This window comes from Serinus canaria, chromosome Z (assembly GCF_022539315.1).
Source record: "Serinus canaria isolate serCan28SL12 chromosome Z, serCan2020, whole genome shotgun sequence".
NCBI classification, from domain to species: Eukaryota; Metazoa; Chordata; class Aves; order Passeriformes; family Fringillidae; genus Serinus; species Serinus canaria.
In genome coordinates this window covers 15,749,327-15,821,415 of record NC_066343.1, presented here as the reverse complement: position 1 = coordinate 15,821,415, position 72,089 = coordinate 15,749,327, and the positions used below count along the sequence as shown (strand labels likewise).

Below are 72,089 nucleotides of genomic sequence, written 5' to 3'. Positions count from 1 at the left end.
CCAAAACACAAGTCATAAAATAAAATGTCGTATCTAGAGTAAGGCATAGGAATGGCAAAAAAACAGACTCTCAAAAACTGCACAGTAAAAAGGTAAACTAGAGGGGAGGAAGAAACCCTAAAATATACACTCTCTGTGAACTCTTGTTCAGCAAAAGATACCCAGCAGTGAGTCAGCTCCTTCAGGGTGGTAAATTCTAAAAAATTGTTAAGAAGAAAATAAGAGCAGGGGAGGAGACATATCCATTTTCACATTCCTAAGCAGCAAGAGGATATGCCTTTATCTGAAGAAACCAAGCACGAAAACTCTTAGAGTTGATAAATAAATAACAATTGAAACTTATGAGATGTTAACAAAAAGTAAGGGGTAAAGAGATATGTATATCCAAAGCTCCAAAAGCAAAACCTCTGGTAGATGACCTGAACAAAGATTACCACACATTTAATGATGACCAAGTAACTTAGATACCAGTGGCACTTGAACTATCAGTTATCTCTTCCAGATCTCCCAGCTATGGAGTAAAAATCTCAAGGGTAACTACCCAAAGATATGGGTAAAAGCCACAGACACAGCTTTCCCAACATTATATCAGCATATGTCTCTAGAAGCTGTTCACTCCTTTGAGATACTAAGGACATGGTGATATGTATTATCAGTATACTATAACGTGGTTTCAGGGTTACAAATGGAATCTCATGGATTCACAAAATGGTTTTGGCTGAAAGTTACTTTTTGATATCAGATAGTCCAATCCCCCAATCAAGCAGGGTCACCACTGACCATGTCCTGAAGGATTTTGAATACCTCAGTGAATGCAGATGCCACAATCTTTCTGGGCAACCCTGAAAGAAGTGGGGTCTGTGCGTTCAGATGAAATACTGTGTTTTAATTTTTGCCCAGTGTTCTGTCAATGGGCAGTACTGAGAAGATTTTGACCCTGTAAAAACGTAAAATGCACATGTAAAATATGTGAAATATAGTTAAACTGGGGAGAATTCAAAGACAGGCAATCCAAGAAAGAAAGTTATATACATCATCCTGAAAGGTAGAAATACCAGTAAAAACTTCAGTGAAGATATTTAATTGGCAGGAATATATCTCAAATTGGAATAACTAAATTATTGAGTATTTACGTAAGGGTCACTACCAAGAAAAAGATAAGTTTCCTGAATATTAGACGTACCATATACTGGCCAAATATGAGTCAGGACATTCAAAATCTATTACGCAGAAATGATATTTACAGGAGATTACAAGAACCCTTTTTGCTGTAAATGATGCAAATACCTTTTCATGTTAACTTCAGTTTTCATTTCCAGGCAGCATGTCTATAGAAAAATCAATGACACACAAAGATACATCAGTAAGTGCTGCATATTATCAAAGAATATTAACTTGTCCAGGGTGACATGCAGTTTTCTTGATGAAAAAATCCTTCCTTCCCTGCAGAAGTTCATCTGATGTTCTCTTCTCATTTTGAACTGTAGCTCACCTGTAAGCACAAACTCATCTCCTGTCCGTGCTCTGACAACTCACATCTGCTTTCTTCTGCCAGAGCCTTAGTCCCAATCAGATTCTTCTTCTGTTTCTGATGGCTTCCTGTGAATAATCATCCACTGCCTTTTGCTAACATGGCCAAAAATCCCACTCGCAGTCTCTGTTGGCAGCCTCCTTAATGTTTTCTCTCCCACAGTTAGAGACATCAGCAAAGTGTTATAAAATTATAGAAGCATAGAAGGGCTTGAATTGGAAGAGACCTTAAAGCTCATCTCATTCCAAGCCCCTGCCAAGTCTTAGCACCCACCTCATGACTATCAACTTTATACCAATTATTTTCCTTTACAGAAATATGCTCACTTTCTTCACCAATTTAATCAGACAAAGATTATTTTTCTCCTGTCCCAGATCTCTACAGCTGCCCCCAGCATGAAAATGAATTTTTTTACATAAATGCATCTCAAATAGACTTATTTGAGATGCATTTATGTAAAATAAATAAGGGTAGGGGTACTGCTAGACAGGATCTGTAATAGCAGCTCATTTAAGAGGAGAAAGAAACCATCAAATCTCTGCATATAAATAGTCTAAGAAAGAACAATCAAGAAAGAAGAAAGATTGTTCTCTGTGTAAAAAAGAACTTGGTCATGTAACTTAAGCTTAAGTGTTGTGGGCCACCAGGTCACAAAGAAGATAAATTACCAAAAATTGTCTCTGTGGGTAGAGGTTTGATGTTACAGGACTGTACTGTTCATAAAATCGTGGAGAGATTACCTTTAAAGCATTGAGGAATGAGTGCTCAAACAACGTTTCTTCTCACTGTCTTCCTAAAGAATAGCTTTAATCATATATGTGTCCTAAAAATAATTATTCTAAAAGATCACTAAATAATCTAAAAGATTATTTTAAAAATTCCCAAACATTAAGTTTAACACACAGTAACCTGCAACGTCGCTACTTGAAACCATCCCCAGGAACCCCTAGCATGAGGTGGAAAACTAAACCAGAGCTGCCCTAACGCTAGATTTTGGGCTCTGCTCTGGAGAGGTGTGAGGCCAGTGCTGCCCACTGTCCTGCAACCTGCCCTCCTGCTCTGCCAGGGCTCCAGCCTGGCCGCTGTGCCACTGTGAGATGCAGCCGATCTGCACCTGGGACATGGCAGCAGCCTTTAGACCTCCATGTCCAGGGGTTTCCTGGGGGCAGTTTAGTGCATATTGATGACATTTGCTGGCATTTTCACTGGTGACATTTGCTGGCATTTTCAGAGAGGCACAGATGTGTTTGCTTCTGGTGCTTGTTGAACTTTTCTCTGCTGATGTGAATTTGTGGTCTACCTGTTTCTCTCACTGACTCATGATCTAGGAGAAAGCAGTATGCATCACACAGCTATGTTATCAGAGTTAGAGTTTACAGATTAATAGTGACTCATCAGTTGGACAAATAGCAAAAGTTTTCTCAATCTATTAATATATTTTTTCTGCTCATGTATATTCTGAGTAAAATGTGTGTGCATTGTTTCTTCTGAATCAACTCAGAATGTGCTGGCACTTCTGCTGTATTTCTTTGACCTGGAATTTTACCTGCACTGGAGCTTTTATCTTTTGTCCAAGGCAAAAAATTATTTTTTCATAATTGTACTAACTTATCACAGACACCTGTAAGACCTAAAAGAAAGACTGAATCCCTTCTGACTCTGCTTTCCCCCTTATCTCTCATTCCCTCTTCAGCCTGTCTCTTTCCTCATGACCACCCCAGGTTTTATGTTTTCCCATCTCCCAACCCTCCCTTGTAGTCCTTGTCCCTCTAACCAGACCTGTGCCAGTGGTGGCAAAACAGCTCTGTGGGTCCTTCCTCCCTCCACACTTTGGCAGCCTTCCTGATAGGGAAACGTAGGTGGGGAGGGAAGTGGTGTTTCAGCCTCCTCTCACAACAAAATAGCATAAAGATTACAGGTGTCACTTGTCTCCTATGCAATTGTGGAATAAGGCCTATCCCTTCCTGTCCCCATCCTTTCATGCCAAGAGGAAGAGAGGCAGAAGAACGGCCAGCAGGAGAGCTGCTGAAGAAGGAAGGTGCGGCTCCTTCATGTAACCTCACACCCTCCATAGCTCTCAAAAATTAGTCTCCTCTATAAGTCAGAGTCTCTCCTCTTTCAACCCCTGGTTTATTTCTTAGTCAGTGCTGCAGGATAACAGAACAATGTCTTGAGTCCAAATCATGCCATCTTTATGTCATTAAATTGTATTAGATGCTTCTGCTGTCATTAAACATCTCTCCCTCTGAGCCTATCCTCCCCTTGAGCATATATATGAAATCTCTGCTGTACAGCCCCGGTGAGATCTTTGCCCCAAGGGACACCTTTGTGTGTGTAGGTGTGCATGGTGTGTCCCTGTCTTTGCATACACACATGAATAAGGGTGCATTTAAAAGCAATCTCTGGATATGGTGCTGAGAAAGCAGCTCAGGGGTTCATCTTCCCAGGACTGCACAGCGTGTGACCACTGGGCTGAAAAAGGGCACATGAATTTTTAAAAAGACCTAACCACTTCAACAGCCTGATGAAACCCATGGAGCTTCTGCCCAGCCTTTTGGTATATAAGAATGTTAAAGTTCTCATTTTGCTTATATTCACTGTGAAAAATGACTCAACAAAAACCTACAACTTTTGAACTAAGGTATACCACACTGTTAGCTCTTTCCTCTCTGAAAGAAAACTCTTCCAATTTGGTAGTAGATGGTACATTCTTGGAAACATTCAGATGGAGTTTGGACAGGACTCTGAACAACCTGATCTACTCAATATCTCTGCTTATTAGAGAGGAGTTGGATTAGATGAATTTTAATGTTCCCTTTCAACCCAAAATGTTCTATTATTTTATGAAAAATATGAGGGTTTTGCACCTGTAAGTCTTCATGCATAACTGATTGAAAGTAGTGAATTTATGTTTTCATACTTTATTAAAGCATAAGGACGCAGTTTCTTGGGCTTTGAGGACCTTAAAGCAGTGTTCAGGATTCTGTAAGACCCTTCATCTGTTTCCTTGTCAGAACAGGTTGTGCTGTAGGAAACATCTTTTCTGTTTTAGGGAAAGACAATGAGAAGTTCCATTTGTCAGCAAGAGATGCTACACAAGTTTACCACTAAATTATGGCCATTGGTATCTAGATTTGAGAGAGTGATAGCACTTTTTCTTCTTTTATCAAGATGCATTTTGACTAGTCTGCATTTTAAAAAGGTGGTATGCTTGGTACAGAAGATTTTCAGATACATTTACATGGTTACACTGCTCTTGCCATCTCATCTCTTCTGTGATGCTGCCAAACAAAGTTAAGTATATTATTAAATTAACTATAAGTTTATATAGCTATTATTTTCTTCCATATAAACCATGGAAGTATTTTTCTATTATTCATAGGAAGGCATTATAAATCATTTGTTTGTCAGAACACATGAAAAATGTCACAAAAAGCAAAGTTTATGGAAGTTTGTACCAACATGAAAAAAAGTTATCAGAGTCCAAACTGAGTCTAATAGCATTTTGCTCCTCTTTGCTTCACATGCATTTGTATCACAGTGTGATAAGAAAAGCACAAAATTCTTTGATCTCTTCAGAGAGAAGGCTCTAGCCTGCTCTTGGAGTTGATGTTGAGACAGACCACACCAGAAGAGAAGGTTGTGTTGGAGAAGATCTAGGTGTTTGGTAGAGATGTCTAGGCTCTTCACAGTGTTGATATGAGCTTCAGTTGCCAAACATACAGAAGTCTGAAGATGCCCTATCACTAAAAAAGCATTATTCAATTCCTTGCTTCAAAGTATTAAGATTTTTGCCTCCCAGTGTTTGCTTAGAATCTTTTGATGCTTGTTTCAGAGCATGACATTTGACATAAAGGGAATTGAGTTCAAATTAATTTGAAATATTTTTGAAACTACTTTGAGATTTGACTTGCTAAGAAGGTGATTATTCATTGTCATTATATTGTCCAGAGCCAGTGATGGTAATGTCATGGTGACCTGGGCTGCACCAGGTGCCTGTTGGTGTTTCCTACAGATTTACTTGGTAAATTTGATGAGATGTTGGGTTGTATTGAGTTCTGATTATGAAGACAGGCTGAGAGAGTTGGAATTACTCAGTATGAGCGAGAGAATGCTCCAGCAAGACATTGTATTCCCTTCCAATAACTGAAGGGAGCTACACAAAGGTCAGAGAGGGACTTCTGACAAAGGTAGTGATAGAACAAGAGGAAATGGCTTTAAACTGCTGGAGGGGAGACTTATATGACATAATAGGAAGAAATTCTTTGCTGTGAAGGCAATGATGCGCTGGAACATGTTTCCAAGAGAAGTTGTGGGTGCCCCATCTCTGTGAGTCAAGATCAGGCTGGTTTGAGCAACATGGTCTGGTGGAACTTGCCCCTGCCCATGGCAGGGGATTGGAATGAGATGGTCTGTAAGGTCCCTTCCAACCCAAAGCATTCTCTGGTTCTATGACTAGAAGATTTAAGAACCTTCACATGCACAACATGAAACTTTTAACAGACCTTTTTCCTTATTTTCAGTAGGACTGTCTCACAGACTTTCTGCAATACCATGCAAGTCTATCAGTACTTGTTTCTACTCTACTATTTTGCTTTCTGAATTTGTCATTGTGACACTAAGTCCCAGTTGCCCATGGGTTATGTCTCATGAGCATGTCTTAAGTGATCTTGAAGAACCTGATTCCCACTTCCTTGTAGTCCACTACCCATTAATTAGTATGGTGAGAGGAATTATAGTTTACAGAACTAACCCCAGTTTGGCATACTTTTTTTTCACGAGCTTCCTCGAAATTGATTTCCTAATGAGTTCACTATAAACACTCTTGCAATAAATGTCTTCAGATGTTTGTGTGGTTGTTTTGTTCATTTGTTTTTTGGGGGGCTTTCTCGTTTTGTTGGTTTCTTACCAATATAATTTTGAGATCTCCAGTGAACCTCTTAGGTAATTTGTTTGTTTCTGCCTGAAGTGAAAATTTTTCCAGCTACTTCCCACATATTTCCACAGATTTTTTTCTATGGAACTTCCATGAAATTGATTTTCTCCCATTCAAGATTATTCAAGCAGACACGCCCTACTAGGTGCTGCGTAAAATCAAGGCACTTATGTTAGCCCATGTATTTCAATGAGTAACAACCTTCAGAAACTCTGTTGTGAAATCAGTAATGAAAATATTAAAGGTTGATTTTATGTTAGGAGTCCTGGTTAATTTTTTTTTAAGATAAAACAAATGAAATATTGTTCAGGCTTGCACGGGGTAGGATATGTTGCCTCCTCCTGCTCAGGTCCAGAAAGCGTGGTCTCTGTCTGACTTTCTCTTTTCCAGACTGCATGACATACATTACAATAACTTTTCTCTTATTAGTCTCTGTGATATGAAATTTGCATCATCTGTTCCTACAGTTTATATCATAAGAACACTTTTACAGTTTGTTTTCCACACAAACCATATAACCGTGATGTTGATGATTGACCTGGAAAATGGGTTATGTCATTTTCTCCTTTCTTGAAATTTGCACCCCTGTTTGTCTTCTTCTCAAGTAGCTACATTAATTATGGTCTGCTGATCCTGACAATTGTAAAATCAACTCTCTGAGTACTATTAGCATATATCATGCCAATATGTGATATTGGATATCACAGATATCTGTCTGTCTTCATTTTGGGTGTTCAAGAGAAAAACCCCACAAATCAAGAGAATCAAGACTTTAAACTGGTTGATCCTGTCATCAAACAGGCTTTGAACTCCAACTGCAGATTCATGCCCAGAACTGCTGTTGCTTCAAAGCTTTTATGAAATTTTGCCTCAATTTGCTTCTGTTTGAAAAGTGGTTCCATATAACCATTATTCCAAATTAGCCTTCAAATGTCACTAGGCCCTCAGTAGAAAATAATGCGAGCAAAGATGGTCTTTTATGACCAGCAAGAACACTTGTACAATTTTATAGCAGGAAACATTAACACTGTGCTTACTCCTTCTTTCAGTGACGATAGATTACTAACATTATTACACAGATTTTTATTGCAGTGCTATGAATGTCACTCCATTATTTAGATGCAGCCCAGAGAGCCAAGTGTGCCCTGGGCTGCACCCAGAGCCCCGTGGGCAGCAGGACAGGGAGGGGATTCTGCCCCTCTGCCCCTCTCTGCTGAGACCCCACCTGCAGAGCTGCCTCCAGCCCTGGGGTCCCAGCACAGGAAGGACATGGAGCTGCTGGAGAGAGCCCAGAGGAGGCACCAAGGTGATCAGAAGGATGGAGCACCTCTGCTGTGAGGGAAGGCTGAGACAATGGGGATTGTTCATCCTGGAGAAGAGAAGGCTTTGGGGTGACCTAATTGTGGCCTTCCAGTTCCTGAAGGGAGCTCACAAGAATTGAGCAATGTCACTCCTCAATGCCATGGAGTGACAAGGGGGAATGTCTTCAAACTGAAAGAGAGTAGATTGGATATTAAGAAGATATTTTTTGTGAGGGTGGTGAGGCCCTGGCACAGGTTGTACAGGGAAGCTGTGGATTCCCATCCCTGGAAGTGTTAAAGGCCAGGTTGGACAGAGCTCTGAGCAACCTGGTCTAGTGGAAGGCAGTGTCCCTGCCCACAGCAGGGGGGTTGGGACCCAGTGATCTCTAAGGTCCCTTCTGTGATTTTAGCAAAACAAGTCAATGATTAAGAAGACCTATACATAATAAAGTGAGTGATCAGTTCACAGAAATGGATATAAACCATCCAAGGCTTGAAGGGGATCCTCATCATTTCCTATTGCTCAACTATGGCTATGCTATGACTACCTGGTCAAAAAAACCACTATAATCTCAGCCTTGCATTGTGTCTGTCCTAGTAAGCATCCCAAAAAGTGACATTGCAGTGCTATTTCTAGGAGGTTGCTAGAAGTCTGCATGGAGTCTCACAGCTTTGCATGAGGTTGGCTTTCTGGCTTTCCCCTCCAATAACTTAGAGACTTGCACATCAAACACCCATGTAAGCAGCAGAGTAAACATAGCTGCTTGGCAGTGCACAGTCATACCCATTGCAGTGTGGTTCTCCCCATCAGGCACTCATCTCAGAAGTACTCTTTTCGAAAGTACTCATTTCCTTCCTATTTGATTTAAACAGCAGCAGCTGCCAAGTGTTGAAGTGCTCAAAATTTGAAAAAAAACCAGAGTGCCAAGTAGTTCTTCAGTAGTTTTGGACTTCTAAGCAGAGTGTTTTTCAAGCTCAAGAATACTTTGTGCTTTAAGAATGTTTTCTCATGGTAAAAAAAAAAAATAAAAAATTAAGAATTGTTTACCTGCATTATTCTACTTTACACAGGTTTTTTTCATATTTTTGTGGGTTTATTTTCATTTTCATCAGAGCATGATGAAAAAATGAAAGAGCAGCATCTCTGCTCTTTCTTAGCATGTTCCTCTCTCTGTCATAGTTGAGTGGGCAGCACTACAGTCCTAATGTTAGTACTCTCCTGTTCAGGGATAAGATTTTAATCCACTGGGATTTGCTATTATCAATATGAAATACCTCTCCAGTGTGTTTCCTAACATGATGGAGAGTAACTGCTTCAAGAATTTGTGCAGTCTACCAGCCCTGAGCAGCCTGAGACCTATCTTAATGTTTTCATCATGACTCCACTTCTTACTCAGATTCTCTGAGATCCTAGTTATTCTTGTAACCTCTTCTAAAACTGCACACTGATTCACTGAAAAGATAGCTAACAGATTTGATCGTAGACAAAGCAGTAAGTATGACAAATTATATCAGGCCATATAAAGAATTATTTACTTCTCATGGAGTTTCATATTTTTGGGAAAATGCTCTAGCAATGGGATACTCCAGTTGTTCCTGGGCCACCTGATTAACAATGAAAATATCACATCGGATTATGATGCAGAGACTGAAATTTTAGACACTGTAAGTTATTACCTCTTGAATGAACTTGTCAGAGAACTGGCAAGAAGAAAACCAATGTCAGATTAGCTGTAGAAAATCCAAGCAATCTCCCTCAATCCATAAGCCTTAGAGACCTTTAGAACTTGCCAGAAGGTACTCAAGAGCAATATTCTTTCAAGGGGGGAAGAAAACCCCACATGAATTAATGTTTTTTTTAAATGGGCTGGGTGTGGGTGCACTGATCAAAGTAAAAATAATGAAACTTTTTAGAGGGAGCTTGGAAGAATAGGTCAAAATATAAACCATTTGCAAGCGTCTTAGATATGTTATTTATTAAACCAAGTAAATGTTTATGGCAGATGAATGAGGACTGTAAAGACAACACATATACACACACACACACAAAAAGTAACGGGGTTCCACAGCAGAATTATTGTTATCCAGTTGTAAGATGAGGCATTTTTTAATACAGGAGTCAAGCACAAATGAAATGTAGAGACCCCAGAGAATTTTTAAGAAATTAGACATAAGGCTATTATAGGACAGACAAACAAAAGAAGTACCTAAAGACATAAAACAAAATAATCAGTGTGTTCTAATTTCTTCTGAAAGTTGACACTTATGCCAAGGAAGCTGTGGAATTAACGGACAAAAAAAAAAATTTAAGGAATGCTCTAGTAAAATACTTATAGCTGTAAAGTATTGCATTGCTCCATTTTTGGCACATGAAAAGTCAAAAGAGTTGGCTGAAAATAAAATTTTGTTTTTCTCATAAAACTGCTTTGAATGAGAGGTTGAACAGCGAAAAACCTTCAGGCTGAGCTTGAAAAGAACAAGGTGTGAAACAGCTGAGATGGCAGCAGCAGTCTGGAACTTCTGGTCAAAAATGCCCTGGCAGAAAAGGACTGGGTGGTGCCAAGTGTGGCCCCAGATTCTCCTTGGGTGACCAGGAGTGGACCAGAAATCTAACTACCACTAAGTCTGATTGCAGTGCTGGGTAAATATATGACTATGGTAATAAAAGAGAGAATCTGCAGATAGCAGAGACAAACTCAGGCAGAAACAGTTCTGGTTTTGTAGGAAACTGTGCATCACCAGGATTACTGGTTTACTCTGAAGCAATTGCATGTGTAAGGTGAGTCAGTCATATATCACAGTTGGAATTACAAAAAGCTTTTTACAAGATCTCCTGTGAGAGTCTCTTGAAGGAACTAAATTGTCATGGGAGTGTAAAGCTGACTAACAGCCAACTAAATGTTATGAAATAAATGGTAGGAATAAGTTGTGATGTTTCACCATGAAAGGACATTGTCAGCAAGTTCTCTCAAGAATTAATATTGATCCTCTCCTATGTGACCTAGAAGAGAGCTGGACAGGGAGATGACGACGCTTGCAAACCTTATATAAAATAATAGACATTTTTCAGAGCAATTTTTGGCAGATAGTATTATTCTTAAATTTGCACAGTATGGAGTGACAGAATGCTGAAATGGCATTCAGTAGTGACAAATGAAACATAGTGTGAAGAATATGTGTATGAACATAATGTGGAGGATTTATATGTGAAGAAATTGCCCTACCTGTGCTTTATAAGTTAGGTATAATTGTTCAGATAATGGATGTTAGAGCCATTAATTACATAGGTTGAAGCATCCAAAATAGGCAAATAAAATACTATAACTCATTAAGAATACAATATATATGGATAATGTCTTTCAACAGAACATGTGGTTTTAATCTAAAACCCACATTTCTTTAGTATTGTGGCTGCAATATTATTCCTACAGTTACATGAATTGGAAAAGAGAGGGAAACAAAAAAAGATGATTTTGCAATTGTGTAGAATCACATTATTAATTATGAAAAATAAGTCCAGTTCTGGTTCTCTCATATGACTAAAAAGACAAATTGGAGAAGGAAAAAGGATGGATTCTCTGTGACCGGAGACCTAGCAGCTTTTCACCAGCAAGACATGTTGAGGACGGGAATTTGTGAAATTTCTAATGGACAGGAAAAGGAGTGCCTAGGGAATTAATTTGCACTGTTTCTTAGGGCAAAAGGCATGTGAAACTCTTAAACATCAGATTTCAACCAGACAATAGAAGCATTTTCGTAGAGAACTCATCATCAATCTGTGGCACAAATCGCCATAGGAGCCATGGAAACAAAATATTTGAATGAAATCAGGCAGGGCTTAGACCAGTCCATGCTGGGTACATCCACTGAGGGCCACTGAACGTCACTGATGGAAAGCTGCCTCCAGCTGAGGAAATCCTTGGACCACTGACATCAGAAACTGCCTTAATCAGCCTAGGCAGCATCCGTTTCCTACATGACTGGCTTCTTGTACTCTTTTCCAAAGTATTAATTACTTGACACAGAATATTAGAATAATTGCAGCATTATGGGCTTTGATTTTGATTTTCTGTTCTCCTAGGCCTGTTTCAGTCCTGTGCTGGGCAAAAGAAGAGATTAGATTTAGTCTTGGCCTCCTTGCTGCCACTCAATAAATGTGGGACACTGGTAGTAAGTCTTTTGACAAGACCATAGTTTAGCTCATGGTGGATGCAGTGAGGTAATTTCTGGATGTCTCGTTGCTGTCCTTTCACCTCCACAACTTCTTTGAAGCTTATCTTATTACTGGAATTTGCCCTCCCCATCTCCCTCAGTTTGTCACATATGTGGTTCTGCTGCGTCAGGACCAGGCCACTCGGTCCCTCCAAATGTCCAGGAATCCCAGGACTCTTCCACCAGGAAGCACAAAACTTTGCAGGCCCTGTACTCAAAAGGGTGTACAGTCCAAGAAGCCCCTCCCTGGAATGGGGGATTTCCCTGCTACACCAAATGAACTCTCAAAGCAGCAACAGGCACAAGGGCACATAAAAGGGTCAATCCAAGTGAGGAGCAAGACACGCATTGGGATTAAGAAATTCAGATATAGCCAGATAAAATCAATCCATTCCCTGAGCATATTATTTAAAAGTGTATAATCCTAACTTGGAAAAGGAGTGTTGTCATCAAAAAACATCATCTGGACATCTAGACATCTAGAATTTCTCTTGGACAGTCTACGTCGCTCACTCCTTCTCTCTGGGTCTTGCTATACTCACATCTTTCTGCTCAGACTGTTTGAGGACATTTGTAAACATGTGTTGTCAATTCCTCTTGAACTTCTGTTTTAATGATGGAATTGTTTTCAGTTTGAAGATGAAAATACCAAATCAAACACCTGTTTTGAAAATCAAAGAGCAATTTAGTTTGGAAAAGACCTCTAGGGTCACTGAGTACAGCCATTAACTTAACAGTGTCAAGTCCACTACTAAACTGTGTCCCTGAGTACCACATCTACAAGCTGTTTGAAAAATTCCATGGATGGTGATTCCAGCACTTCCTTGGGCAGCCTGTTTCAGTGCTTGACAACCCTTTCAACGGAGAAACGTTTTCTGATCTAAACCTCCCCTGGTGCAACTTGAGGCCATTTCCTCTTGTCCTATTTCTTATTCCCTGGAGAAGAGGCAAATCCCCACCTGGCTGTGAGTCCTCTCAGGGAGCTGTCAAGGGAAATAAGGTCCTCCCAAGCCTCCTTTCCTCCAGGATAAACACCCTCAGCTCCCTCCGCTGTTCCTCATCAGATTTGTGTTCCAGCCCTTCTCCAGCTCTACTGCCCTTCTTTGGACATGCTTCAGAGCAAAACAAAACAAAACAGAAAACAAAACAAGATTCAGATGGGTGAGATGTGGATCATTCTAAAGCAAAGAGAAAAATGTTTATGAAATTTGTGAAATCCTCAAAATTTATTTCTATTTTTTTTTTTCTAGGGAATTTTAACAGCTCTCCTCTAGCATCCTTGGCACGGGGGAGAATGAAAGTGATTATGTAGTCCTATTTTTAAAATCCTGTGAATTAAACATCTAGCCACAGCTTGACTTTCTGTTACTGGGATTAAAGGAAAAAATGCTATTAAAACTGAGCATGATTCACCAATTTAAGAAAAGGAAAAAGGAAAAGCAAACCTCATACTACAATTTGGATCTTACCTTGCCATTTTCAACAAGACTCATAATCACTCAGCTGCAAAGTTGAGTCTAGTTCCTCTTCAAAAAGCTATGCTGACTATGAATTGTGAGAAGTCTGACCTTTAAAAGTAGTTTGAACAAATTTTGGTTGCTCAGTTCAAGTACAAGTACTCTGAAGTAAGATAACATCTCTCAAGAGTAAAGAAAACAAATGCAAAGAGCACAGTGTTGTGCTCTCTTTCCACCAGGTAGGATATTGATCAATGACCTTAAGCTATGGAAGAGCATAAACATGAGTAAACATTGTTGGAATAGAAGCACTTCAGAAATTTGTCTAGAACATCATATTTTCACAGCTTCGTGTGATCAAGTACATGCTGACAAGCCCTCTGTCAGAAATAGTGTAGATATATATGACTGGGCCTTGAGGAATTGTGTAAATTATCATCTCTTGATAGCTGTTCTAGCTCTATGTATTTTTATGAACAAAAAGAGTATTGCCATTGTTTATATTGCTTTTTGAAGTATCAGCTGTTTTCTTCCCTCATTCACTAACTGCTAATATGTTTCAAAAATAGCTCCATTTGCCTGTCATAATCCCTGCCAGGAGTAATTTAATTGGAACCTTACCCACTATGGTTTAATTTTTTTCAAATAATCTTATTAGGCAGAGTTCTCTCTGTAAGTATCACCATTAAAAGAGGAAAGACAGACACAGTACTGTCTTTACTCACCATTGGCTTTTCCAAGCTGAACTGCCTCTATTTCAGCTTCTGCATTAAACTCTTCCTTCACAAAAGTATTTTTTCTGGGTAAATCTTTTTCCTCTACCAGAGTTCAGAATGAATGAAATACTTTCTCAGAATGGGAGAGCAGTCCCCAGCAGACTCAGGGAGTTTCCCTGAAAATCACTCTTCTAGTAGGATAAGTATTTACAGAGAGAGCATATCATGAGCCAACACTCTAATACCTCTTTGGGGTTGACTTTTTTTTTTTTTTTTTTTTTTTGGTTGGATGATGAAGATCACATTGGTTTAATCAGAGACTTACAAATAGCTCGATTTCATCTGTTCTCCTTGGATTTCCTCTGTTCCCCACACACATGGTCACCCCCCAGCAGAAAATAGGATTCTCCACTGGTAAGCTGGTGTTGCCTTGGAGAGGTACATGAGATGATGTTTATTGGAAGATCTGTGCTATTAAGTTTGTGATTTTCATTTTGTTGCTCATCTTTTCCCAATGTGTCATCAATAATAACCTCAGAGGCTTGTGAGGTAAACTGTCTTCTTTCCCTTTTGTCTTCATCCAGTACTACATCAAAGAGTGGGAGGGAATACTAGACTAGAGTAGAATAGAATAGAATAGAATAGAATAGAATAGAATAGAATAGAATAGATAGATAGAATGAATAGAATAGAATAGATAGAATAGAATAGAATAGAATAGAATAGATAGAATAGAATAGAATAGAATATCTGAGACTGTGCTTGTATGGCATTTCTGTTTCTGGCTAAAATTGAGGTACAGAGGTTTGCCTTTGGTTAAATAATGGAGAACTATCTCTCCTGGAGCAATGACCTGTGCATATGTATGCATTAGACATAGCAGATGCAAGTGCATCTTCCAGAAGATGTTATGATGGTTTAAGTCTCCCATGAGGATCGGGATCTGCAAATTTGAAGCTTCTTCCAGCTGTTTGTGGAAGGTTTCGTCCAACACTGCTTCCATGTGGGGTAGTCTATCAAGGACACCCAGTGTGGTGTCCTTCCCTCTGGTTCTACCTTCCAAGCCACCCTGTAGCAAAGCTGCATCTATTTGAACCATTCCCTCTTCACAGGGATCATCCATCCATATATGTTGTGTATAATAATGTAGTGTTCAGATGATTAGTCAAACATGGCTAAAAATTAACATATTCAGCCCAGAAAACAAGCAATCCATTATGAAGGAGTGGGAACAGCTTGTATAGACATCTTTATGCTACTACTTCTGTTGATTTCCTCTGGAAATTACCTTTATTCTGTCACTTTCTAAAATATAATACCTAATTTTAGGATTGGAACAGGATATATGGCAACCATGTCATTCAATCCTTGCTTAGGAGAGACTCTACTAAGTATCCATAATTTTAGCCCACTTATGGGATATGCTTTTTCAAAATTGGAAAGGTATGGCAAATTCAGGTAGAATTAAAGATAAAAATGAAAATAAAGAAATGCAGAACCTTTTAAATTAGTCATATATGTGTCTTATGTTGAAAGCAACTTTTTGAAGAAATTCATGGGTACCTTTCTCTTTTGGACAGGCAACGTGAACTATTTTGTAACCTCAGTTATTTTAGAAGCCATTTAGTTCCCACTTCTAAAAAATAATGGAGTTCAAATGGCTTGTTTTGCAGGGATTTTTCCAATTTCTCTGCAATAAGGGTTGGAATATCTATAACCTGAGTACCAGAACCGGGACTCAGGGGCTGATTTTGTTTCTGTTCCTAACAAATGACACTTTAGGAATTATATTCTCTCTTTTGCAATGCCTTATCTAGACTGGTTTATCTGTTGTGTGGTGTTAGCAAGTGGAGTTGAACATATTTATGGAGCGATTCAGTGGCTGGGCTGTAAAATACCATGTGATTTCTTTATGTATGGCACTGTGAATGTTTTCTTTCTCCTTCTGTGTAACTACAAAGTAAAAACATCCTGAAAATCTTATCTGGAGTTATCTGTAAAAATATAATTAAGTTCTCTTCACTGAAATAGATTAACTCTCCATTAGACCTGATCCTTACAAGAAAGAAAATACAAGCCTTCTTCAGAAACTGAAAGAAACTGTTAACCCAACACATGGGAGGATGCAAAATACAGCCATTAGATGAAGGAGGTTTCAACTTCTCATCTCAATTACTTTGAAAAACTGCTCGAAGCAACTTTGTGTCACGGATTTCCCAAACTCACAAGTGAGCTGTCTTCTTCAGATGCAAGAGCTGTGATACTCATAATCTCATTTCTCATAAAAGCAACCATATGGGGAAAGAGGTAAAAGGCAATGTCCAGACTTTTTAAACTTATTGTTTATTTCTAGTGTCTGGCATGATATACTTGTATGTCTGTCTCAATGTAAGAATGGGAGAATGAAAGTTTTCTCTGTGTGCTTTCTGCCCCAAATAGCTGCATTCAGGCCAGCACTTTTTTCTTCAAAGTTAAAAGCCATAGGAATATTGAGAAGTTTTACTTTCTGTTAACTGCATTTACTTCTAAAATCTAAGTAAAGAAAAATATCCTGGAAAATAGTTTTTTATCCTATGCAATTTATCTAAAACATTTTTGTGGTCAGTTATATACACAACATAGTATGTTTATCTACTTATTCATATACAGTAGTTAGTGTTTCAATGTCTAAACGTAATCTAAATGCACTTAAATACACTTGGTTTTGTCAAGTTCTATCAGATTTAACAAAGCATTTGCCAAAACCGAAACAAACACTTGCTCTGTCAGAAAAGTATAACCTCTTAGGGAATCCTTTCAAGAGACCAATGGAGATTTTGAACCACTGTAAACAGGTCCAGCCCTTGGATTATTGTCTACTACTGATTTTCTGTGTAGGAAGTGACAAAGTTACTACAAGGAATCCAAAGGCAATCAAGAGATGTTTCAGGGCTGGTTAAGGGATCAGTCTCTCTTTCAGTTAGAGGAAATGATGAGGAAAGAAACACAAAGACGCAGCAGATCAATTCCTGGATCCATCACTGGTAGGGGTTTTGACCACGGGCTGGGCTACATGAGACCAGACCTGCAGGCAGCAGATGAGACAGACAGCACCTGTCTCAAAACCAGGTTCATTGCAACAGCTTTAAATGAGATTTTAAAGGGAAAGGGAGAAAAATGGGCTTGATAAGCCTGGGGGGTGACAAACCTGACCCAGATGGGGGTCAGACTCTTTTCCCAAGTAACAAGCGACAGGATGAGAGGAAATGATCACAAGTTACACCAGCAGAGGTTTAAATTGGAGACGAGGAAGAACATCTTCATGGAAAGGGTCATCAGGCATTGGAACAGGCTGCCCAGTGAGGTGGTACAATCACCACCCCTTGGGGTATTTAAAAGATGGGGTGAAGTGGCCCTTAGGGATATGGTGTAGTGGTGGACTAGACATTGTTATGGTTGGATTCAATGTTCTTCAGGGTCTTTTTCAATCAAAATGATTCTATAATGCTATGAAATTTCAAATAATTTATAGTCATTTCTACGACAGAGCTGTTTTTTAGTGCAAAACCTTTCAGTGCAGTTCTCTGAAAGAAGGAGACCTGCTTGAGCACCTTTCTCTGAGATTCAAGAGAAAAAAAGGAAGTTCTGAAACAAAGGAAAACTAGGCTAATACTCTGACCCCTATCATGAGATGAAAGCACCAGCACAAGCATTTCTTTCCTTCATTCCACACCACCTTTTCATAGCCTCAGGAAACAGATATTGCACATACATTCCTTGGAACTAACTAGAACTGCACAAAAGAATTAATTCATTGGTGCTGCCTGTGTTTCTTCTCCTAAGAGAACCAGCTCTTAGTGTTCAGCTAATTGTTAGTATACAAATGGCAAGCATTGTATTTCTATATGCAAAAATCTGCTTTAAACATGTCTTGGCAATGAACATCTAGATATTTTCATCTAAAGAGGAGCTCTGAGCCACCTGGTCTGGTGAAATGTCCCCCTGCCCACAGCAGTGAGGTAGCTAAATGATCTTTAAGGTCCCTTCTAACCCAAGCCATTCTATAGTTCTGTGATGATTCTATATACTGAGCAGCTCCAGTACAATGATAAAAACCTGTAAACTGAGAAATTAGAAAATACTCACACATAATGATGGTTTGTCTTTCAAAGACATTTTAAACTTTTAAGAAACTAATTTATCTGAAAAGGTTGTTACATCTAAACTCCCTTATATCTCCTAGGTTTTTGGTTTTTTTCTCAAAATTACATGTATCGTTGTGTGCTTATGTTTCTACCCTGCAGTCTATTTTTCCAATAAAATATAAAAATAAGTAACATAAATAATAAGTAATATAAAATATGTTACTTTCTGAACAATATTTGTTAACATTTCTAATTTCTCATGCTTTTAGGTAATATTATTAAATTTATGTGCTATCCTTCCATTTATGAATTTCAGTTATTTCACCTTATACAACATGGTGTTAAACTTTGCATTAAGGTTTCCAAAGACCATGGTCACAAATATTTTTGCCAGTTTTTCAGTAGCTCTCTATTTTGAGCTGTATGTGTGCATATAGCAGGATCATCACAAATTTAAGTTTCTGTGATCTTTCTTTTACTTTTTTTTTAATTTATTTTTCATTTTTACCAGCTTCTTTTAACAAAAACCCAAAACAAAACAAAACAAAAAGAAGGGAAATAGTATTTTAAAGTGAAAAAGCAAAAGAGCTGTTCTCAGTCAATCTATCATCAAGCTATTTCTGTATGAATGCTTGTGTGGCACACACTGAAAAATGGCATACCATATGTGAAGAGCTTGCCTAATGTGGAGTGTCAGGCAGCAGGGTCTCTGTTTCACAAATCATGGCCCTGCTGCTTTTCTGTCTTCTTGCAACAATTAGAAAATCACTGCGTGTCTCTTCCATTAAAACAATGCTGAAAGCAGCAGCTTTTATTTCTTTCACACTGCATAACACTCAGTAAATTAAGATCCAAAATCAGGAAATGGATTAGCAACCTCTCAATGCTTAAGCCACTGTAATGTCTGGTTTTACATAAACATCAGTGCCAGAGGGCTTTTAGATTCTTTACGCAGCAGTCCTCAAAAGCATAGGTAAGACATTAGTTTCCAACACACAAACAGTCATAACACCAAAATGCCAAAGGGAGTTACCTCCAGCTGCTCAGAAGTCTTATCAAGGGACATTAAATGGAAACACACTTGGGTGAGTGAGAAGGCACTTCCCAGTCGCAGCCTCGACTGAACCTGGTCATCTAGGCTGTGAAATCCCAGCTTAGTTTAACCTTCTAGACTCCACTTCCATTTGCTGCAGGGACTGGCTCACAGTTTCCTTTAAGTCCACTGCCTTTGAGTGGATACAGAGCAGCTGGAACAGAACAAATATTTGGCTTTTGATCCCCTGCAGGTCATGACCTTACTGTCCAAGGACAATTCCTAATAAGGCATCCCTCATCTCCTGTGCAGGGGGAAGAACACATTAAAAATCCCCATGATTTACATTTTTTCTCCCTGTGACCTCCCCCTCTTTTGGGGAGGGAGTGTCTTGCTGTGACACCAGAGGATGTAGGTTTACTCACTGGTAAGTTTTTGTCACATGGCCACCTGTCAGGCTGTGTGCAGCCAGTCAGCACCAGGCTGGCACCTGGCTCCTGCCTGTGCTCCACGTGGGTGCCCAGGGTTAAGGTTTCTGCCTCTCTGTGGTGGAGATCCTCCTCCAGTGCACAGATGTAAATCCAAAGTCTCATTTTCCTCTCCACTCCATTGACTTCACTTTGAAAGTCAGACATGTCCATCTTGCAGCTGTCAGGGCTATGCACAAACCTGGGTTCTTCATTGCCTGAGCTCAACCCTCTGCTAAATTAAACTTGCCTTGGGTTCACACTCTGTGTTGATGACTCTTCTACGTACTACATTTGCTCATCACACAGAACTTGTGAAAAATGTTTTGTTCCAGTCAAGCTATGACTGCAACCAACCCACACCAGCAGCAAGTCTGGACTGGTGCTTCCTGCTGGGAATGAGAGCAAAAGACACAGTATTCCTTACCTTCTGTCCTTCACCCAGACTGGCTGCTAATAGTGGATATGCTAGGCATGAGCAGGCAAGAGGAAAGATAAAGACAGGGCACTGGGCAGCATGATCTGGAAGCAGACTTCTGGAGAGAGCAGGCAGGAGTGGCAGCAGTGCTGAGAGAGCAGGTGGGTGCCTGCAGCCAGGCTGGGGCACAGGATGTAACTCAGAGCCTGCAGGCAGGGACTGTACAGGGATTGGTGTGTGCCCAGGTCTTGGAAGGGAAGTCATAGTATAATATGTGAATAAGGTGAAATGGGTATACATATTTTACCTGAATTACAGCTTTCTTAGCCTCACTCATTCCACAGATTACCTTATCCCGCAGGATACCCTAACAGCTTTTGGGATAGTTTTATCTTGGAGCACACATCAGGTCAACTAGTGGAAAAATTCCAGCAGGATGGAGGGCAGTTCTGGCAGGAGGCAAAATACCCATTCCCAGGTGCCAGTCCCACCAGGAGTGATGCCAAAGGAGATGCCACTTTTGGAGGGGAGGCAGCAGCTCCTTGCATTGCTGGTCTGGGCTCTAGAGTGAGTGGGACAGGCAGCTGTCCTCTCCATGTGCAGGACAGGCAGCCTGCCTGTCTCTGCTATTGGGCCAGCAAGCAAGGAAGCCACAGATGCAGTACCAAAGAGTGAACTCCAGTGCTTTCAGTGCAGATATTCCCACAACTCTCCCAGGCTGACAGCTAGGGTCGATCAAAGTAGTGATATGTAAGGTTCTGACATGGGCTGTATCTTCCCTGGCCTGTAGCCTTCCCTTTCCTTTGTCTTCAGACCACGGATCATTGCAATGATGCAAATCCAAGACCATGAGATGGGTCCTTTAAGGGACCCTTTTTGGACTGGTGCTATTTATTATCTTCACTAATGACGCAGATTAAAGGATTGAGTACGTACAGCAAACCTGCAGATGACAGGAAACCAAGCTGAGTGGTGCAGTTGACACTCCTGAGGGACAGATGTCATCCAGAGGGACCTGGACAAGCTCGAGCAGTGGCCCATGGGAATCTCACAAGGTTTAACAAGGCCAAGCTCAGGTGCTGCACCTGGCTCGGGGCAATCCCTGGTGCCAGCCCAGGCTGGGCATGAGCAGATGGAGAGCAGCCCTGCCCAGAAGGACTTGGGGGTGCTGTGGGTGAGAGCTGGACATGAGCCAGCCATGGGCACTCCCAGCCCAGAGAGCCAAGTGTGCCCTGGGCTGCACCCAGAGCCCCGTGGGCAGCAGGGCAGGGAGGGGATTCTGCCCCTCTGCCCCTCTCTGCTGAGACCCCACCTGCAGAGCTGCCTCCAGCCCTGGGGTCCCAGCACAGGAAGGACGTGGAGCTGCTGGAGAGAGCCCAGAGGAGGCACCAAGGTGATCAGAGGGATGGAGAACCTCTGCTGTGAGGGAAGGCTGAGAGAAGGGGGATTGTTCAGCCTAGAGAAGAGAAGGCTTTGGGGTCCCTTCCAGTCCCTGAAGGGACTCCCCAAGAAGGATGGAGAGGGACTTTTTACAAGAGCTTGGAGTGATAGGACAAGGGAGAATGTCTTCAAATTGAAAGATAGGTTTAGATTAGATATTAGAAAGAAATTATTTACTGTGACAGTGATGAGGCCCTGGCACAGGTTGGTCAGAAAAGTTGTAGATCCTCCATCCCTGGAAGTGTTCAAGGCCAGATTGGATGGGGCTTGGAGCATTGGGGTCTGGTGGAAAGTGTCCCTGTTCATGGCAGGGAGTTTGAAAACAGATGCTCTTTAAGGTCTCTTCCAAGCCAAGCAGTTCTTTGGTACTATAATTTTTTGATATGCTATTAAAAAAGACATCTGGGTAGAGGGCTTCCTGTAGGGAGTGGGTATTGCTGGGATATCCAATAGCTGAGCAGCATCATTGAGAATTGCAGTTCTGAGTGAGTATACTTCATATTATGAGTACAGTGAGAGTTGGACATCCTCTTTGTTTCAGTTACCTGGAAATTCCACTTGCTTTCCCTGGGGCTGCGCTACATCTATGTCTTAGTCTACTTGGCAGACTTTCTTGGCAAGAATATAATATATAATATTATATTCAATTATACTATAATTCAGCATTATTTACATACATATTTCTGGCATATTGCTCTTTTTGAGAGTAGAGAGAGAGAAAACACAGCTAACTTCCCTATTACTTTAACAAATTCTAAAGCTCACATCATGGTGAGCTTTATTATTTCACCTGACGGATGAGGTGAAATGGATCTGGCGATTTTGAAGAAGTTTAATTCTGATTGTTTTGCAGCCCTTGAAATACAACAGCTTAATCCCATTTTTATCAAAACCTTCCAGTATTGTCTAGACTCACTTCAAATTTTTACTGAAACAGCACAAAGGCACAAGTTTGTCAACACTTTGCTTCATTTAGAAATGGCAAAATAAGAAAATATTTGGTAGCAAGTTGTTTGTAATCTTAGTGAGTGCGATATCTCGGTATTGGTAACATCTAATTTAGATCTAATTCTTTCATTCAGCCACATGAAAATTAAATAATGTACTTATTTTACTAAAATCTGTGAGAAAAAAATAGAAATTTCTATTTTGCTTTTCACTGCCCTTTTATTACATTGATAATATCAAAGTCAGCAGCATAAGTCTTATATTCCTTGTAAAAAGTGTGCAACTGAAATATTCAGAAGCATTTTATAAAGTCATCATTACTCAAAGTCAAAGTAAGCAACAAAGGGCATAGAAGAGCAAACAGTGGAGAAGGGACAGACTATTTGCTGGTATTTAATAGTTATCAGTTGCTTATCAAAAAAATGAAATGTTATTAAGCAATCAACATTTCTAGTTGTGTGTATATATATACATACATGTAATTCTTCCACTTCTCCAGAAGTTATGAATCCCGTGGTTGATCAAGGTAAGGTAATGTCCTTTCAGTTTCACTCCTTTCAATAGCATGGAGATTGACTTTCTCAAGAATTGAGAGTTTTTAATTCACCTTGCTGAGTAAGTGCCTCAGGTTATCTCCCTTGACAAAACACATTAATAGTTCAACTGGATTTCTACTGAAATATTTCTTGGATGAGACAAATCTCATATATCTGGTGAAATAATTCAAATGTAGGAAACTGGGTTTTCCTCTTCTTTTCTAGCCATAAAATTCTTGACCTCTCTTGCCAAATGTGGTGGCTTCAAAGTAAGGATCTGAAGGACAAATTATTGTATTGAGCTTCCTCACCCTGCTCTAGTGGTTTAAAACATGTTTCTTATACAGTTAGCATATCCAGTCAGTGCTTGCCCAATTCTAATGCAAAATTCATTATACTTTAGCAGTGTGTTGTGAGTTGTTTAAAGTTTGAAGTGATGGCTTCCTTTTGTTCAGATTTTACACAGTGGACATGGCCAAACTACTTCCATATGTTCCTTTCAATTTATCCTTAAATACTACCTTTCAAATCATTGAAATACAAGTTTCAGTGTAAGTGTATTAATTTTGAGAGAGAAGAATGCTGGAGTTATATTTGAGTACTAATGAAAGAAATAATAAAAATTATGGCAGCTCCATTGCAATGCTTATTCATTAACTCAGAAAGTGCAAGACACAATTCAAAGAAAGGTAAATATGTTAATAAGTTATGATCACACAAGACTGAAATATCTGAACAGCCTTAAGTCAGATGAGCCAAGAATACTCAGACCCATGACATGGTTACAATTCTGATACTTTAGGATTTGTGAACCAGAATAGATGCAACTAATATTTTTTCAATAACTTCTCATGGGATTTCAAAAAAGACAAGGAGTGAGAAAAAGCAAGGGAAGACCTTGAAGGCAGGTAAACTCTCCTCTACCCAAGAAAGGTAAGAGTTTATTAATAATGGACTGGGAAAATTATTGGGACTGGATAAGAATAGAAGGGTAAAAGACTCAGAGGCTGACACTGGATATGTGGTGGCAGAAGATGCTTGGACAGATAAAACAAAGATTACAAGGGAACAGGGAGCAGCAGAGACAAGTCTGTTTTACTCAGAGAAGACAATTCCTCAAAGGGCGTAATGCTAACCACAAGTGTGATGAGTCTTTGAAGCTTTTTCTGGCGATGAATCACTGTGACACCTCTAGGTAATATGCAATGTACACCTTCTAGCAACTGATATGCAAGTAGAATAACAGCTCCCCACTGTCATGATTGGTCAGCCCTGTTGGAAGGGATCTCAGCTAAGAGCATGGCCCCCAGAGAGCATGGCCAGAGCCAGATGGCCTTTGGTTTGACTCCTGGTGCTGAAACTTCTCTTTTGGATGGGTGCTCAATTTCCTAAAGAGACAGTAAATTAGTGCTAGAAACAAATAGTACTGAGAAAAATGTGGTTACGAAGCTTTTACAAGAGAGTGTGTGTCAGCAGTTGATGTTGTGGGACTTAGGGAACCTGGATGTTCAAACTTAGGGGGTTTTTATGTGCCCATGTAGAAGCCGCCAGCGTGGGGAGAATTGTGAAAAAGGTATTCTGTGCCCAGCTCAGGACTCACATGCCCAAGTCCTGCAGATGTGCTGACGGTCTAGACAGCTGCTACCCAAATAAATACCATCATGTACCATGACCATATTGGCTGAAAATGGTTAGGTTTTTGCCCAGTAATGTGGACATACTCCTGTGTTTTGCCAACATGTCTTTTGATCTCTGGCAGAAGCTGAGGAGCACCAAAGGCAGGAGCTGCTAGACCCTCTTAGTGCTGTTATGTTCACTGCCAGCCACCAGCGACCCTCAGGTGCTCCTGGTGGGATACACACACCTTTTTCCAAGTGGCATGTGGAGGCCATCACTGACATTCACCTGCTGCTTGTGTCCAAGAAGGGAAACTCCTAAGGGACAGCCAGCCAGCCTTGTGTGTCCGTGACCAGGAGGAGCAGGCTCCAATGTGGGAAGAAATCGTGGGCACCACTTATAATTTCCATTGTGATGGAAATTATTATGCTTCAAAGGGAAAATATTTGCATCATTTTCTGAAATAAAATTATTTTAACAAAAACTTATGAAAAAATATGGAGCTTTTGTCCCCATGATCTGTGCATGAAAATTATCTCTAGCATAATTTTCATGTTTGCTAAGGTTGCTTGATGGTAGCATTCACACCCCCAAGCTGCAAAAGGCAGGGATTGTTTTTATTAGCTGGTTGAGTGCTGAATTTTAAACATTTCCAAACCCTATATATTCAACATATAAATGTTTCTGTATTGGTGAAAGGTTTTAGGAAAAAATATATTACCCATGTTTACAAAAAACAAAAGAAGCATAAGGTTTATCTTCCAGCAACATGTACCAAGATGTAAGAGTCACAACTGGCTCAGCAAATACAAGCCAAAATAATAAATTATAATACCATAAATATAATAATATTGATTAGAAGTGTCTATTAAAGTCAATGACTTCATCTTGTCTTCTTCTCCTGATGAGTGCTGGAAGCAGTCCCATGCACAGATACCATCTCAACCTGCAGCAAAATAGCAACTGCTGTTTCTCAATCCCATCTTCCCATTGCTCAAGCACCACCACAAACGTGAGCTCTTCAATTCAACCAGGAAAGGGGATTAAGGAGGAAAGTAGTTGTCTTGTAAGTATAAAGATCTGTCAGAAAAATGCTGCTTGTCACTTATTTTTCTTAATGGAAACCACTTCCAAATCCCTTGAATTTGGCCAATTGCTCCAGTCAAAAGCTGCTGTCAAAAGTGAGGCTGCAGCACCCTTGGCTGAAGAAGTAAAAGTTATGAATTTCTACAATTATAAAAATGAACAGATTTTTCTAAAGTCCTCTTTTATCTCCTGCCTCTCTGGTGTATATGTCAGCAATTGGAATTTTCTCTCTAAAGAATTTAAAATAGAAAACTAACTTGAACACATATTCATCATAACTTGATATTTCAGAGGTTACTACTGCATCCAAATGAAGAGATTAGCAAAGTTTTTGAGAGATACTATTTATTTACAGAAATTTTCCGTACAAAAAAAAAGAGAAAAGAGAAAAGGTGGTGAAAGAGGAAGCTAATTCCCTTTTTCCTAATAGACTTTCATTTGAACTTACTTACAAGCATGCTTTCAATGTCAAATTGTCTTTTATGGCAACATATATTTCTGCTCTCCTTAAAAATCACATATTTTAAAATTTGCTAATCTGAATATATTGCCAGTGTCTTTTGCACTTTGTTATATCTTTGGAGACACAGCTTCAGAAATAAAAGCATGTGCATACTACCAGTGATGGAAAAGAATTTCAACCCATTGTTATTTGCATTAAAATATAGTTGTTCCTTTCATCTACACCCAAGTTTGCTATGTCCTGTGGGGGAGGTAAACAAACATCTTTATTTAGCTTTTCACAGGGGTTTGTGTACTGCTCAGGAAAGACAAATGAACAATGAAAAGTAAAAAATAGCACTTTCCTGGCCCTTAGATTAGTATTACACTGAATTCGTGGCACAAATAGGCTTTCATTGGTTATGATATCTCTGGTGTACAATAAAGCTCACCTAAGGTGACCTTTGTGCTATGGTGCACCTCCAATTGTGCAGAGAAACACAAAGCTATTTAACAGATTCATCTTTTTATCAACTTAGTAACTTCCATGAAGACCATTAGCAAATTCAAACTAAAATCTTTGGGGAAAGACTAAAGCACATGATTTTGCAAGTTAAGAAAACCCCTTCTAGAATATGAGAAGAAGACATCCTTTAGGAAAGTGGAGTTTGTCACCACTGTGACAGCAATGCAGATAACCACCTTCTCAAGTGCTCTCGAGGGCTACTCGAGATCAGCTACAGCTTTGCAGACACATCTCCATTAGCGCAGTAGCAATTAAAGCATGGGTTTTGAAGCCTCAGTAGTGACCAGAATTAGATGTTCGCACACACGCAAGACCAGACAGACACCTGCACGCATTCACGGAGTCTCAGGACTGCGGCCACGCTTTGAAAAAGAGACCAGGAACGCCCAGCAGAGCCCGAGGCGCTGCGGCCGCCTCTCGTCTCCCGCCCTGGGCTGCGAGATGCAGGACGAGAAGAAACAGAGGAAAGGGGAGATCCAAGGGGAGAGCAGGGCGGGAACGCACTCAAGCGGACAGGCACCCACTGATGACTAAGCTGCTCTGGCTGGTCCCCAGCTCAGCGGGCCAGAGAGGAGTGCTGTCCCGCGGCAGCCTTCCAGGGTTACCCTCATGACTCACGCCGCAGGGAGCATTCCCCGAAAACCAGCCCGCCCCCGGCCGGGGCTCCCGCAGAGGCTCCCGGGGCACTTTCCGTGAAACACTTCAGCAGGACTAGGGAACACCTGGTGCCGAACGTGGCAGAGGCGTCGGTGCCGGCCGGAGAAAGGCTCCGGGGAGAGAGGGAGGCAGACTGGCCCCCGACGTCCCTCTCATACAGATACCCTGTGCCCGGGGCAGCCCGAGTTTTGTCGCCCTGAGCATCCCGGTCCCCAGTGACCGGGGCAGCCAGTGCCGCGATGTCCCCCGCGTCCCGGTCCCCAGTGCCGGTGCAGCCGGCTGCTCGGCCAGCTCGGCTGTCCCCACGGCCGAGCAGCTGCTCCGCGCCTGCACTCCCCGCAGACTAAGCAAGCCAAGGGGCTCCCCCGGAGAAAGGGCTTTGTAAGATAAAACGTTCACCTTCGAGAGAAAAAAGCCCCTCAATTGTAGACGGGAATGGAGGAACGACCTCTATGTTCCAGTTATTCCGCACTCGCGTGTTAAAATGATGCACTGGAGATGTCCCTGCGACCTCAGTGTGGAGGGTATGCATGCTCACCCGCGGGCAGACCCTCTCAGGTGCCCCGACGCACTTTTTCTCTCCTTCAAGAGAAAATCGGGTTTCACTGCAGCAGTCCCGCTGAAGTTGCACCCCACGCGTTCGTGAGGAGGGCTACTCACACTTGTTTCAAGCAAGATTGCCTGTTGCAAAGCTTTTGTGTTTTCTTTTGTTTTGATTGGGGTTTGGATGATGTCTTTGATTATTCGTTATTCCGGTTTAATTTTCGAATCAGTGACACAACTTCAAGACTGAGTAATAATTATTTACAGTTCTGGAAAGAGGTGCAAGAGACATCCAAATGAGCCCCGGTTATGGAATTGGAAACCTTTATTTCCGTAGGCGTACAGGTACATATATGAAGCAAGCAACGATCTGAAGCCCGGGAGGAGAAAAACAACGTGTAAAGACACCATGGATAATCACAACGGTAACCAACCAGTTTCTCTAGTGCTTCTGAAGCACGGGCATCCCTCTCTTCAGCTGTCTTTCGTGCCTTGTCGGGTCACGTAGTGGTGTAGGATAATTAACCTTTGGCTTTTTCTTACACAGTCCTTTGTAGCTTGATCATCTTTCTTCAGATCGCCTTCTTACCGCGGGGGTCCACCTACAATTTCAGCCTCTGTAACCACGACAAGATACAAGAGGATCTACTAAACCTTTTGGATGCAGACAATACCTTTACACAAGAGGTTGGTGCTTTCTCTGGTGGCATCGGAGGGAAACTGGCGGGATGGCACTGCCTCCACATTTTTTACCCTTGACCACCGGCAGCGACTTTCTGAAAATCTCGGTTAGCAAGCCGGGAGTTGGCTAGTTTAGTAAACCGGTACCTGTGAAACAGGACCTTGAAGTTATGTCCAGCTCTCCTCCGGCGACCTTCCTAAAATGTGCTTCGCTGAAGCTGGGACTGGCAGGGACGGAGAGCAGGAGCCCGGGCGGCCGCTGCCAGAGCTCTACCCGACCCTTCCCAGCGCCTTGCAGACCCGTAGGACTGAAAGTCGCTTGTATAATGCTTCACCGACGCTGAAGATGGTGTCACGGTTGCAAAGGTGATAAGTGGTTTAGAAGTTACGCGGAGGGTTCACACGCGCAGCCGGCCCTTAGTTCAAAGACCAGGCAGTGTTTTTCGGGGAAAGCAGCCCTGCCGCTGGCTCGGCATCACAGCCCGGAGCTGCCCAGCGCAGCCTAGCAGTGGCTGCCCCGCACGGCCGCCGCCCGACTCCCGCAGCAGCCCGCACCGTGCGAGGCCCCGAACGGGGCGGGGTGCCGAGCAGGAGGGATGTCCATAACGGGGTGCCCGAGGCAGGCTGGCAGCCGGAGAAGGCGACCCCGTGGGACGTGGCTTTAACAAGAGTCCCCTGTTGTTTTTTCCTTCCAGGAGCTACGACTCGATTTTCACACCTGCGAGGACGCGCCCTCCGAACAGGCGGGCAAGCAGCTGTCCGAGGTTCGCCCTGGAGGGCTCCCTTACCGGCGGCTAGATGGCATTCCCATTATGGAAGGAAAAAAAAAAAAAAAAAAAGAGGGGGGAAAGAAAGGGAGAAGGGGGTATGAGGGAATGGGGGAAAGGTCAGGGGAAAAAGGAGAAGGAGGGGAAGACGGGAAAAAGAGGAGGGGAGGAAAGTGAGGGAAAGAACGGAAAACGGGCAAAAGGGGGCAAGGATGAGGAGCTTTTATTATATCTTTGGAGTGGTGGATGGGCAGCCTCTTTTTAGGGATGCGGGAGGAGGCGCTGAAGGGAAAAGGAGTTAAGGGTCGTGACCGGCCGTCTGCTCGCAGGACTCCAGGCGGGCGGAGCGAGCGGGCCGGCTGCTGGAATGCCTCCTGGAGCGGGCGCGGGGATGCGGGGAGCGGCTGGAGCTGTGGCGCGTCACCTGGCTCGTCCTGGAGCATCGCTGCCCCGGCTTCCGCGCGTCACAGGAGGGTACTGAGACAGCGCAGCGGGGCAGCCCCGGAGACGGCGCCGGGAGCGCCGCCGGGACGTCAAACCCGGTCCCGTGCGACAAGAGCAAAGCCCGGGAGCTGGCGGCGGTGTGGAGAAGCTACAACAACTTAGGATAGGTGGCCTAGGGGTGGCGCGGCTTTGCATTTTGCGTCCTCCGCGGGACTTAGTTGCATTGTCCGCAGTGCAGTCATAGCAACGGAGTCATCCTGCGGTTGTTTTTTTTTTTTTTTTTTTTTTTTTTTTTTGTTTGTTTTTTTTTTTTAATTAATATCCATAATTTATTTTAAAAAACACCAAGAAACAAACCCACATAAAAAACCACCACCACAAAAGCTCAAAACAGACACCTCGTGAAGTTCAGAGGCTCCCGATGCGGGTGTCTCGCGGGACGCGCCATCGGAGGTGGGCTCACCTCGCGCCCCGCTGTCGCCTCCGCGGCGGAGCCACCCGCAACCGGACCTGGTGCTTTGCGAGGGCAAAGGGGATAACGAAATGAAGACTAAAAGGGGATACAAAAATGAAGAATAAAAGAAAAAGAAAAAAAAACAACAAAACAAAAAAAACACCAGCGCAGTCGCGGCTGCGTGGAATGTTTGCGGCAGAGTTGTCGGCATCGCGCCCGGGCGCGGCGTGCGGAGCGGGGCCGCGGGTGACAGCGCGGGCGCGGCGGAGCGGGGCGGGCGCGGGGCCGCTTTCGGCGGCGCACGGCGGGGCGGGGCGGGGCGGCGGAAGCGGGCGGGCGCTTCCTGCGGGAGGGCGGGCGGATGCGGACACGGACGCGGACGGAGACACGTGCGGAGCGATGGCGCGGGAGGGCGCGGGGCTCTTCGCCGCGTTCCGGGTGCTCGGCCGCTTCAGCGGGCACGTCCCGCATGTCCTGCGCTATCACGGCCGCCACCGCGAATTCTACCTGGCCGTCGCCGTCGGGCGCAGCGTCCACACCTACAATGTGAGTACGCGGTGTCCCGGTCACCGCTCCTTGTTCCTGGCCTCCTTCCCGCTCCCACCGGCCGTGGGGAGGCCGGGGCCGTGCAGGGAGATCCGCCTCTTCCTCCTCTCCTCGTCCACCCTCGCCGCCGTGATGCGGGAGCGTGTGCGGGGCTGCGGCGCCCCGGTGCCGCTCCTCTGCAGCCGGCGGTGACCGGGAGGGAGGGAGGGAGGGAGGGAGGGAGGGAAAGAGGGGGGCTGCCGGCTGAACAGGCCGGGAATGAGCTTGTTCAGCCATGTGGGCAGCGCTAGCCGATGCGGCACGACCTATTCTTCGGGAGCGCCCAGGTACTGAAGCTTCTCCTGCATCACAAGATAACTCAAAGCTCACCCGCTCTGGTTTAGCTTTTGGGGATTACGTTTTAGGGGCGAAGGGCAGTCAGATCCTATCAAAACTCCTGTATGAAAGCGGATCACCATAGTTGAGTTCAGCAAGATGAAAGCCTGTGATACGGACTCGGCTTTTTTGCGGTGTAGAATTCTAAACCCCTTAAGGTTGGAAGGAGCCTCTGGAGATCACTCAGACCAACCCCCCTGCCAAGGATGGGTCACCTAGAGCAGGTTACAGAGGAACATGTCTGGGCGGGCTTGGAATGCCTCAAAAGAGGGAGACTCCGTGACTTCCCTGGGCTCAGTCAAAGCATTTTAAGTGTACAGGAAACAGTACACAGAACTGAGCTGAGTGCAGCGAACTCCAGAGTGCAGACATCAGGGATCTTCCTGTACTTCTGTGGCGCCTTTTAGCGTTCACTCCTGTCAGTCTTCTTCAGAGCCTTTGAAGTAGAGTAGTGATCATCACTGGGCAGAGATGGCTAGGTGTTTACAACTGAAACAAAATTTCTGTGAACAGAGATAAAATTAGAATACAGGGTGGTTTTAGTGAAAATAAGGTAGAAGCAGAGATGATGTGGAAACAAAGGTACCCAAGCTCCTCAGGGTGTCCGTAAGTTTCCTGTGCATTAGGGTAAAATACATCAGGAAGCACAACTTACTGTTGGTGAGTAGTTGTCTTTTGGCAAATGCATTGTCCTGTTCCTTTTGGCCTGCTGTTCTGTGTGTTTTTCAATAGACAGTGTTCTAAACTGCAACGAGTAATCTTCCTGGTTTGTGAAGTATCAAATTCATTGTCCAATCTAGATTAATTCCTAGACTTTTAAATTTGTTTTTACCAAGTTAATTGCAACCAATCACTAAAAATGCCTTTTTAATATTTTCATTCCAGGTGAAGAAGCTTGGTATTGTTGCTGTGAGTAAGTATTCATAAATTGTTAATTCCTCTTACTTTGTTGGGTTTTTTTTTTTTAACATGTCCAGCATCTGCACTTCATTTTCAGCTAAAAAAACAAGAACTTATTAGTACTTACTAATATTTACACTGAAATATATTAAAAGGAGTCTCAGAAATCTAAAATACCAGTTTGGAAATATATTGCTGTTGAAACTGAAATTTAGTTTTCTTAGAGACATACTTTTTGAACCTTCTGTTCTTACCATCTTGTTCTTTCAGAAACACCTCTAAGATGTAAGGATTACACAGTGAATAAAGCTCAGTTATGAATTTATTGAATTAATTTCAGATCCCTTTTTTGTGGTTTTTGTAATTATTAGAAGACTCTCATAGGAGGGAAAAAATTACATGAAGAAAATAGATGTGGATGCCTTCAGGAAGTGTTAGGAGTTGGTTGTACTGGTGGGTACAAAGGAATGAATTGATGGCTTGACATTCACTTGGCCTTTGGTGGCAGAGCACTCTGGGTGTCAGCAGCAGGGCTCACGTTCTTCAGCATCCCCAGCAGCCAGGCTGATGAGGCAGCATGCACCCCTAGGATAAGCTTGCAGAGGATGCAGTTTTAGGAGGAGTAGCTGACATCCAGAGTGGCATAGTTTTGGTCCAGGGAGCTGCTGCAAAACATGAATCCTGGGCCAACAGGAGCCTTGCCAAAACCGGCAAGGATGAGTGCAGAATCCTGCTGCAGCTGGGACAGAGCAAGCTGGCACTGACTGGTTCACGGCATCCTGTTGGAGAAGCTGGAGCTGTGCCAGGCTGAATGTGAACCAAAACCATGGTAACTGTGAGTGAGGCAGGCTGGATATCAAACCTCATTAGGAGTGCATCCAGCAGATCAGGCAAAGCTCTTCTCCCCCTGCCCCTCACGCTGGTGGGGCCGTGCCTGGACTGCAGCACCCTGTTAGTGTGTGTGGTTCTGTCCCTTCCACAGCTCCCCTTTCTCCTGCAGGAGACATGCTGAGGAGCAGGAGGATGTCAGGCCCTACAGCAAGCAGTATGAAAAGAGACATTGGAGTAACTGGGTCTGCTTAGTGCTGAGAAGGGCAAGATTCGGGATGACCCAGGGGGTGCCTGAAGGGCAGCGGGATGGGGCTGGATTTGTGCTGATGGTGGTGGTAGTAGACAGAGCAGCAAGGGGCAGCACCCACAGATTGCAGCCCGAGAGGTTCACAGTGGAGGGTAGGAAAAATGTCCCGAAGAGGTAACTGTGGTACAGTGTAGACCTTGAGGAGAACTCCTTCCACAGAAGTGTTCAAGACTCAGCTGGGCATAGCTGCAGCTAACCCAGTCTAGTACTGGTGATAAACTTTGTGAGAAGCTGGTGGCATGTTGAACCAGTTGAATTCCAAAGCTCCTTTTCACTTGACACTTACACAGTTCAGAGGGATGCACTCTGTCTTGAAAAGTAGGGGTTTTACTTCTGTGCACCACAAAGTTTTTTACAGAGATGTTACATATAAAAAATATTTTCTATTAATAGAGGATCTGTAAATTTGAGAATAAGTATCACACAACCAGGACTAGATTTAGATCATCAGTCATACACTTTTAAAGCTGTAAACACATTAACTTTTTATCTTGCAAAATCATAAAAACTCACATATTCTGTTCTACAGTGGGCTACATCTTCTTACATATGTAATCATCTAAGCTTTTTGAGAAATTAAGGTGTTGACATACAAAATTGTGATTGAAAAATTGAGTGCTGTGCCTCTCTTTTTATGGTGCTCTTGGTTTGTTGATGTTATGTGGTTGATGCTCTGAACTTTGTAACTTGGTTCTGCCTAAAATTGTCTTAGCCTAAGCAGCCTTGCATTCAGCTGCTGTGGAGTACCAGGTGTCTGTACCCTGCTTGTAAGCCTGGGTCACTTCAGAGGTGCTGTGGGAAGAGATGTTCAAGCAAATGAAACCTCATGGAGTGCAACCTTCTTTTATGTTCTTATTTTAGTTCCTCCTTTTGAAGCTGTGCTGCAGTACAGCAGAAGGTGCAGTTTTCTTTGTACCCGCTAACAATTCACAGTACAAAGCACCTTTGTGGGAAGGTCTGTGTGACCGTGCTAGTTTGTATCATAGGTGCACTCCCATTGGTGTTTCCCTGCAGAAGTGTAAAGTGCTTCAGTAGTTTACATTTTTATATTTCCTTGGATTGAGAGTATTATTCTCTATAATATTTTTTTTTCCCTTTTTCTACTATTTGGGACCACATCAGCAGTTTCTCAGTATGGTCTGGAACTTTGATTCTTTTACCTTTTGGGCTAGTAAAGTAAATATCCCGATACTAGATGCTCTTTCTGAGCCATTCATGAGGTAGGGGATCAGATGTATTCTTAGAGCATTGAATTTTCAGTGTGGTCAGGAGATAGTGACCCACTGTTGCACCTAACTCCCAGCCCTGCAGAATAACTTAACCTAATAGGCGTTGCTAATGTTGAGACTTTGATTTATCATCTGTTTTTTCAGCCCTCACAAAGCTAATGTGTACCTTTACTTACAGAGGTAGTTCATTGGTTTATTTTTAAGTGTTTTTCGAAATAATGATCTTATGTTCTTCCAATCTTATCTTACTTATGATGTTGTTACTGGTGTAATGTTTTGTAGTGATATTTGCATTCTGTGTGTATTTCTCTAAAATTCAACATGGAGTTTGAACAGAGGGCTCTCTTTGTGGGTCACCATGCCAAAGAAATACATTATCAATCTTTCTCTCTTGCTAGGAACCTGAAACTTGTTAAAGTTTTCTTTTGTTTGGTCAACAGGTAACACTTTGCCAGAGGACATCACGTGTTTGGCAGCAGATCGCATGCTGATATTTGCTTCGTATGACAATATTCTCCATGCTTTTGCCAGGAACAAAGAGGTTTCTATTAATTTACTTATTACTCAGTAGTACATAACAGTTGTGTAGTGTCTGTGGTATCAAGGCAGTTAATTTTCTCTGAATGCCTATTTCTGTAGCTGTTTGGTACCTTCAGTTTTGGGGAAACAAGTTAAAATGAGGAGTTAAAAGCTTAAACTGGAAGAATGTAAGAGTAAATTCTATAATGCTGAACTGTGTTTTGCATATTAATTAGAATAATTGAGTAGCTATTTAAAGATTTTTAAAATCATCAATTCACATAAGCTAAAATAATTGAAAATAAATAATTAAAAATACTTAGGTAGCATATTTTTTGCAAACTGTTTTAAATATCCGATACAATTATCTCTCTTGAATTACAAGTTGTGTGGCCTTTCCATGAGTTTTATTTGAATTTGTTGCTGACGTCATTTAGCTGTCCTCAAGTATTATGTTAACATGATATTCTACCTTAACAGCTTATTAGAAGCATTTCTATTTTGAAATTATAGGTAGTTCATACCTATGAAGGCCACAAGGCAAGGATACACCTTCTACAGCCTTTTGGTGATCATGTCATCTCTGTGGATGTTCATAATGTTCTTATTGTTTGGAATATACAGTCAGAAGGTGAGATTTTATTTTTCTTGCTGCTTTGTTAGATAGCTCTGTTAGACACTCTGTAATTTAAGAAGAAGGTTTTTTTTTTAAATGCTCACATTCAGAAGCAATTTATTCTTAAAAAAAAAGAAAATTCTTAAATGATCATGCTACTTAGTTTGTGATCTGAAGTCCTAATCCTGCAGTGATGTTTCATGAATGGATACTCTACCATGTGCAGAGGCTCAGTAAGATTCTGGGTAGATGTAAAAGAATGATTATGTGAAAATTACATTTTAGTGTTCCATTTTCTCATAAAGGCTGTGATACAGCAGCTTTGGCATTATTTCTAGTTCTTGTAATTTCTTGATACCTACCAGACTGGGTACGATTAAATTCTAATGAATAATCTTTTTGCGTGTGTCAGCATCTTCTCATGCTGTTGTCAAGTGCTTTGTGAAATTGTGCTTCAATGCCCCAGACGTGTTTCTTTAGAAAGAATTATTCTTTAGAAAGGTCATTGGTGTGACCAGTGTTATTCTCTGCCTGCTAGTTGTCTAAAGTGTCTGTAACCAGGCTTTAGAGATTTGGAGTTGCTATAACAAACAAAAGGCATGCTAATCAGATGAGGTGTTTTGCTCAGGCAGGAGCAGGAATCCCTCAGAAAGATATAAATCAGATAAAGATATGGTATTGCCAGTATTGTTGTACAGGATAGACTTACAGGGAAAACACACACCTTCCAGCCAACAGATGTTTACATTGTGAAGAAGTTTAGCCTCTTCTGTTACACATGAGCTAATCCTTTAATGTAAGGAAAAACAGTTGCAGGATTTGAAGAGTTAAACATCTATCCTGCTTTTTCATTTCCAAAGGGTTGACAAGCCTGCAGATTTGTAGGATGTAGCTACACTTACACTTTTTCTTGCTGTTTTTGCAGAGGAGTATCTTCAGATAGATTTTGATAAAGCCACTTTTGCAGTTTCTGCACTTCTGCATCCCAGCACCTATTTGAATAAAATTCTTCTTGGGAGTGAACAAGGAACTTTGCAGCTATGGAATATAAGATCCAAGTAAGATTCTTGATACTTTGGCTGTGCTTCATGCTCCAAGTAGTTTGATAGACAACAAAAGATACTGTTAAGTGTGGAATCATTTACTGACTCTTGGCACAGGTTTTCAATTGGTATGTTTCCAGGGATGAGGAATGCTGCTGCTCCCTGAATGCTGATGCCTTTCAGGTTGTGTGTTGTAAGAGTTATCTCCTTGTAAAATGTCAGGGATTGTTCAGGAATTTATTTTTTTTTTAAATTTCTTGGAATCACATAGCTTTAACATGAAAGCTTTTGAAATAATAGTAAAAATGTGTTCAGGCCTCCTGCCTCCCATCTTCCAAGCTTGACTTTTTTGGTAGTTGTGGGTCCAAGGAAGTGCTGGCAGGTAGAGTAGAGGTAGTTACTAGCATTTGAGCCTTAGATTCAGGTAGGAGATGCATAGGCATGCAGTTGTCTCTGAGCATGTCCCACTAGATCATCATCCATAATGTCAGTATTTCATTCCTACAATGAGCAGCTGCTTTTCTAAATCATGAAAGTTACAGCTACCTTGAGCTTCATTGCCTGGTAATGTTCACACTGCAAACACATGTTAAGTCAACTTGCATAAATCAGTGTTTTGTTCTCCTAACTCAGCTTGCCATGATATCACAGATATTTCTTTTTTTCATACATTCATGGCATATAGTTATGTCACTGTTGTGGTATTAATACACAACACTGCCTTTTCAATAAAATTTAGCCATAAGTTTCATTTTTAACCTTACTTCTTAGTATCCCAGGCTTTTTTTTTTTTTTTTTGCCTTTTATCTGACTTATAAGAACAGAAAGCTGATGTACTTTTCTGTATAAGTACATATGAAGCAGCCATTGTGTCATGGAAAATCGCCAAGGGTTAATTGATTTATGGGTTTTTTATGTTTTTTTTTTTTTTACAGCAAACTCTTGTACTCGTTTCCAGGATGGGGCTTAGCAGTCACAACTCTTGAACAAGTTAGTATTTTTTGTTATCTTTTATTTTCATATGTAACTGGTGAAGAACAGCAGGCAAAATATTGCTGCTTAAAATAACATCAGTAAAGGTGGTGTGTATTCTCCCTCTCTTGACTGAAGGTTTATTATCTGCTCTTCCTCTCTTCCTGGTTCGGTTGCATTTGGCATTTTACCTGTTTTGTGTTCATCATATCTATAGTCTTCACTGAATGATGTCATGAAGTCACAGAGTTTTCAAGATGTGTATCATGAAGCTTCATGACACTGGTAGTTTTTTTGCCAAATTTGTTATGCTTTGCAGTTTGATGAAATGTAGATTTTGTTGATTCAGTAAAAGATTTTGTAATGTATTTGCTATAATATTTTTAGATGTAAAAGTAAGTTAAAACTTATCAGTAGCATTGATGACATCTGGTGGGAATGGTCAGAGCTGTCTAGGATAAAACTCACAAAAGCTCTGTCTTTCACAGTAGTCCCAGCTTCTGGAAACTGATTTTTTTCATTTCTGCAGGCTCCAGCAGTGGATGTTGTTGCTGTCGGCCTTGTATCTGGTCATATAATTGTACATAATATTAAGTTTGATGAAACTCTGATGAAATTTCAGCAGGACTGGGGTCCCATCACAGCAATATCTTTTCGTACAGGTAAGTCCTAGTGTTTTTAGTGAAAATATGTATGAAGGCAGTAACTAATGAAACGGAGGAAAACAGTTTATGATAAAACATTTCAGAATCAAATTTGTGCTGAGTTTCAGTTTTCAAAGGCTGAAGGTAGCAATAAGTGAGATCATGCATTTACATCATGCTAGCTGTTTTACAGCATTTTCTTGTGTTCCTATTGCATAGAAAGTGATATACAGTATACTTGAAAATAAAAGTTTGTGCCAGTGTGCCAAGAGCTAACACAGTACACAATTGCCAGAGGTGTTGTAATCAGAACATTCTGCTTTAGTGTCCATACCTACTGCTCAGCAGGGTCTTTCCCCCCCAATGTTAGAATGTTAATAGTTGGGTGACTACTGAATGGATGTTACTGGGGAATCTTGACTTGTATTCACAGCTTTTTCTTGTCTAACAAACTTGTCCTAATTGTTAAAGCTAGTTACTTTAATGTTGAGCCTGCCTACAGAGCTGTTGATACTGAATCTAATCTCTATTTGAGTAATCCTGCAAATTTTAATAGAATATAGATAGAGTGCAGCAGACCCTGTTGAGGAGGAATGGTACTGGGAAAATTAGTGGAAAGACTTGTGAGAAGTAGAAAGAGAGCCTTTTGTGTCAGTACCTGTTGTGTTTTCAAGCAAAATCTCTAGCTCTGATTGCTGGATGTAGAGATTTTATTGATTTTTCTGATATGAAAAAGTCGTATTTTTTTTAATCAGTGAGTTTTTTTTCTTTTCTGATAGGCATACTACAATATTTCTGTTAAAACCTATATTATTTCTAGCATCAACTTGAGATTTTTTTTTTCCTTGTGGTTATAGACTTGTTTAGCATCAGTTTTAAGATGTGGCAAGACAGTAGGGATGAGCTGAATGTCAATAAACAAACCTTTCAAACTTTCTTTCTTTCTTTTTTTTTTTTTTTTTTTTTTGAGCAGATGGACACCCAGTAATGGCAGCTGGTAGCCCAGTTGGACACATTGCTTTGTGGGATCTAGAAGAGAAGAAACTGATGTGTCAGATGCAAGATGCCCATTCCACGGCAATAGCTGGCATGACATTTGTCCCTGGAGAGCCACTTCTTATTACTAATGGTGCTGATAATGCTCTACGGGTGAGTTACAATCTCTGCTGCTCTCTGCAACCAGTACAACACAACTCAAGTTGCTGGTCTGAGTTGGACTGTAGTGGACTGTAATTTAAAGATTTGCTGATATGTTGTCATTTACTGCTTTGTAGTACCCTTGAAGATAAAAGCTTTGGACCCATATTTCCAGAACCACACTTTATATCATAGTATTCCTTAAATCTTGATCCATTTTGATAATGTTTCGGATCATAAGCAGTTGCTGCTGATAAAAGTCCCTTATGCTGCATGTCCTATGGTGCCCCTAGGCTTTGGTGGAAGGGCAGAATGAACAGCAGGAAACAAATAAGGTGTTGTGATGGAAGCTTCAAAGTTTGAGGGTTAAGGCTGAAAGCCAGTGTGTGAAGTTGGCTGCACTAGCTCCCAGATAAAGGCGTTCTCTGACAAGAGGTGCAATTATTGGCAAGGCATTGTTTATCAGCTGGGTGTTTTCTGCTTGTTTTGGGGTGCAGGTTTGGATTTTTGATGGGCCTGGCGGTACAGGTCGCGTCCTGAGAAGCCGAATGGGACACAGTGCCCCACCAACAAAAATCAGATACCACGGGCAAAACGGGGAGCAAATTCTTAGTGCAGGTATGGTCTCCCATTCTTCTTCAGTCTGGTTTCTTGCTGTGGTAGGGAAAACGTGCAGAGCTAAGTATCTTTGTTTTATTAATACACTAGATTATATTTCAAGTGTTGTACAATGTGTTTATCAAACATGGTAAATAGCTAACATAAACAGCATAATTTATTACTGTAACAAAGTGTTTCACTAGAGTTTTCCTACTCTAGGAGGGAGCTGGTGTTTCCCTAGAGTAACACATCAGCAAGCTGAAGAGTACTTGGAAGCAGAATAGCAAAGGAGCTACTCTTATCATCCATATTTATGTATTTGATGAATAAAAATGGTTTTGTTATCTTCTGAGCAAGTATTAGCTGGTCAGAATGAAACCTGTAACAACTCGAAAAATTTGGTTGTGGCAGGGGAAAAATAAGCAGCATAATGCATTTAGTAACTAATTTTTAGTAACTACTTTTTCCAGTAGTTTGATCAAGCTTTGTGGCTTGCACTTTCTTTGTAATATATTGCAGCATACTTGTATCTGTAATATATATTTTCAAGGCTGCTTTTTACTGAGATATTAACCTAAAAGTGTAAAAATGCATAAGTGACTAATCTTCCTTAGAAACTAGCATGTTTAAAAAGACCCCTTAGGAGAGGGGAGTGCTAGAACAGACCATGTTTTACCCAGACCACTTAGGTGATAGGATGATAGAGACTTGCCACTTAGTCTCTATTTACTCTTAAGTAATTGTATGAGCTACTTTTTAAAGCCTTACAGTACCTGTACTAAAAACTCTTGCTGGTCATCCAACTAGGGACTTGCATTCATGTAATGAGTTATTGTCTGTATTTCAGTTCACACCAGACAAATCACGACCTCAATCAATTGTTGCTAAACAAATCTTCACATTTGATTTTTCAGTGGTGAGGGCACAAACACAACCTTTACAATGAAAAGGGACTTAAACTTAGAGATCTGATGTGTCTGTAGTGCAGAGAGGCTAATGCTCTGCCCTCCTTTCTGAAACAGTGGTCAAACTTTGTGCAGCAGAAGTGAATTAGGGTTGCCTTTCATAGGCTGCTGGTTTCCTTAGAAGAGGCATTTCCTCAAATTAACTTCATAAAATTTCATTAATGTCATGAACATTACGGAGTCAGAGGAATTGAACATAGAAAAGATGTCTGTGAAGAGGGGTCATTCTGGTAATGTGCAGGGCAGAGTTGTAGGAATGGGGTGTAGGCCACAGAAAATTAGGCTCCATTAGTTCTGCCACTTACAGTGTATCTTGCATTTATTCTTGGACCAGAATTTTTAGTAAATACCTCATTACAGTGTTTGAAGTTGTTTATTGCTTACCTTTTACTTTTCTTGCTCAAATAACTTTTGAGTAAAGTTGATTTTTGCCTTTTACTGCTCTGTGCTAATACTTTCTTAGGTCAAGATGGAACATTACAATCTTTTTCAACCGTGCATGAAAAGTTCAATAAAAGTCTAGGACGTGGTAAGTATCTCAGTCAAAGTACAAACATGGGTGAAAAGAAGGCCAGAAAAGCATTTAGGTAAACATAAGCCAGGCCTTATAGTCACTTCAACTGTTCTGTAAAACCTAATCACCTCACCTTATTCTGCAAACTCGGTCCTTCCTGCAATAAGTGCACTCTCATATTTGATAATACTTTAGAAGAGAGTTCTGATCCTGGCGGTGTATGTTACTTCACTGTGGGAAATACTGTGCATGATTTTTGTATTAAAAATGTGTAGAACAGTAGCTGACATTTCAGCATACGTAATTGCAGCTTTTTACCCTGTTTCCATTCTGCTCAACTGACTAAATTATTGGCCAATTCCTATTTCTTGGCTTGAGTTCTTTTGATTCAGTGTAGAGTTTGACTTAAACACAACTTGCACACCATGCAAGTTGTTAAGGAACACTTTTATTTGGGAGAGCAAGGATCAGAAAGATTAAAATAATTCTTTGTTTTAACTATCTGTCCATGTTGTTATTTGTGTATTTGGACCTGCTTAAAAAGATGCATAAAAATGAATTTGGGCATAAATTTGAAATTCAAGATTCTTTGGTTACTGAAAGGTCTGGGTGCTGTTTATTGCTTTATATAGTCGTGTATATAGGACCTTGTTTTCAGCTGTGATGGGGGAACCTTTGCCTCAGGATTTCAGCACAAGGAGCAGGTAGATTGAATAGTGAATTCATAGCTGTGAATGTAAAACGCTGGTGATTTGCTCAGCATTGTGTGAATTTTAACAGAAACTATTAGTATTCTTAGCTCTACAAACCTAGGGAACAGGGATTTGTTAATTTAGGCCAAATGTTTCTCAATTTAAAAGGAGCTTTGCTTTTTGTTAACAGTCCCTTTTAAACCATTATTCTCAGTTCTGGCTATGCGACTGAGACCCTTAATGTCTATTTTTAAGGTTCAATTAATAAAAAGAAATCAAAAAAGAAAGGCCTTAAGTTGGATACGATGGCACTTCCTCCAATTACAGCCTTTGCTTCAGGTGAGTGGTCTTTGACATAGGTTACAAATTAAATGTGAATATATTATCTTCATGTATTAATTTCAGTTTTTAACCTTCAAAACACTACTGTTTTGGAAGCACATGCTATATCTAGATTATTCTGTGTCCTTTCATGAGCTGCTGAGTGACAGTTAAAAATTGCATTTGACTTGTTAAGCTGTTCCAGTATCTCAAAAAGAGCATTTTATGGCAGAACCAGCAGCTAGGTGGAGGATGATCTTTGTCAGCTGAGAAAGTCTTAGTTACACTTACAGTTGATTTTGAGTCCTCAGTACACTTATTTGAGTCATTTTTTTAAAGCTGAATTTCAAGTAATCCGTTCATTTGTAATTCAGTATGCAAATAATGAATCTAACTTCTTTAGGCAGAATTAAAACAATGATCTTTGCCTCATCAAAATGTGCTTCTTTGAATTAATGACCTCTTCAGACTTGAAATCTCTTTTGTCAGAAGCTTAGGTATTTTCTCTTCTGAGGGTTTTTTATTGTTTCCTATGTTGAAAGATCTGGATTTACAATTTTGTGGAGCCATTTAACTTCCGTGGTATAGACTGTCTCATTGCAAGTATGTGTGTGTATATTTTTAAGATTTATATTTAATATTAATTATTTTAAAATTAATATTAGACCTGCCTGTATTTGAAGACTTAAAAGCTCCCTTATTTAAGTAAATTTTAGAGTTGTTTCTTTGTTCTCTTTGTTCAGTTAAGTGAACCAGTTTGTATCTTGTTTTAATCTTTGAAGTTCTAGAAATACCTAGTTTCAAGCTCTCGATTTTTTAAAATTTCCAGGCAAAAAGAAAAAAAAATCAAACTTACTCATTAGTTAGATCTCCATATAGCATATCTGCCTACAAAGTTTGGATAGTGTGCTTTTGATAAACAATTTTCCTGGAAACACAAAGTAAGTATATTGCTGTGTGAAGCAGATGTGGCTCTTAAACATGACATTATCTGGTGGCTTCTGCTGCTTCAACAGCTGAAGAAAAAGTTAAAGACACTCAGCTGGAAATGTGTACAGATTGAGCAGTCTAAACCATTCAAACCAGTTTTAAACATTTACACTGAAACATGCATTTCAAACTGCAGAGGTTAAAATGTGCAAAGACACAAAGCATAACGTACAAAACAATGCTTGAGTTTTTGTTTTAACATTTTATTTGCACTACACACGTGCAGCTGTTTGCCCAGTGGTATTCCTGAGTAGTGGCCTTCTGAGTGTGCAACAAGAACACTAAATATGAACTGTTCTGTCTAAAGGTACTTTAAAATACCAGGAGAGCTGAAGTTTGACTTTAGAATTCCTGTTTCTAAAAGGACTCTGTGTTACCTTGCAGAGGTGGCCCATCAGAGTGACTGGGATGGTATTGTTGCCTGCCATCAGGGGTATATAACCTGTACCACCTGGAACTATCAGAAAACCTCCATGGGAGCTCACAAACTGAGGCCAGAAGAATTTAGCAAACACAAACCTATTGACATCTATGCAACAGTAAGTTTATCTAGGATAAGATTTCTCCAGATTCACACTGTGTGCTATTTTGATTCCTGTTGGTACAGAAGTAATGCTTAGAATGAAAAAGCACTTTAGAGTTGCTTGCAGGATGCTTTCTGTCAGTTCATTCACTGTGTCCAGTGAGCTGGTTTGTAATGCTTACAGTCTTACAAAATCATTTTTCCTAAACATTCATGTTAAATGCACTTACTTTCTGGTTCAGAGAGGTGGTTGGTTTTTTTACCTTTAGTCTGTCACAGCAATGTAGAGTTGTCTTTATGCCTGTGCTGATCAACTTATTCTGAGAATGCAGATTGCTGAAGATTCTGGGCTTTTTTGGCATTACAGGGACGTGTATTTCCAGATTGCAAGAAGGTTATTACCTCAAAAGTGCTTTACAACTTGAGCTGGACACAACTGTGGGAAACACACAGTGAAGGGGATACAAATGTTTGCTGAGGTTTACCAGGTTTTAAAGGAGGAATTGCTGTGGCACACCTCATTTATTAGGGGCTCATGCAACTCCTGTGTCTTGTGATACATGGTTTTTTGACATTTTGTGTAGTAGTTAGGTGTTAGATAAATTAAATTGTAAATATCCAGTTTTCTTTTGACTGCTGGATTCTTTGCACTGTATCTTTGCAATGACATCTAGACCACTGTTTCTTTGTTTCTTCCTATTTAAACTCTCTGTGGCCTCACCCTAATTTGGGTGGGTGTTGGTACCGTGGGCATTGAAAGAGGCACAGTTGCCATGCTTACAGTTTGTCTTAAGGACGGAATTTGTGGCAATCCTTGTTACTTAATTTACAGTGCTGATACCTGTGGCTTCTGATGGATGTGACTAAGCTAGGATTTCACTATCTTTCACAAACGTGTATTGCCATATTTATTACATGTGGGCTATTTGTTCATTTTAAGAGCTTGTCCCTCTGCTTTCTTGAGATGTAATTTGTTTTGTGCATGTTTCGTCAAAAAAGGTGTTAGTCTTTTGTATTCCCAATGTGCTGTGTACTTCTAATGACTTCACTAATTGAGTAAAGAATGGTTTTCATAGGTGCTTTGTGTTGTTGATTGTTTTTTTTTTATATTCCTTTGAAAGGCAGTTGACATTACCTCGTGTGGTAACTTTGCTGTAATTGGGATGTCAACTGGACAGGTAGATGTGTATAACATGCAGTCTGGCATTCACAGAGGGCATTATGGCAAAGAAACAGGTAAGAGCTCCTAAACTTCCAAAACACTGGCACTTAACAGAACAGCAGTCACCTCATGTTCTGTCATCACAAAAATTCAGGGTAGGCTCTGAGCTGAATTTGGGGTGCATTTCAGTTTTTCTAATTATGCTGCCCTGTCCTATCTTGAAGGACTTGAAGGACAGGATCCTTGATAATTTTTACAGCTCTGATGTTAACTTATCCTTGGTTTTATTTGAAACAAAATTGGCAGTTCCCACAATGGTTAGCACTTAAATGAGATGCTCTGGCCTCCGCTCTTTTTGAGACAGTCTCATTTCCAGTATTTGGCTTCTTGTTTTATAGGGTTCTGTCTCCTAGATAAATTTTCTCATCTGTTTTGTGCCCCCTGCTTAGAAGTGGAAGGAAAATTGAAGTCCTAAGCAAGTCCAGCTCTTTGCATATGGTGTTATTTTTAATTACCCATCTGCAAATTTAGGACATAATGTGACTGTGCCCTGACATTTCCTTTTAGAGTTGCATACATATATATTTCATACATATCTATTTTATGTATATTCCATATGCTCTCATACATGTTTTTTTGGCACTCGTGATCTGATTTTTTTTTTTTTTGGTTGGTTTAGAAGCAAGGAAAGAGTCCTGCTGAGCCCTTAAGATTACTGGATTTCTAAAAGCCATCTAGCTTAGCAAACATGATGTGGTCTCTTTGTAAAATTTTTGGTTGAGAGTGGGATGAATTTTCTACTTTTGCTTATTGGCTAGTAGCCCTAGGTATAGATGAAGAAATAAAATTGATCCAAAACTAGAGGAGCTATGTCTTGTCTTTACATTGCATTGTGAAGTAGCTTTGGAAAACTCCCAGACTTTGTGCCTGAACTGAAGCTGTAAATTTTGTCTGGAGTGATAGTTCCTCTTAGAGGCATCCCTTAAGTGATTCAAAAATCTCTCAAATCTCACAATGACAAAAAGTTCCCCAAACTGAAAGGAGAAATAAGAGCTAACACTCATCTTCAATTGCACTTCTTACTTGTATTCTAAGTGTTTACTTGAAATCCATGTGGCTTCTGTAGAGATACAAAAAACTTAGAATGCTGGAGCATCTTGTTAAGTGCCTTTCAAATTGTCATATGCTTGCTGATCATTCATTGTAGTCAGGCAGAGATGAACAAAATAGTGTTTGGTGTTCAGCTGATTTCTGTGCTGAGTTTAAATTCTGAAACAATACTCTTTTTTCTCTCTATTTGCAGCACATGAAGGGGCCATTAGAGGGGTGGCTGTGGATGGATTGAACCAGCTGGTAATCACAGCTGGTAGTGAAGGATTAATTAAATTTTGGAAATTCAAAATGAAAGATCTCGTTTATTCCACTGAACTTTCTTCTTCTCCAAGTGGAATTCTGCTTCACAGAGACAGGTAGGAAACTGAAATTATTTCATGTGTACAGTGTTTGGTGAACATGCTTATCTAGAATGACAACCAGTATTCTTAACTAGAATATATTAGAATTTGTACTTCTAATGTACTTTGAAATACAACTGACTAGTGGACAGAGGATGACAGAACATTTTATTAGAGTGAAGGAATGTAAGACTTGTTATTTTTATGATAAAAAATACCTGGAGCAATATTAGGATGTTTTTATTTCTTGTCTCTTGAGTATTCCCTCTCATGTGTGTTGATGTTTCTTGGCAGTGGTATTCTGGGAATTGCCTTTGATGACTTCACTATTAGTGTTTTGGATTTAGAAACCAGGAAGATTGTCAGGACATTCTCAGCACACCATGGACGGATTAATGACATGGTAATTGCTAACTCATTCCTGTAACAGGTGCCATACACAGATACCTAACAGATTTTACAGCTGGTGGATTTCTCTGCATGTATTAAATAATTGGGTATTATGTTACTCTGTGAACAGTAAAGCTGTAGTTCAGCTCCACAGCACTTTTAGCCACATTAGTTTGGAAATGTAAAGTGGTCAAATTGCATCTATTTTTTAATGTGATTTGTGATTTAACTATAACTTTTAGCTGTAACAACAAGCTGATTTGGAGGTCAAACAAAACAAAGCACAGGAAATAAGGAAAACTGCATTGAGGAGCAAAACTCAGCTGAAATACAAAGAAATTATATCAGCTGTCTATGTAAAAAAAGATGAGCATACTGAAAACATGTATTAGATGAGAATATGCAGCACATTGATAATTCCTTATTTACATCTTGTGTAATAATGCATTGTAGTGTTCATTGGAATAGTTTTTAGTTTCAAATTTATTTATAAATGCTAATGAAATAGTATTTACTTGACTTACTCAACTTCATGGTTAGAAATAGGTTTCCACCATGAACATAAAAGTGAGGACTGAAGTGCTGTGACTAACAGTGAGATACATCATGTGTTTTACGTTTTAGCCTGTTCTTAAAAAGCTTCTGGTTTTGTTCTTTCTTCACTTCCAGTAGTGTTATTGTCAGTTTTGGCTCATGGCCATACAATTTCACCTGGGTTTAAGGAGCAGTTTGATCTTGGTAGAGCCTCCTGTGGGGACTGGCTTGCTGGTTGTGCCATTAAATTGATTATTTTATTGTAGACTTTCAGTCCTGATGGTCGTTGGCTGATAACTTCATCAATGGACTGTTCCATTAAGACTTGGGACCTTCCCTCTGGATGGTGAGTCAATTTTAAAACATACAGCAGAAGAAATAATCCCCTTTCTGATAAATGGCAGAAGGCTTTCTGGTTTGATTATCTGTCACCAGATGTGACAGTCAAAGTTGCGCGTGATAAAACAATTCTGCCCACTATTTTAATTGTGTTCAGTCCTAGCAATGCATGTCTTTTTCTGGGTCTACAGAATAACCCTGTCCTGAAGATCAGTTGATGACACCTGGAGTTTCCATGTACTGTGAATGAGTGTGAATTTGTTCTTTGTCTGGAAGCAGCACTGTAATCTAAAGGGCAAGAGATTGCTTAAGGTGAATTGCACTGTGACACACTGAAGTGTCCACAGGGTCAAAGAGGGGTTGGAGTTGGAAGCAAAGATCCAGTCCAACTATCTTGATGTGGAAAGGAGCTTTTCTCACTAGATCAGGTTACTCAGAGCTCCAGCTTAGCCTTGAACACTTCCAGGACTGGGTCATGCACTGCTTGTTTATGCAATCTGTTCCAGCGCCTCAGCCACCGTCATAATAAGAAAATTCTGCCCTACATCAGAACTAAACCCACGGCCTTTCAGTTCAAAGCTGCTGCCCTTTATTCTGTCACCACAGGTCCTGTTAAAAAGTCTCTCTGAGTCTTCCCTGTAAGCTCCCTTTAAGTATTGAAAGGCCACAAGGTTGTCTTCCCCCTTGCCTTCTGTTCTCTAGGGTGAAGAACACTACAGCTCTCTCATTTTCCTCATAGGAAATGTGTTCCAGGCCTTGAGTCATTTTCCTGGAGCTGCTCTAACTTCATGTGTCTTGTCGTGGGGGCCCCAGAGGTGGATGCAGTACTCCAGTTGGTTTTGTAAAGAGAAGCCTGTTTTCACTTAAATTCATTTTAACAACACAACATGGCTTTACATCAGTTATACTTTTCATTTGTTTGTACTTGCAACTGCCAAAAACACTCTTTTGTGATCTGCCATGAGTAGTCTTCTCCCAGAATAAAGTTTGGCTGAGAAGTAGGCAAGTACACACAAGAAGTTCAGGAGCCCAGGAAAAAAACAGGCTGAGAAGTAACTTTGCGTTCTGCCAGTGCATTCTTTCAGCAGCATATCAGATAGACTTTTTTTTTTTTTTTCTTTTTTTTTTTAATTTAAGGTAGTGCTGTGCAGTGTGCAGCTCTGGTGGCTGTGCCTGGAACTGAAAGGTTTCAGTTTGGTTGATTATTTTTGTTGGCGTGGTTTGGTAAATAATTTTGTGTACTAATAAGTTTGTAAAAGTTACCATTTTACTACCAGAAGTGCGTTGCATCTGAACAAACAATTGGTCTGTTCTTGCATGATGAGAGCCACTAGATTAAAATAGGACAGGATGGATATTACGTGTCTTCTTTCCAATATAGATGGGAAGGAAATTAGCACTCGGGTCTTCATCTTTCTAACACTCATTCCCTTGCAAAGTAATATGCCTACAAAAAATGGCAGCATTAACTAATACCCAGTTTCTTCTGGTTTTCATTTCTTCACTAACCTAATACTTTACAATAAGAATCTATTTATAATGTTTTTAAAAGCAGTCTGACAGTAGTTCTCTTTTACATGAAAAAAAAATTAAATATTTTGTCTCTTGTCTCTGAAATTCAGGTCAAGCTGAAATCTAGGCAAGTAAATGGCAAACCCTGGTTTTAAAAATAATTCGGTTAAATTATTCTTCCAGTGTGTAAAGGCAAGGTTTTCCCATAACTATAGGCAGAGGAGTGTGTTGAAATGGAGGAACAACTTTTAATAAAAGTGGCTTGATGCTTGCTTTACCTCTGTGGCTCATAAGTAGAGAAAACATTTAATGTACTGTGTATTCTAAAGCCTCAGCTTTTATATTGTTCTTACAAAAATATGGAGAACATGTTTCTAGAATCCAACATTACAAAAATTACCAGCTGACTTTAATAAATGGTCTGACATCTATTAACTGGACATCTGTTTTTGCTTGGGAGTGGTGCTTAACTGTCCATACGTCATGCCATGCAGGTCTTCCTAGTGTGTGTGTTTACATAGGTCTTTTTTAAAAGTGGGAGTGGGAGACCTTTTTTAAAAGGTCTTTTTAAATGATGACTTTGTGTACAGAAAGTTACAAGCAGGAGCCCAGGCATTATGCCTCTTATTTTTTTTCTGCTGTGCAGCTTGCAGAGACAAATTGAGGAATCAGGGGTGTGAGCTGACTGTTCATGGCTGAAGCAGTTGAGGAAAATCAGCACAGGAGACCTGTTGAACGTGAGCTCATCATTCTGCTTTCCATTGCCGCAGTTTGGCAGTGTAGGCAGGAAGCATAAAGACCTTCAGCCCCAAGGCAGGATTCATTTAGCTTTTTGTGTAAAAAAACAAATTTGTCTTATTTCCTATAGTAGATTGATCCTTCCTTCCCCCAAGCCAGTAATTTTAACCATGATTTAAGTTCAGTAAGTAGAAAAACTCAATTTCTTGTTAGATTTGTTTTGGAGCTCTTTGTGGTTGATTTATTCAAGAGAATTTCTCAGTTACAGGTAAGGATTGTCATAAAAAGATGGGTTTGAAACTAAGAGAAAGTATCTAGGGTAAATTTTTCTTGCTGTTGTAAACTGTGTACAAAATGTATCTGATAAAAGTTTGGATTTATGGGTTTAGTATTTATATATTTTATATTGAGTGTGATGAATGATTTTTCTCTTACCTGAGATTTGCAGCATCTAAGAACATGCATAGGGAATAAAACACTCCAGTGGAAAAAGGCTTTTGTTTTTGACATGCTCTCTCAAACCATCACAGGAGTGCTCAATAGCTAAGAAAATACATGCCCACAAAATTTTGTGTTTTAAACTTCTGTATTATGTGAGTATTTTTTCTATGGCTAGTGAACAGCTCAGGGCTGTAAAGCTGTAAACCAGACCAAAGTATTCACACTTTGTTCTTTTTGTTTCTCTTGGTAAACTAGTTGTCAAATTAAACTTTAAATTAAAATTTAAAGTAACTGAAATTTGTATTTCAGCAACAGACAAGCAATGCTGTCAACCTGGGCTTGAGTGGAAGTTCGCTAGAGAGTGCATCATCCAGACCTTAAATGTCTCATTGTTAAAATAGTTGCATAATAACATGTTACTATGATGTTATTATAGTTGTATTTTAACTTTGTTTTTGCATGGTATTTTTTCAATTTTCTGCAATCATGAAAAAAATGAACAAGGAGTGGTTTATCAGGCTGAAGATATGGTAATGCTAAAACTGTTGCAGATAATCAAACTTCACGTTATACAGTTCATATTTTATTTTAGAAACATTATGTGCTAGTATTAACCAGGTGTATATGAAGTATGCTGAGAGTGGGAATTGTCAGTCTGAGCAACTGGAGCTAAATGGAAATTCAGAACTTATGGCCAGTAAAAGTTTTGTGTTAGGCATAAGGACTTTGCTGCTTCATTACCTGTTCTCCAGATGTAGATGTCTAAGGGGGCATCAGCTTTATCTGATCTTAGAGCATTTTGTAGAGAGAAGGGGTTTGATCAGCACAGTGCTGTTTACTTGCTTCATTTATATAATATATTTGGATTTTTCTGCTACCCTGGTTTGTGTCCATACTTCTTTTGGCCTGCTTGCATTCAGCTGTAATGCAGATGTGTGCAGATAAACAAGTTTATTTTGCTGATAATTTCTGTTTGTTTTTTTTTTTTTCCTCCATAGTCTCATAGATTGTTTTTTGGTAGACTCTGCAGCTGTGAGCCTTACTATGTCCCCTACAGGAGATTTTCTGGCTTCAGCACATGTGGATGATCTTGGAATTTATTTGTGGTGAGTATGTAATCTGTTTTTACTTAGAATTTAGGATGGGACAGAGTTCTTTTAATCACCTTTATTGCAAATGGAGAATTACCCTGTGAAGTATCATCTCCAGTGTTTTGTGTTCTCTGGTTCTGATTAGGACAGGTGATCTGTATTGCTCTGATTTCTAAGTCAAGAAATTTCCACAGTTAAATTACTTATTCAGATAGTTTAAACTATCTCTTTTTTCTAAATGTTTCTTACTCTTCAGAGTTCCTGTTATGCCATTCGTAAAGCTTTTCCTAGACTCCATTTCTCCCACTGCTTTGAAATGTCTTTGTTCAAATAGTGCTTCTTTCTGAAGTGCTTTTCTTGTCCTGCTGTACAGTGTTGTCTCAAGACTTCTGGGCAGTATATGAAAGTTGTGATTATTTCTCTTTATTAGTGATAAATGAGCACAGAAATAAAATGTGGTTTTGTTCAGTTTCCTCCTGATACAGCTTTAAAGCAAGTGACTGTTCAGGTTCAGTACTGAAGTAACACACAGTTAAAATGGCTTGGGTCTTTTTCCCGTTTAGCTGACAGATTATTTCAGGCTATATATGTTGGCTGTAGTTTTGTCTCAGGAGTTGTTAGGCCTTCCTTGTGAATGACAACAGATGTTTTTACCTAGCCCTATTTTATATTGACAAAAGAAGCAATTTGCCATAATTATTTGTGTGCATGTTTCAAACCTGAAGAAAATTTGCTGAGAGTATTTCCCTAAAAATCCTGTGAAAGCAGGATGAATCATTCATATTTGCATAATGTGTTCAGCCTGGAGAAGGTTCTGGGGAGACTTTGCAGCCCCTTCCAGTGCCTAAGGGGGCTCCAGGAGAGCTGGGGAGGGGCTTTGGACATGGGCCTAGAGTGACAGGAGAAAGGGGGAATGCCTTCAAACTTAAGAAGATAGATATACATTACAGATTGGAAAGAAATGCTGGATTGTGAGGGTGGTGGAACACTGGCACAGGTAATTAATTCTTTTTGGCCATCGGGACCAGGGCAGTTATTGCCCTTCTCCTGGGCACTGGTGAGGTCACATTTCTGTGTTTAGTTCTGGGCCCTCAGTTCAGGAAGAACATTGAGGTCCTGCAGCCTATTATGTTCTTGGCAGTAATACTTGAACATTTGTATTTCAGATATTCAGGTGAGTCTATTGCCACACTTCATTTCCTGCTTATCTGGTAGATGAGGCGAGCTAATCTTGAATAGAGCCTGGTGAATTGCCATGCCTCAGCAGTATTAGACTGCAGTATAAATTATGTCTGGAGTACTTGTTCCCATTCATCTGGAGATGGCTTTTACAATGCCTGTGTTATTTTTTTCAGGGCAAACCGTTCTTTGTATTCCCTAGTGTCATTACGGCCCCTTCCTGCAGATTATGAACCATCTTTGGTGACACTCCCCAGCACCTGCCCCATGCAAGGTAACCCTCAGATCAAAGTGTATTTTGTTTTTCCCTTGCAGTTTGCTCCCCTGCTTGTATGCCACAGATTCATTGTGAATGTCTTCTTGGCAAGAGAATTGGGTTCAGCTGACCTGGCATGTGCCTGTGCCCAGTGAAAGAAGGGCCTAAGTGGAATTTTTTTGCCAAATTAATAGAAGTGATAGTGTGTCAGAAGTCCTCTAGATGGAGATCTTGTCTGCCCAAGTTTGGAGTGCCTGCATTTGCATCTCCATCTGGAGGAGAAGCACACCTAGCTGTTGGCCACTAGAACATGCCTTGTGGTGATGGCATGCCTAAACTGGGGAGACAGGAGTTCATCCCAGAGCTTTGAATGTTTTTGTCCCAATTCCAGCTGAAAGCTTTAATCCACTTTGTGTCTTCAGCAAGTGTAAAGTTCCTGTTTAGATGCTAAGGGCTCTTTAGGGGTTACATTCCTTTGGTGTTCAGGTGTTCAGGCCTGTCTATTAGATTCATTGTTTTAGCCAAGTAATATTTTACCAAAAAAAAAAAAAAAAAAAAACAGGGAAACTAGACATGTTTGGTCAAGATCAGACAGGAAATAAAGAGAAAATCAAGTGACTGATATTATAACTTTTCTTGCGGGATGTTGTGCTTTAATGTTGCGATTTTCTTCATTTTTATGTGCCATTCCAGTCATACCTATGAAGAGGTTGTGATGAGGTAGTGAATACGGTGCAAGGATCTAAATGCAAAGATTTCACAGCTTTATAATGTAGAACTGAAATTACTGTGTATATATTTATTCAGAAAGAGCAACAGATTACTGTCAAAATTTTGTTTTCTTTAATAAATCTGTAAACTGCTTTTATATAACTTCAGTCAAAGTGGAGAAATCAGTCATTAAAAATTTGTTTAATAAATTTTACATCTTAGCTATAATCTTTTAAAATTATTTAATATTTCATAAGGCTAATTTACATTGTTTCTGTAGTTTTTTAACTCAATGGTATGTTAGCACCTATGTCTATAACTGTGAAGAATTTGTTATTCAAAAATTGCAAAAAAAAAAAAGTGTTGGGATTGATTTTTTAAAAAAATGGATGTGGAGTATGAATGTTCATAAAAGATATCTGTTTCTGCAAGATGTGGATGTGTCAGGAGATGAAGAGCCTTGTGATGAAATGATAGAATATGTCTCACCTGATCAATTGGGAGAGCAGCTGGTGACCCTTTCCTTGTTACCGGAATCAAGGTGGAAAAATCTCCTCAATCTTGATATTATCAAGGTACTGAAACTGCAAAAAATAGCATACATCCATATATTTGCCCTGTTTATACAAAATGCATTGTACCTACTTATGAAACCTGATCCTGCTTTTCAAGTGTTTTTCCAGATTATGCATTAGAAGTCTATGTGGTGCTTTTCCCAGTTGCTGGGATTTGGGACAGGGGCTGTTTTTCTGCTGAACAGTAGCTTCATGATTAGTGGTAAAGGGTTTTACTTGTATATTTACTTTTCAGTTAGTCTCTAGGGTTTTCACAGTATTTTAAAAAGGAAACTCTTGACAAACAAAATGTTCCCACATGGTCTTACTGTGATGATAATGATTTTAATTCAAATATCTAATTAACAGAAAAAAAATAAACCAAGAGAGCCGCCAAAGGTTCCAAAGTCAGCACCTTTCTTCATCCCAACACTTCCTGGTCTTATACCCCGATACATTCCACCGGAGGAGGAAAATGATACACAGGTAAAAATAAGAATCAATGTAATTGTGTTTATGTAGTGTATTTTAAAAGAAATCTCAAATGTTGGGTTAAATTGCTAGACTTTAAAGAATCAGTTATAACTCACTGTATTATTGCTTTATTTCTCAGTCTTATTTTCTCAATAGAAAAATAATGTAATTGAGTTGACAAAATGTGTTTGCATATTCATGGACACACTGCTGTGCTTTTGTGTTCTAGTCAAAGGTGGTAAACCTTGGGATACTGGCGCAGAAATCTGATTTCTGCATTCATCTTGAAGAAGCCCTGAGCACCAATGAATGTAAGTTAATGAAGTATTTCACGAAAAATGTTGTTCTGCTTTTATTTTGATACATATGTGATTTCTAAAGTCAGAATTGTTACGGATGTGAGAAAAAAAATACTCATAGTACAGTATAACACCTAGTAGACAGATAGCCACACTAGAACAAAGATCCATTGGTACTGCAGCTTGTCTGCAGCATGGAACCCAATCTGGCTAAAACCCTTATGGAGAAAGAGGTTTGGGTTCCTAAGATCATTCACCTGTTTTGAAAACTGATGATGTCACCCAGAAAAGGTGCTATGCATCATTTCTGGGGAAAGGAAGGAAAGAAGGAAGGGATTGTTTTGGAATAGTCCTATTTGAAAGGAATAGTCTGGTGATTCACTGAAACATGAAAAGCATATTGTGCCTAGCAAGTTCTCCTTTCAAGGGTTACTTCACCAGGCAGTGAACTTACAGTGTTAATTCATTGCCCTATAATTTAAAGCTTAGGAAGAAATAAATGATACAAAAATAAGGTGTTGGATTTCTTTGAACATTCAGTTTATTTTGAGATTTAATCACTTAAACAACCTGCGGAATGCACCAGCTGTTTTTCACGTTTATCTTGTGATGCTACAGAATCATTGAAACTCAGATTTTTTTAAATGATGCTAATATAGCCGACTTGGAAATGTAAATGGACAGTGGCTTGTCCACAAAGCAGTTCTGTGGGAAATTCTTCTACCCTTGCTCAAACTCTCTGGAGATGACCAGCTTACTCAAGCACACTTAACAGGTTTTGTGTGTAGGACTTTATTATCTGTCACAAACAAGGTGTGTTCTTCTGCCTCACTTTTACTATTTTGATTGACAGTGTACTGTTGAAGTGCCTCAGAGCCACTCAGAAGAGGTGAATGTGTAAAAACCTTGTGGAGCTGGGTCTGCCAGGGAGCAAGTGCACTCTGATGTGCTTGGACATGTGGACCTGCCTCAGGCCACCTCTGCTGTAAGGCAGGTGTGCCCCAGGGTCTGTGCCACAGCCACAATCCTGGTGATCCCAGCTGCTGGTGGGGAGCATGGCTCTTTGCTGGCTGGATTACAGCCATCACTTCTAAACGTGACTGGACTGTGCAAATTAAAAGAATCCTGCTAGAAGCCATCCTGGCTTACTGTTGGGGTAGAAACAGGGCTTCACACCTCAGGTTTGGTGGAAGATTGAGAGCACAGATTGAGCTGCAGCCTTCTTTTCCATATTGTCCGTGTATCAACCTTACAACACGTTCCATGCTTCATTTGTATAATGTAATAAAAAAAACTATTTAGTGCATCTGTTTAGTACTGGTAAAACCAGTTATATTCAAAACTAAGTAATTGTCACTCATGCGCTGAGGTCGGTGCAGGAACAGGCGAGAGGCAGGATCATAGAAAGGCAAAGAAAGCTTTACTCAAAAGAACTGCACCGTTTTTACAGAGTGGTACGATAGGTTCTTTTCTATTGGCTAACTAACAGAAACATCTTTGTCACACACTGTCCTTGAGAGGAACAGAAAAGTAAAGTAGAAAAACAGCACCTGTAAATTGTTTATAGTCAACAGGTTATCACATCTTTCCAGCTCCCTAAAATTTCTCACAATCGTCTGTGAGAAACACTTGCTGTTCTCTCTCTCTCTCTGTCCCATGGCATCCACAACTAATGATTTTTTTAGGAATCAAATACTGATTTATACCACCTGAGGAATATTAACCAATGCCTAATACCATTAGTTACCACAAAGTTGTTCTTCTTAGCAACTTCTTAGCAAAAGAAATATTAATCCACATATGTTTTAAAAGGTGCTATAACTATCAGTTGCATTTTTACAACCAAAGATATTTTTGCTGCTTCCTTTTTAAAGCAAATAGATGGAATCCTCATAGGTCATCAGATAGGATGGTAGAAGTCCTGAGAAAGAACAATTATGAAGAGGAAGAAAGTTTGTAAATTGCATATATTTCTACTGTGAAAAAGATTTTCCCCTAGCACCCTCCAGGCATTCACTTAACAAAAGTAATAATTTTGTTAGATGCATCAGAAGGTGTCTAGTTTTGCCTAAATGTCAGCTAGAGTAAAGATGCCTAGTAAAAGTAGTGATCTCCATCTTTCAGAGTATATTTACAGCTAACAGCTCAAAATCCCAAGTATATACATTCTTTCTGTGAAATGACAATGTTATGTGGTTAATTAGAAATTTTGTTTAACTTAGAAGACAGAAGAGAGGAAAAATTGATACAAATACAAAGATGTTACTTGTATTTTTCAATTTGAAATAAAGTGAATCTGTACTTTCAGTATGTGCTAGGACAGTAAATTAAAGAAAGGGAGACATTTTGTTGAAAGCAAAAAAGTAAGGAAACAGTAAAAACTTGAAATTCATTGTCACTGCTTAAGAATTTCAGAATAAGCTTCTCTTGTGAAGGATCTGTTTTGCAGATGTTGCTGATAATGTGTCCCCCAATGTTCTAACACAGATAAAGCTCCACTTGACTTACTGAAAAGCTTGGGACCATCTCATATTGAGGTGGAACTGCGGGGTTTGGCCCCTGAAGGTGGGGGCTCAATGGAGGTGATGCTGAGCTTTCTGAGAATGATTGGGATGATGCTGAACAAGAAGTACAACTTCGAACTCGCTCAGGCATACCTGGCACTATTTTTAAAGGTAACAGTTTTCTTATAAAATTTATGTTAGTCCTATTTAAAGTAACAGTTATACTGTAAAAAGGTATAAACTGCCTGCTAGGATTATCTGAAGTGATTTTGGTTGAGAATGGTTTTAAAATGTCTAACTGAATATATTGTATGATTTGGCAACTCATGTGGTGACAGTCAAGAAAAACTTGCAAGAGAAAGGATGTTGTGAAGAGAAACCCTGCCAGATGGGTTTTGTTCTTGTATTCCTTACTTAGAATTGGTTGTTTGTTTGTTTTTTGTAAAATTCCTAACTTCTTAGTGGTTGTTAATTGTTAAGCTAAGGTACGCTATGTCTTAAATAACCAAGGATTTAATACACAATGGTCGGGAAATAAGTTAGACATTTTGTTGGATTTATCACTAGACTTTGCAAGCCTGACCTACTTTCCATGTCAGTGGGCTGCCTTTCTTGTGTTACCTGTTGAGTATCGAAGAGCTAATGAAATTATCCCAGGTTGTGTGTTAGTTAAAGTTTCTCTGCTGAAGCACAGTAACAGTTGCTCCTAGAGACAAAGTGGTTCTGCAGAAGATTGAAACACTTCTGATATACAAGTGTTTTAGATACTCTGATTTATGAAATAATGCAAAAGCAATTAGTAATAGTTGACTTGGAAAACATGGTTATAAACATTCAGACGCATGTAATACCAGGGCATCCACAGCTTCTCTGGGTAACGTGTTCCAGTGCCTCACCACATTCGCAGTAAAGAATTTTGTCTAGTATCCAGACCGAACCTGCTATCTCTCAGACTTAAGCTCAGTATCAAAGCTCCTAGATATGTAAATTGTAGCCTGGAAAAGAAATATTCCATCAATTTAGTGGTAATAATTGCTGCAAGTTCAGAAAGTTCTCTTATTTCTGTTTTAGCAAGGTTGCTGTTTGTCACATAAGGAGACCTCATCATCTCTGCCAGTATAGTGTATGCTGGCATCATTCTTCTTGGTGTGCGCAACATGGATAGTTAAAATAATCATCCTGATTGACCTTAGCACATTTGTCTAGCCTTTCTAGCCTAAAGAGGAATTTGTGATGCAGGTCAGAGAGTGGAAAAGGTTACCCTCTTGGGAAGTGTGTGATGAGAATAGATTCAGCAGCCTTGTCAGAAGATGATCTATTAAAAATACAGCATATTTAAGACACTTTGCTGCCTTATCCCATCCAGAACATAAAAAACTGCTTGTAAAGACTAGCAAAAGGGGAGCAGTATTAAATAGAGGAAATTAGTTGAAAGAAAGGGTCCTTTTCCTATTTGGGACATTTCCTGAAAGCGAAGTATTGGAATTGGGTGGGGAAAACAGTCTTTTAATTTTTTAATCTGTATTTGTTTCACTAACTGCTTGTTTTCATTTTCAGTTACATCTTAAGGTTCTCTCATCGGAGCCCAAACTCTTGGAAGAATTATCCACATTGTCAATGCAGCTTGAGGAAACTTGGATTCACTTGCGGGCTCTCTTCAATCAGAGTCTGTGTGTTTTAACATACATGAAAAGTGCTTTGCTGTAAAATACTTCAGGGTTTTGTCTGCATAAGATTTCCCTCAGAGGAATAGTACAATTTATTACCAAAAATACTGGATTCCAAAAATCATGCTGGGGTCTTGGAATTGTAGAATCATGAAGGTTGGAAAAGGCCTCCAAGACCATCAGGTCCAACATTCTGCTGGATTACCACCCTGTCCACTAAGCCATACCACTAAGTGCCAGACTACTCATTTTTTGGAATACTTCCAGGGATGGTGATTCCACCATCCTGTTCCAGTGCTTCTTCTGGTGCTGTATTTTATACATCTACATATGGCAGAGTATTTTAGAACATGCATAGCTGCCTATTTTTGTTCACTTCAGTTGGAGAAAAAATTGCTGCGTGCAGCTAAAGTATTTGTTGTATTGGTCTGTGCTGCCAGTGGACAGACATTTGGGTTCAAGGCCCCTGAGCAGCCTGGCCTTGTGGAAGCTGCCCCTGCCCATGGCACAGGGTTGAAAGTAGATGATCTTTAAAGTTCCTTCCAACCCAAGCCAGTCAATGATTCTCTGATTCCATGGCTACATAAAACGTAGTTCACCAGGAAGAAATGATTTGTGGGGGAAAAAAAAAGAAGTGAGAATGTAACTTCTGTGCAGGAGGCCAAAAACTGTATTGTTCTTAATAAAGTCATTGTTGATGCAAAAATAAAACAAAAAGTCTGAATTGTTAACACTTTATAAGCAATAGTTTAAAGCAAATTAATCTAAAAATTGTGTTCCTCTGCAATTAGAGCACTTTTCTTATGATGGTTGTAAAAATCAGTTGTCTTCTCACTTTTGCAGACATTTATTTCTGAAGGCAAAGATTTCCAGCTGTACTAGCAGTAACTCAACTTCAAAAAAACCCCTAAAAACCCAAGTACCAAACTGAAAAAAAACCCCCAGATTTTTGGGAGGCCCAGTTTCATGTGAAAATTATTTCTTTTCTTAAGGACAACAGGAAAGATTACTAGAAAAAAAAACTATGTTTTGAGGGATTTTTAATTAAATCAGATGGGTTTTTTTGCAAATTGATATTTGGGTTTCAAACCATTAACGTTTGGGCATTGTCTGGGATCCCATGAGTGAATTATCTTGAACTTTGCTGCTTGAGAGTACTTCCTTCCAACAGAAGAATTTCCTGAACAAGGCCTTTGCTTTTTTGTGTTTCTCTGGCTTAAGCTATGTTCACCAATCAACAGAGTAACTAATACCAATATATGCAATTTTAATGAATAAGCTTGAAAGGAGGTTCATTGCATTTGATAGTAGAGTGAAGCAATAGTGTGGATCAGCTGTACTGCATTTCTGGTTGGTTTTTTGGGTTTTTTTTTTTTTTTAATGCCATCACATTAAACCCCTTTTAGTCATGTGTACTGGAACAAATTATCTGCAAACATATAATCATACAACAATAGGAAGGCTTGGGTTGCAATGGACCTTAAAGATCATCTACTTCCAACCCCCTGCCATGGGCAGGAACACCTTTCACTAGGCCAGGTTGCTCAGAGCCCCTTCCAGCCTGAGTGGACACTTCCAGGGATGGGGCATCCACAGCTTCTCTTGGCCATGGTGTCTCACCATTGTCACGGAAAAATTTCGTGTTTGTGTCCTTGAACCTACTGTCCTTGAGTCTAAAGCCATCATGTACACACGTGTTTTCTATGACGTTTGCCACTGAGATTTAAGAAAATCCTTTGTACCACAGAATTATTAGTTTCTGGTGATATGGTTCTTGGCAACCCATTGCTCCCAATTTTATTGGATTGATCTGAAGTTGTCCAAAATACCTTAAATGTCAGAGTACTATATAATGAACCTCTCAGCTTGCAGGTGTTACTGTAACTCCATTATAAGATCTTACAGAATAATTTTCTCAATAAAGACACAATGTTCAAAGGTTAATAACGCAGAATTTGCAGACCTGTCTCTGTGGAAGAAGGCAGAGTGGATAAAGAACTTTCATGCTGGATCAGAGGAAGGGTCTGTCAAGCCCACTGTTCTGTCTCCAGCTGGAGGAAGGAAGATTTGTAGTGTGCAGTCTGGATGTGTATAAAGTGATTGTTTCTCAAGCATATCAGAGCACCTTTCAGCAGACAGCAATTAGATCTCTGTGACCCAGCTGTAGGCTGACAGTTGTGTTTAATGTTCTGTGACAGACCTTTTGTTCTCTGTGAGTTCATCTAATCTCTTTTAGAACCCATTTATCCTTCACAACACCTGTAGTAATGGTGCCTACAATTTAATTAACGGGAATAATGTATTTCTGTTTATATACTCCAGACCTGCTATCTAACGCTGTATGCCTCTCCTTGAATGTGAGAAATACCAGTTGTGCTCTAGTCTTCATGCTTCACAGACCTAGCCTCAGAGCAGTGGTAAAAGGGTTTCTACTCATGGAAGACACACTTTTATTTTGCTGTGTGCACGTGTCTGCTTTTTCACTGACATCCAAGAACCCTTTCTGGGCACAGATGTTTAAATCTGTATGTACAAGATTTGTCTACAAAACCTGTAAGGATTGTAGAGTAGGGGGGCTTTTTTCCCCCTTCCATTTGCATGGTCTGCTTGATGTAGTCATAAGAAAAAACTCTGCCAAACAGGCTATATTCTTAAAACAGAAACGTCAGGATGATTTTTGTGAGCAATGTACGTATAACACAGTTGACGTGATGTTTGCAGTCCTGTATGACCTCATTAAATGTGTTTAATGCAGCTTCCTATGCACATACGTGTTTGAAGTCCACCTGGAGCACTTCAATAACTTCCTTCAGAATATAGTATTTAGATGTGAGTGGTGTCTCACTTTCTTTATTCTTGTCTTTTTCTCAAAAATTCTACTCATCACTGCTATTTCAGGGCTGTTTTACTATTACTAGAGCTATAGAGTCTTCCACCAGTAGTTCTGATTGCTTCATGTTCTTGGTCTTTTATTTTGTCCTTTTTACCTCACATCGAAATTATGAACAACTTGCTGTTAATAAAAAGCTTCTTCAGAAATAAAAAGTAATTGCCTCTTGTTAGTGGATGAAAGTAGATATTTCACCTGCTATTTCCTGTATTGTTCCTTTGCCTGAGACACAAAAGGACAGTATTTTGTGATATTAGTCAAAAATTGTTGATTACAAGCGGTAATACAGATGGAAACTGAATTTGATAGTTTGGGCTTTGTTGCCCATGGGAACTCACGTTAACATGGTGCTTTTGTAATGGCATATGCAATAGGATGTGGAGAAGTGCTAGATGGATGAAGGATAGTCATGTTAACTCTAGGTTTTTTTCCAAGCACAGCCGCTGCTGGGGATTTTACCACTCTTACACAATGCCAAGCCCATCTTAAGCTAGCTCTGAGTAGCAGCTAGCTGTTAAAATTCTCTGTGTTACTGTGTGTGACACAGCACTCCTTCCAGCTTCCTCTCAAGCCTGTCCCCACCTCTGTTCCTGTGCTTCCTTTTCACCATGCTTTTCTCAGCTCTTGGTTCCTGAGTGCAGCTGCTGCTCTTAGCAGTCCTGTCAAGTTAGTTTTCTTTTGACTCTTATTTTTTCCAGACACATTTGGTAGTCCTGGTTGTTTGAGACTGGTAGTTGGACCTTGCTACCTGAGTTTGCTACTGGGTGGATTCAGATGCTGCACAGTGAACGTTGCTCTTCTCTGAACCGTAAGAAGTAGTCCTTGCTTTCCTTTAGTAGTCCTTGCTTTCCTTTCTCATTCAAGTAAAAACAGAGGTATTATGAGGCATGCAAACATGAAGATGGAGTAGAAGAGTACCAGTGTTTACATTGACTGCATTGTTCACTAGCCAGCCTATACCTCTGACTCGAAGCACTCCAACATTTTGTACATTTCAAATTTAACTCTTACTTCTTCAAGAAAAATATGAGGAAGATCTATGTGTGCATGTTGTCTTACTGCAAGTGTTGTAGTCCTAGAGTAAGGACACTGGAAGGTACTCATTTGCATTCTGTGAATTAGAAAAGGCAGGGTGTTTGTTGGCATATTTGAACTCTGTTAATGTGCTCTGTTTTAAACTCCTGTGAAGGAGTTTAGCATTGTTCAAGGATCACTATTATATAAGTACTTTACTGTGTTGTCTGATGTTTCCCAAGTATCATATGTTTATCTTCTCACCGCATCACCATTTGTATCTTAAGAACTATTTGTTTTATGAAAAATTATTTTTAATAAAAATAATTTACGTTTGTAGAGATGAGGAATCTAATCAGTGTCTTATTTGATGCCAGTGAAAGGACTGGCATTCTTTACTTTTTGATGTGTTTGCAATATGTGTTAGAGGAGACAAAAATGCTGTCATTACATGTCCTTAACACTCTCCTTTTCTTTTTGTGAAGCAGTGGTGAATTGAGGAAAGCAAAATGGAAGATAAAATAACCAAGATTTTTCTACCCTGGCTGTTGTGTCTTCTATGCTATGATTCTGTGTTCCCCAGAAGGATTAAATGAACTCTCTGATGCGTGTTGCACATTCCAGAGCTTTGCTGTTTGGTAGCAGTCTCTGAAAACTTACTTTCCTGCACTGATGTGTGCACTGCTGGTTTGTGAAACATTTTATGGGGGCTAAGTGGAATTACATACTGCCTCCCTGACTACCCAGTGTGTTAAAAGATGTGCTGGCTCTATGATTGTTAGATCATGAATGTTTTAAAGGTCCTCACCCTGAAGGATCAGATCACCTTGGTGTTTTGCAGTTACCTGAAATCATCTGTAGAATAATGTAGAATAAAATACTTGCAAAATCCTCACTCAGTTGCTATTTTTGTAGACACTGGAAATAAAAAGAAAACTCACCTACTTTACTTAGTCCAGAGGGTTCCCTCACCCCTTTCTATTTGCCTGTAGCCAAGCTGAGAGTTGCCTTACAGCTACACAGCTGAAGATCCATCACTTACTGTTTCTGCAGTTGCCCAATATTGATCTCAGAATGAGACATGAATTTCACAACTCATCCATTAGCACTGCAAACACTTTTTGGGGGTTGTTCAGATTCACATGCCTCAAAAGGATTTTGTAAGTATAGCTCACTGAGAAACATAGCCATGACATTATTTTCTTGCAACCAGTGATGTTCCTGCTGTTCTGGAACTGTTCCATCTGTTTGGCACGGCTGGAACTGAAAAGTCACCAGCCTGTTGTAATGCAACAAGTCCCTTCCTGTCCTGTGGAGGAAAGGTTAAAGCCCAGGTAAAAAATGTGTTTTCAGAGTGTGTCAGGTTACATACTTTGTTGAACATCAGGTTTTTTCACACAGGGCTGTGCAGCTGGTTGTTCTTCATGTTTGTGGTTAACCTTTGTGTTTGCCCATTGGTTTGGGTTGATGAAAGGGTGAGGGATGACTGCCCAGTTCTCTTTGAAGAATTACATTTCAACAGAATCAAGACAAATGTAAGCTATTTCAGCAGTGCTTACATCAGTGCTTAATTGAGATGGTTTATTCATGGTGCTAGAGTAAACAGCACCATCTGTACAGAAATCCCTGCAGCTCCCTTTGTGTTGGTGGGTGAGGATGACAACCCACTGATGCATATGGAAAGGGCAGAAATACTTGATACTTTTTTTCCCTTCAGTCTCCACAGGCAAAGCCTGCTTCCGTTTTCAGTGTGTACCAGCATCCTCTCTGAGGGAATTGCCAGCAATTGAGTTTGAAACTTTGGAGTCCAGAGCTCTGAAGTCACCTCATAACCAAGGGACTGCACAGGACTTGGGCACACATGCTGTCCAATGTGACAGCATTGTCATTGAGGAGGTCCCTGACAAGTGGGTTGAGGCTGCTGTGCCCACTTTTAACAGAGGTGAAGTGGAGGATGGGGGGAACAGTTGGTTCATCAAACTTCTCTCATTCTCCAAAAGAATCATGGAGCATGTGCCTCATGTGCCTTTGGAATCTATCTCTGGTGCACAGAAGGAAAGATTAAGAGAGTCACAAGGGCAATTCCTGCTTGCCCAAGGTGTTTGCTGTATGGGATGAAATGGCTGGTTGGGTGCACAAAGGAAGAGCCACGAATTTAATGATCAAATTTAGTGCAATTACAGCAGTCTGTGATTACATTATCATAGTCTATTATGAAACACTGTAAATTGCTACTCTGAAAATCAACAGGCACGCTTTCAGTTAATACTTTGCAAATTATGGTGCTTGTTCATGGCAGTCTGTGCACTGTGTACCTTTTACACTGCGAGCTGACTTAAGCGTCATATTGGTTCTGCAGCACCAAGGTGTGAATTACTTTTGCAGTTATCCGTTATCATCAGCACTGCAGAAATTAATTTAGTCACGTTCTAATTATGTCTAATGCATGATTATTTTGTTTAATATCCCATAGCAAAGAAGCTCAATAAATTAGATGCAGAATGTTGAATAATGCTAATGGTTTCAAGAGATTTGCACTGAGGCGTTGAAGAATTAGGCTGCTAAACGAGTTGAAAGTATTTCAAGTGAATGCCGATAAAAATTTATTCTAGAGTTGGTATGTGCCACAACACACTTGGCTGTTTTATAAGTTCTTGCCTTTTATCCACTGAGGTTTCAATTTTGTGCATCATCATCATTTGTGTATCGGGTCTCCTGCTGCATCTATAGATCTTTCTTCTTTTTTGTCTTTCTTCTTCTTTTTACAATAGCTTCTTCAGCCTATTTCATAACCCTTTGGTAACACAGTTTGTGTTTGAGCAAAGACTCTTCCTGGGGTACAAGATGCTTGCTCTGGGAATGGTGAGAGGTCCAAGAAACACTGTTAAAAGAGACTGCAAAACCACACAGCCAGCTGAGGAAGAGACACTGCACTAAGAGTGCAGTTTTCTTAGTGTGAAGGTGGTACCTAGAAATGTATTTCTGGAACAAGACTCTGCTGCTTAGGCTTGGAGACAGCAAATTGTGCAAGAAACAGACTGGGATGTATCCTCAGGAGCTGAGTGCTTACTGCAAATAAATCTTGTTTCTCAGTCAGGAAAATGCATGATGTGATTTAAAGAATGTGTGCAATCAGAAGCAGGAAAGGTTGTCTGTCCTCAGGAAGAAAATGGGCCCCAGTACAGTGGTACTTGACCCAGGAGAGAATGTCCTCTCTAGAGATGCTGTCCCCATTGCAGCATCTCTCTCAAAAATTAATGAAAAATTGCCTGAATATCACAGGACTTACAACAACAACAACAACAACAACAAAAACTGATTGGAGTAGAAAAGCACAGAGCATCATTTACACAAGAGGGCTTGTAGGTAATGAAGTAATACCAGTGTTCCTGCAGGGAAGCAAGGGTCTGATTGCTGAAACCCGTTATGAGTAAATACAAATATTCACATTTCTCCTCTTCCCTGCTTAGCTGTGGGAGCATCGAGGCTGTGCTGTAGAAGGTCTCTTTGCCCTTACAGTGCAGTGACTGCAAGATCTTACCTTTATGCCTCAGATTGGTCCTAAGGCTCTTCTGCCTAGACAGGGTCACAGGGTCCAAAAGTGCCCCAGCTGGCTAATGTTAAACATTGAGGATACCACATCCAAGTTTCAATCCTGGCCTTCTTGGCAGGACCAAACAGAATGATGTCTTCACAAGCAGAAGGCCCAAACTTGGAATTCTGCCTTTCTGAAAACTGACTTGGTTTCTATATAAATTGGGATTCAAGTCTGTCTATTGTGATTGACAGTGTTGAGATCTTAAAGGGAAAGAGAAAGAAATGTAGTGGAAAAATACAAAACTATTGCCAAAGTACTAACTTGATAAAACTATGAGAAAAATGTACAGATTTTTTCTCAAAAGAACCTAATTAGTGAGATATACTGAATGTTTCTAGGTGTTGTCAAGACCTGAACAGAATTGTCTTTCTAAACAGAAAGTTAAGGTACAAATTATTTGTTCATGAAAATATCAGTTTCTGTGAGCTTGGGCAAATTTTAGACCTATTTATTAACTATTTAATAATCTCCTTTGTAAAGAAAGAAAACACTAAAATTGTCAAAATTAAAGGAAAAAAATCAGTGAAATATTAGGAGAGAAATAATGACATAAATTTTAATTCTAAGGGGTAATGATACGGAAAACATTGTGTGCTAATGAAGGCTTACCATGTTAGATTCTCTGCTTCATGCTCATGAGAATGTTTTTTAACTGAGCCTAGTACCTGGTGTTTAAAGAATAGCTCTGGATTATATTATCCATATGTAAATGGACTGTTTTGACATAAGTGAGGAGGGGCTGTTCTTCATTTAATGCCTTTTCCTTTCATGCTCTAAGGAAGGGCTTTGAAAATATGGGACTTTCTTCAAGCAGAACCATAGCACAGCTTAGATACTCATTCCTCAGCCTATTTATCATTTTGATATGTTGGAGAAGGAAATCCTGGAGCCAGAGATCACTACAGACAATACCTTTAATCTTGACATAACCCATCCTTGTGACCCCAACTCCACTTAAGTCTCTGGACTATGAAAGGCAGATGGAACTCTGGGATTAGCAGGAGTTGGCCTGTGAGTTGTTACTCAACTTCAGCACGGACCATGAGCTTCTTGATAGGCCTGGACAGCCTAAACAGAGACAGAATGTATTGACTGAGGCATTAGAATAAGGTGTTCCAAGAATAAGATGAATTTAAACCCATTTTAATTGATCTATCAAGTGCTGTGGGCTCGTGCCCAGGAGTGGAGTGTCAGTGTTAAGCTGAAAGATGAGGCTGGAGAAGGAACCAAACCCAAGCCATGATGGCAGAATATTCTTGCCATCTTAGTGTGTTCCATCAGCAAAAGAATTGTTACAGCAGCCTCTCTGAAGTTCAGCTGTATACGCTGCTCCAGATTTGTTCGTTACTCTGATTTAAACGCTTTTTAAAATACTGGTTACAGTTCTAAGAGAGAAGCTGAGGACTAGGTAACTATTAAGCTGTTTTAGCTGTCTGCTTTTAATAACTGTCAGTCCTAAGTGAACTGTCAATTAAAATGACAGATTCCTGTTGATTAGAGATATCTACAGTGAATCTCTAGTCAGTGACAAGAAACAGGCTTCTATGCTACAAGACAGCCTGCTGTAATAACAGGAAAACTATTTTTTATAATATGCCATAAATTAATTTTCTACTGTCTTTCCAAACAAAAAAAAAAAATAGCATGTTGTTTTGGAAAGAGATTGGGATAAAAGCTTTAAACAAGACTTTTGTAAAACTCACAAAGTCAAGATTGCTAAATAAGTTCTTGAATTTTACTAAATCATGATCGAGAATTTACGTTCAGAAAATCTAAGTAACTGTTTGTACGTCCATTGGAGAACGTAAAACGAAATAATTCACTGTCTTTAAATAGAAAAGGACAACTGGCAGTTTCAAATGATGTTCTAGCCTCTGTTGTTCTGTTGTAATTAGTCTACATTACCACAGATTTCACCTCCCACAAATACTAACCTCACTAGATACTGGAAACACATATTTGGAAAAGTGACAGACATATGAAAACCATTCAAAATTATTTTAAGTCAAAATAAAATAAAAAGTTTCATGATTAAGAGATTTATGTAATATTCCTCCTTTTCCAATGAGTCAAAAGACACTCATCAGATTTCCTCTTAGCTATGGCTATTATCCCCCCCAAAACCAGAAAAGCATTTACTTTCACTAATTGATTAAGTTTCCAGCTGTGTTTGTCAATCCTCTCTCAGTTTATATGAAATTGTTCTTGCAGTATTCACCCCACTCCTTCCATATATCATCTACAGAAATTTGAAGAGCTGCATCAAATTCTGCAGACACATCTGGTCAATTCAGCACTTTCTTGTCCGTATTCCACAGTTCCAAACAAGATTCTTTCTTTGCATTGTTTAGTTATGCTTTTCTCCTTTGACTAAAAGGGACGATATCTTACTAAAATGACAGGATTGCTAATCAGATTGTACAGAGATAAAGGAAAAAATTTATTTATTCCTTTAATCTTTGTAATTTCCACTCTAGGATTCAAACTGTAACAATTATCCTTTGTTACAGACTGCTTCCATTCCTATTAGAGGCTGACTTGCAAGGCAGGTACTTCTTTTTCCACTATTATTTCGTTAGCAACCACTTTCTGAGGAGCTTACTCTCAGTCTAAGCAGCACCCACTCATTTTATGATGTCGGTAATAATTTCCACTTCCTCAATGGGAGGGTCAAAGACTAAAAGTGCTGTACTTGGATAAATTTAATTTGACAGCAAACTATGAATAGGTAAGTCTTGTTAGAACTCTGTGACTTGTAGGAAAATGGACCATCTGGAAAAAATGGACCATCTACTGCCATGTGGAAATATCTGTATATTGTCATTTAGGAGTGTTACCCAGGGACTCAGCTCCCAGCTGTAGTTTCCAGGCCTAAAAAGCTTGGTGCTAGCTTGTTATCTCTTGCTTTTCTCATTGTGCAGTCTTGATACACCTGCTGTTGCTAAATGTCCTTTAAGAAGTCAGCAGAATGACCAGAAACAGTACAGAGGATTTCCAACTCTTAGCTCCAGCTCTTGTCCTACCACTCAGTATTAGTCCTGTCGTGAGAAAACTGGAATGTAAGAAGAAAAACAATGAAAGAAATGATATCTGCATTCATGGTAAACTGGATTAGAGAGAAAACTATATTTTAGTTTCCATGGTGTGACCAACTGTATTTTTGTGGAGATTGCTGCTCAAGCCTTTTACCCAGGAATTGCTAATGGCTCAACCTCTCTTCTCCATCTCCAGCAAAATCCTTCAGTTCTCATCTGCATTCAGCAAAATCCTTCAGTTCTCTGCTCCAAACAGCTCCAAACTTCTAGATTTGCAGGGAAAATAGAGTGATTTATTACCATTACACAGATAAGTTATCCACACAATCAAATGCTTAAACATTACTCTAACTCAACCCAAAACAATTTCTTCCTAGCAAAATAAAAGAACACTAAATGGTCAAGTCTGGCTCCTAATAAGACTGGATCATGTCATAGTGTTCATAAATGAAGAGATTGAAATCACTGGGTTTTATTCTATCCAGAAATCCAATAAGAAATTGTTCTGTGAACTCCAAATACTTCACTCATGTGAGTCACTGTGTTGTCATGTGAGTACTGATAAATCTAATTATAATCTTATTGAAAATTTTATCTTGCTCCTTTCTCTCTACAAAGATGAGTACCTGGATAGTCAAAGTGACAGAGAAGAATGTGTTGTTGACCTTAGGCCATCTTATTCTTTCTACACTTGAACAATTCCAGAGATGGTGACTCCACTGATTCCCTGGGCAACTTATTTCAGTGCCTGACCATCCTGCCAACACAATTTTTTTTTCTGATATCAAGTCTGAACTTCCCCATGCACAACTTCTGGACATTTCCTCCAAGTAAATCTCCTGCTGCGTGTGTACTGCTGAAGGCTGGTGGGTTTGACTCACAGGAAGGCATTTGCACCATTCATTAGCTAATTACTGCATGGTTTGTGTATATACCTTGTAGCCAAAAGTTCGGAACTCCGTGTGGTGACTCGCGATGGCCTAAGAGTTGCAAAGGGACTGAGGTTTGACATGGGGTTTGGAGTTTGGGGTTTCCTACATCCAGTACTTGTAGGATTGAAGTTAAACGCAGGTAAACCCAGAAACTCAGGTGAAATGTTAGACCTTTCTGATACTGCCTTACACTACTGGATCCACAGACAATGGTTGTGCTGAAAACCAAGTACACTAAAAAGCCAGGCTGATGACAATGGCCTGCCTTCTTGCCTTCTTGTTGCTCTGTCCTGTACATCTCCAACCCTCCACTATATGAACATCAGGGCTGTGATTCACGGGCTCTAAAGCAAACCAGGATCCTGCAGCACAGGAAGGGAAGTCACTCTCTTACAGCTCCATAAAAATACCTGAAAGGTGGTTGTGGGAGTTGGTCTCTTCTACCACAAGTCCCCACAGAGGAGATTTCTTGAAAGAAAGTTTTCTGTGTCGATGAACTGAAAGGTTATTTAGAAAAATAATCTATAGGAAAAATCTCTTCAGTAAGATCATATTTTTATCTGACCTGCTGTTTTAAATTTTGTTTTATGCTGAAGTAAAAAAATGTGAAACTTCTTTGTAAAGACAAATGCAGCTCTGTTAGATCTGACTGAAGTGGCCAAAAAAGACAAGGAAAAGTGAAACACAGCAAGAACATCTACTTTCTTTGAAACACTTTCTTAGTCTTTACCAAGTTGAAGTTAATGGACTATCGGAGGCAAACATGGTTTTTAGCTGTTTTGGGATTCAAACAATGGATCTGTCTTTCCAATTAATGAATCTGCCTGGCTTCTTTTGAATCCATCTACATTTTTGGCATCTGCAGTACTCCATGGCAAGTACTTTCAGAACTTAGAGCTGCTTCCTCTTGCTTATTTGAGGCAGGCTTCTTATTAACTCTACTTTATTTCCCTTAGTTCTGTCACTGAAAAATAGCACCACAATGAATCCTTATCCAGCCTAGGTTCCCTCCTCCCTTGCCCCCTCCTCTTGATTTTCTAGTTCTTCAGTATGGGTAAAATTAAAACAGAAGCAGTTGAAAATATGACCTCATATAGGGAATGTTCAGAGTAGATATGGGTATGTATAAACACTGAACAGTGTAGGCACCTACATTTAATTTTTCATGAAATTAAAAATATTTACAAGTACTTTAGGTTTTGAATGCTTTCATGAAGAACCATGAAGACTGGGTATTTCTTGAGTTGTGTGCAGCT

The 72,089-nt window shown here is 40.1% G+C and overlaps 1 protein-coding gene across 1 annotated transcript; it reads left to right on the top strand.

Annotated features, from left to right (window-relative positions):
• The first annotated feature begins 30,689 nt into the window (after positions 1-30,689).
• WDR36 (WD repeat domain 36) lies at positions 30,690-63,612 on the top strand. Its single transcript, XM_050987007.1, has 23 exons — positions 30,690-30,881; positions 32,142-32,169; positions 34,964-35,064; positions 35,556-35,673; positions 36,584-36,716; positions 37,637-37,691; positions 38,203-38,335; positions 39,291-39,466; positions 39,952-40,072; positions 41,483-41,548; positions 42,481-42,564; positions 43,921-44,075; positions 45,181-45,295; positions 46,525-46,690; positions 46,970-47,078; positions 47,866-47,945; positions 51,628-51,735; positions 53,076-53,173; positions 54,299-54,441; positions 54,790-54,906; positions 55,124-55,205; positions 57,681-57,868; positions 59,255-63,612. Exons 1-23 carry the CDS (start codon positions 30,735-30,737, stop codon positions 59,402-59,404), a joined length of 2,673 nt encoding a protein of 890 aa, XP_050842964.1. The 5' UTR covers positions 30,690-30,734; the 3' UTR covers positions 59,405-63,612.
• Positions 63,613-72,089: the final 8,477 nt, after the last annotated feature.

Bases quoted from the DNA above. Each gene is read 5' to 3' on its own strand.
- WDR36 (XM_050987007.1), top strand. From the start codon at position 30,735: ATGGCGCGGGAGGGCGCGGGGCTCTTCGCCGCGTTCCGGGTGCTCGGC. The intron at 44,076-45,180 runs GTAAGTTTATCT...TTCCTTTGAAAG, and splicing joins CTATTGACATCTATGCAACA to GCAGTTGACATTACCTCGTG. The intron at 54,907-55,123 runs GTAAAAATAAGA...TTTGTGTTCTAG, and splicing joins AGGAGGAAAATGATACACAG to TCAAAGGTGGTAAACCTTGG.